The sequence below is a fragment of the Suncus etruscus genome (genome assembly GCF_024139225.1).
Source record: "Suncus etruscus isolate mSunEtr1 chromosome X unlocalized genomic scaffold, mSunEtr1.pri.cur SUPER_X_unloc_1, whole genome shotgun sequence".
Lineage (NCBI taxonomy): Eukaryota > Metazoa > Chordata > Mammalia > Eulipotyphla > Soricidae > Suncus > Suncus etruscus.
Window position 1 is genome coordinate 1,619,755 of NW_026060304.1, and position 72,089 is coordinate 1,691,843.

Consider the following 72,089-nt stretch of genomic DNA (forward strand, 5'->3'; position numbering starts at 1 on the left):
GGTAGTGTAGGACGGATCGTGGTTTGATCCCCTGGCGTCCAATATGGTCTCCCAAAGCTAAGAGATATTTCTGAGCGCATAGCCAGGAGTAACCCCTGAGCATCAAACGGGTGTGGCCCAAAAACCAAAAAAAATCTCTGAGGCCTTAAACATGGTCATGGTGTTATCCTGGAATTTTGGGTCCTGAGTGGCCACTGCTACCCAGTCCTGTCCTGAGGGAAGATCCTGCCTGGGGTCTCTAGCAATATCATCCTCATAATCCACTCTGGGGAGCTGTGATCATTGGGGCATGACTTCAGAATACTCTAGTCTCAGTTTTTGGGTCACACCTAGCAGCCTTCAGGGAATAATGCTGGCTTTACGCTCAGAAATTGATCCTGGCAAGATTGGGGGACAATATAGGATACTTGAATTCAAACACTGTCCTTCTGCATGCAAGGCAAGCTGCTTATCTCCATGCTACCTCTCTGGCCCCTACTCAAGTTTATTACAATTCATATCACATTGGTACAATAGCATTAACAACATAATGTTGATATTCTAACAGTTTTTCGATGTAACATCTATTCCAACTCCTAGTTCTATTCCTTACCCTTTACTACTTTGTAATATCTATCATTATTCTAACTTCAATGCATGTCATTGTATAATACTGTATTTTTATTTTTATATATTACACTTGATGAAATCATACATGTGTGACTTCTGTGATACATTGACTGAACATGACACTTGTAAATTCATTTAGGTTGCAATGAAATACAAGGACCTTTTCTTCTCACATGTAATTAATATTAGTTCATACATATATGCTAAATTTTTTCATTCATGAACATTTGAGTAGCTGACACTCTGAACATTGCAAAAAGCATTAACATAGGTTCTCATAATTTTTAATTTTTTTTAAATTTTAACTTTTGCCTGACGCATTGTAAATTACAGCATTATAATGAAGTTTCGTTATCCATATTCTAAAATCACAGATCACACTAAGGTTTAGTTTGCACCTCCATCACACAAGGACCTCAAAATCCACTCCCCAAACATCTGGTTACTCAATTCTATAGGACCAAGTCGATCAACTCTCCCTCTATTCCTGGTGTGCTGAGTTCTGTGATGTCTGAATATTGTTTAATTAACATTACTTGGGCGGTGTCCAAGAACTGAATGTTATACTCTTAATTGAGAAATGTACAGATTGTTGTAATTGGTTCTGAAATAGGCAGCATTACTGTCAGAACGAGGGAGGGCTATGTATCAAGATATCTACATTTGCTTCTACGTTTTTGAAACTAGAAACAATTGGCTTTCAGACAATTGAAGCATTTTCTTTACTAGCCCTGTATACTCTTCAAGGAGTCTGAACAGGGATTTATTAATGTGTGCTTTTTATTTATCTTGGTTTTTGGGCCACACTTGGTGACAGTCAAGGGTTACTTCTGGCTATGCACTCAAAAATATTTCCTGCTTCGAGTTCTATATGGAATGCTAGGGATCTAACCAAGGTCCATCCTAGTCAGCAATGTGAAAGAAAATGTCCTGTGACTCCAGTTTTAATATGCATGCTTTTTAAATCTCTCTTCCCTGCCACTCACCACACTCCGTTAACAGCCCTGTTCAGCTGTTAGCTTAAATGGTGAATTTCAAGACTCCTATATACAACTCAAGTTTCAGATTTTGTGCTGCACAAAGGATGTATATTGTGAGTGATTAACTCTATGAAATATGGTATCAACTCAAGTGGCAGCTTCATGCCCAAATGTAGGGCATTGGACCACAGGTCCTGAATCACAGAATGATACAGACAATAATGCACACCTGGTAAGGGTGATGAGGAACTCCCACATATAAGAATTCTGTATCTAAGTTGAAGGAAGCTAAGTCGTGGAGAATGACTGAGTTATTGCAAAGAAAAACATAAATATACAAAAGAAAACGTCTTATTTACCAGGAGATATATTTCCTTTAAATAATTCATCTTAAACATCTTGTGTGTATCCTTTGGTGTGTGATGAGAATTGACCTCTGACTGAAGCCTAGCCCACATTCCCTGCAAACATGGGGCTTCTTCCCTGTGTGTGTGTCATCTGGTGTTTGATGAGATGTGACCTCTGACTGAAAAATCGCCCACATTCCCTACAAAGATAGGGCTTGTCTCCTGTGTGTATCCTTTGGTGTGTGATGAGATTTGACCTCTGATTGAAGCTTCGCCCACATTCCCTACAAACATGAGGCTTCTCTCCTGTGTGTATCCTTTGGTGTGTGATGAGAATTGACCTCTGACTGAAGGCTCGCCCACATTCTCTGCAAACATGGGGCTTCTCCCCTGTGTGTGTCATCCGGTGTTTGATGAGATGTGACCTCTGACTAAAACCTCGCCCACATTCCATACAAACATAGGGCTTGTCTCCTGTGTGTATCCTTTGGTGTGTGATGAGACTTGACCTACGACTGAAGCCTCGCCCACACTCCCCACAAACATGGGGCTTCTCTCCTGTGTGTATCCTTTGGTGTGTGATGAGACTTGACCTCTGACTGAAGCCTCGGTCACACTCCCCACAAACATGGGGCTTCTCTCCTGCATGTATCCTTTGATGTGTGATGAGACTTGACCTATGACTGAAGCCTTGCCCACATTCCTTACAAATGTGGGGCTTCTCCCCTGTATGTGTCCTATGGTGTCTGATAAGACATGACTTATCTCTGAAGCCTCGCCCACAGTCCCCACAAATATGGGGCTTCTCTCCTGTGTGTATCCTTTGGTGTGTGATGAGATGTGACCTCTGACTGAAGCCTCACCCACATGCCTTACAAACATGGAGCTTCTTCTCTGTATGTGTCCTAGGGTGTTTGATAAGATCTGACTTATCTCTGACGCCTCGCCCACACTCCCTCAAAACATGAGGCTTCTTTTCTGTGTGTGTCACCTTAGATACAATAGTGAAACCTTTTCTAGGCCTCACATTCTTATCTCTTAAAATTATTATTATTCCTAATCCTTGACCTATTTTACCTGTGTCCTTTAGATTTAATGTATGCCATGTGTTACTTTTTTTCTCATTTGAAATCCCATTTTTATTAAAGCTCCCTATTTGACAATAAGATAATCTAGATAAGGCTGCTGAAATTTTTTTATCTAAATGTATGAAGATTTCTTTGTGCTTTTGACTTTCAAGTATGTCATTTCTTGTTTTGTCATTATAAGAATTAGAATTTCTGTGCAATTGGTTCCGATTACGTAGATAGGATTTCTCTGATGGAGCTTGCTCTTTGGCCAATGTTCCTGGGAAGATCCAAGAGGGATGACTTGGGTTCATGTGATGATTAAGAAAGTTCTGATCGAAGAAAGTCCGTGAGCCTAAGGGACATGGATAGATTTCTGACTTTGGTTCTGCTGAAAGAGAAAGATTTTGGTCAGAGTTGAATTGACAAGGCTGTCTAGATCATAGCCTATCTCCTGCTAAATTCTGTTCCCCTGGCTTTCCTTATTTTGTGAATAAAGCAAGATAAGACTCTATATTCTTAAATATTCTAATTTCTTTGTTTGGAACTAGAAGGTATATGCAGAGGTGCCCACAACTTATTCCTTGCTCTGGGATACAGGATCACTCCCTGCATGCTGGTCTCTAACAGTTCGTTTTATCTTACCATTTATATTTATTATGACTTAAAAAGTTAACAAACTCCATATTCAAAATCTTTTATTAGTTTTTGGGCCAGCATTAGGGCAGTGACTAGGAGCAGGAGAGGTTCTGCACCAAAGACCTGGGAGCACGACGCCCCAAGTCCAGGGACCCCATTTCACACAGGCCCACAATATTCAACTCCCAATCCAGGACTTGATTCCAGGAGCATCATCCCACACTCACCTGCAAACATGTCTCTTGGCAGCCTCTCCAGGATTCCATCTTCCAACCAGGAGATCAGCACAGGTTTCACCTTGCAATACCCTGCCCAGAAAATCATTTTATGGAGTTAGATAATGGGAAAGGGGCTAAAGCCTGTGTATGAGCCTGAGATTCTATTGTAAGCTGACAAACCATGGAACAGATGAAAAAAGAGCTTTGCTCTCAATATGTATGTTTGCTATAACACAGATGAGATCAGGGTGAAATGAAATCAAGAGTCTAATTGAGGGGGGCCAGAGAGATTGCATGGAGGTAAGGTGTTTGCATTTTTTTAAATATGGAATGAATTTTGTGTCATCCTTGCGCAGGACTCATGTTTATCTTTCTGTATCATTCCAATTTTAGCATATGTGCTGCTGAAGCGAGCACAGGCATTTGTCTTTCACGCAGAAGGTCAGTGTTTCGAATCCCAGCATCCGATATGGTCCCCCGAGCCTGCCAGGAGCGATTTCTGAATATAGATCTAGGAATAACCCCTGAGTACTGCTGTGTGTGACCCCCCCTAATTGAGGGTGCTGTATTATACAGTGGAAGGATGAGCAAGCACTTGGCTCACATGCATTTTACCTGTGTCCCCCAGGGAGTGAGAATAGCCAGGAGTAAATGCAAAAAATCCGTGTTTCTTAAACAGAGGAAGCTGGGGGTTTATGGTAATGAGCAGCAACTGTCCTGCAACCAATTTCATCAGCTCTCTGTCTGAGTAGAGAGAGGGAACCTTTGATCCCTCCCACAAACTGTTCATTCCCCAAAGCACTCAGATGCTGTTTCTTTTGTGTGAGGATATTTCCATTTAGATCATGTATTCCCAGGCATATTGGACCTAGCATTTCTTTCTCCCAAAATATATAATAACTTAAAGCCCATTTGAGCAAAGGAAGGAATTACTTTGAAATACTTATCATAATCAGAAAATGTCATGTGTTTAGGGGAAAAAAGCATGTAGACCTCTAGACACATTTTATACAATCAGTTCCATAGATCAATTTTTAAACACCCTGAAACTCCAGCATTCTAACCCATTAAAAGATAAATACAAAAACTAAGGAAGACTCCTGAAGCTAGGAATATGGAGAGAAATCCTGGCAAATTTCCAAGTCGACCTATATGCCTGGACCTTACAAATGAGGATCTAAAATAAACACTTAATGTTTTAACAATGAAATAAAGAAGTGACTAGCCAGCAAACTTTAAGAAATCTAAAGCAGGGAAGAAACCAAGAAAAAATAATCTAAAACTGGACAATTCAACCAACACAAATGAAACTCCATACAAATGAAACCGAAGGACTGAAAAACATGTCAGGAAACCCCCATGGCTAGAATTACAAGATAGAAAATCGGCTTGACAAACCTGAAGACAAATTACAAACCAGAGCTGATTAAAGAAGTCAAAAAAGAAAAGAGAGCTTGGGGGGGGGGGAACAGTGGCACAAGCTATAGGGTGTTTGCCTTGCAAGACCTGAAGCCCAGGCGAAGAGCGGACCGGGTGAGTCCCCTTTCCCCACGTGGGCGCCTAGACCGGCCAGGGTGAGTCCCCTTAACCCACATGGGCACCTAGACCGGCAAGCCCCTTTGGGACCCCAAGCCCAGGCGGAGAGTGGACCTGGTGAGTCCCTTCCCACAGGTGGGTGCCTAGACCGGCAAGCCGAGCAAGCCGCTCTGGGACCCCAAGCCTGAATGGAAGGTGTTCTTGGATACAAAGGACGGACAAACTAAGATGGCAGCTCAGGATACCACACGAGATACCATACCTAGCCGGTATTACAAGATGGTCCCGAGAATACTCTTTAATATACACTTTATCTCAAGGTTACACCTTCTTTTAGGAATTGAAGCACGTGACCAATCAGATCACCGAAGCAGTAACTGTGACGTACAAACATAAACTACAGGCTCTACTCATCGAACACACTCAAGCAAACTAGCATTCCCTTGCTACTTTCTCCTCTCTTCTCACTACTTTCTTTATTTTTTCTTTTCTATTCTTCTCTTTACTTTTTTCCTTTTCTCTTCCTCTTCCTTTCTTTCTTTCTTTCTTTCTTTCTTTCTTTCTTTCTTTCTTTCTTTCTTTCTTTCTTTCTTTCTTTCTTTCTTTTTTTGTTTTTGGGCCACACCCAGCAGTGCTCAGGGGTTACTCCTGGCTGTCTGCTCAGAAATAGCTCCTGGCAGGAGGTTTGGCAGGCCCACGCCATGCCGGAGGCCTGCTTGGCCAGGCCTAGGGGGGGTGCGGGACTTGGGTAACCCCAGCACCCCTCTGCCGCCTTGCTCCAGATCTCCAGGGCTTCCCCGGGCCACACGCCTGGGCAAGCCGGTGAGTTGGGTCCCTTGGTGGTGCTTGAAGGTACCCTAGGCCTTCCCCCACTATCCATGCGGCTCCTTAGGGAGGGTCTGGGTGGGGCTCTGAACTTCTGGTCTCCCAGCATCTTGAAGGATCTCTCTTCCTGGGAGCCGAGAGTCTAGCAGGAGGAGGTTTGGCAGGCCCACGCCATGCTGGAGGCCTGCTTGGCCAGGCCTAGGGGGGGTGCGGGACTTGGGTAACCCCAGCACTCCTCTGCCGCCTTGCTCCAGATCTCCAGGGCTTCCCCGGGCCACACGCCTGGGCAAGCCGGTGAGTTGGGTCCCTTGGTGGAGCTTGAAGGTACCCTAGGCCTTCCCCCACTATCCATGCGGCTCCTTAGGGAGGGTCTGGGTGGGGCTCTGAACTTCTGGTCTCCCAGCTTCTTGAAGGATCTCTCCTTCCTGGGAGCCGGGAGTCTAGCAGGAGGAGGTTTGGCTGGCACTGGTAATCTCTGTCCAGTCTACATTTTCAAGAAACATTAATAGTACTCTCACAAGAAACATTAATAGTACTCACTATCATTGAATTATGTTTTTATGTATGCAGAATGTCCATTTTGTACTCTGCCCTTTTGCATACCCATTCATAAGTTCATATTTCTCTTTAACTTCTTTATCTCCTATCATCATTACTCCTTTTTTACCCTAACTTAAGTACTGTTGAGTCCTAATTCACAGACCAAAGTGGTGCCCTAGAGTTAACACCCACCCAACTATTTTAAAAGGCATAAAAAGGACACATATCTTTTCAACATTTTATGGGTGTTTTCTTTGATGGCTATAACTTTTTGCTAAATACTTTCTTATACAGTGATGATCCCCCCCCCATGTTTTTTATCTTCTCTTTGTGAACTGCTCAATATGGAATTTGGTGTGAAAGAATCCCTCAGTTTAATACTTATGTTTGAACCAAGTCATGGGTCTTGTTGGAAATGTTCTTATGCCCCCATATATCTGATAGCACCACGTGGCTTTATATCTTGTTTGCGTAGGCACACTAACATGGGAAAATACTGTACATACCAATAAGTTCTTATCTAATAGAAATGGGAACACACAAATCTTGTAGTGCAATGAGACCTTACACCCTGAACATTGACATAAAGACCTGGCACAGGCCTCAGAAAAATGGGCATTCTCCATTTACCCCTTGATCTACAGAAGACATTTACAAAACATCCAAGGTTGTATATAACATCACCCGGAGGCATTCCTGTACCAGGGACGACCCTACAGCTGCTCTGACATCGATCTACTCAAAAGAGACATCCCTTAACACTGAGAAGACAACAAGAACAATGACCTGCTTACTGGACAGGGCTTGCTGTATTGCCCCTTTATGGTGAGGTTTGTCTATAACATCACCTGGAAGCAATCCTCTACCACGGAAGACCCTACCACTGCTCAGACATCGTCCTGCTCAAAAGAGACTTCCCTTAACACTGAGAAGACTTAACAACAACAACCTGCTTACAGGACAGGGCTTCCTGCATTCCCCTTTCATGGTGAGGTGAAATGAGAAGGCACTCCACATCATGACTTCAATGTAGGACATGCAGATTCCAGAATCTTTAATACAGAAACATGAGACCAACAACAGAGACTGTGTGATAAGTGTGTTGGCGCTACGGACAATGTCTTGGAGCGAACGATAACTTTCCTGAGGCCTAGAGCTGGTTTTATGCCAGGAAACTTCAGGGGTAGGATCTCTTTGTATTTAGGCCAAGGCTATTCCTTTCCATGCCTCTCATATTTTGGTGGGCCTATGCAAACAACAATTGCCACTCTAACACCGTTTTTACTGTGCTCCTTTGACTCTAATCCTTAAAACACACCCACTTAAAATTTGAGGTTAACTTAATCTAATATGCATGTACATGGAAATGTAAAAAATACTATGCCTCTAATGTTTAAGGAGTTATGTAAGTTTGATGGCTTTAGATTACATTGTGTGCTGTTAAGAAATATTATAATGTGCTACAATCTGGGGACTTGAGGGACAAAGTAATTGCACATGGATTCTGTTTTATTTATCTTAACTTTCTTTGGTGAAAGTTCAAAGTTAAGATAACAGCAAGGGGACTTCTTCTGAGAATTATGTTATGGGTGATTGTCCTTCCACTGTAACTTTACCTTATCCTCTTTCTTTGCATCTTTTGTTCTCATAATTCATAATAAAAAATTATAAAAAAAAAAAGAAATAGCTCCTGGCAGGCATGGGGGACCATATGGAACACCGAGATTCGAACCAACCACCTTTGGTCCTGGATCGGCTGCTTGCAAGGCAAACGCCACTGTGCTATCTCTCAGAGCCCTTCCCCTTTCTTTCTAATGTATTTTCTCTTTTCTCCCTTCCTACCCCTACCACATACCTTTCCCTTTCCCCCTTTTGGAAATCCAACTATCCCTTCACCCCTCAATCCCATCCAGACCTCCCACCATACTAAAACTCTTCACCCTCAGTCCTTAATCTATTAGGCATCAAGATTGACCTCCTACCTCAACGAACCAGTACCCAGCACCCAAGAGAAGGGACACCCAGTCAAACCCACACCTCATCACACCTGCAAGAAAAGGCAGCCAACTCCCCTGCGGACTCTTGCTGCGCAGCCCTCCCTACCAACTCCCCCTAATGTGGAATGTTACTTGAAACTGGACTTAGCTCCAAAAGTATCACCAATGCAAGAATTCTTCCAAGACCTCCCTGCCACAAATCTTTTGCCAATCTGAAGAAGGTCAGGGGGTGTGATGGAAAGGTGCCTGGGAACCCACACACCACAAGAAAAACCCAAAAGACAATGGGAAAACCTGTACTTCCAACATAAATATAAGACCTGTATTACACCTCCTCTTTACCTGCTTTTCCCCAAATGTAAGGTAGTCTTTTGCATCACTTTGGTCCTTTAAGTACTTTGTTAATTCATTCCTTTTTTAAAAAAAATTGTCTGTTCGACATATACATACGTGAGCACATACATTTTTAATCCTAATTTTTTTGTATCTTTTTTGAGTATGTGACCTGTTTCTGTTTTCTGCTCTGTCCACCCCCAAATACGCCGACAATATGATGTAGCACCATTTCTCCCTGCAAAGGCACACTAAAAAAAGGGGGGAAAACTTCCATATAAAAAAAGAGCTCTTATCTACTAGAGATAGGAACTTATAGTTGTTTACAATACAGGTATATCTCCTACCTTGAAAATATATCATATGGAATCAACTTAGACCTCAGGTAAATAGGCACCATCCGTCCAGCCTTGAACCCTGGATCCTGGACATAGAAACAGCATTGTTCTTCACAACAGCTGCAGGAAACAAATCCCATCCGGGACAGCCTTAATACTGCTAGAACACCAACAAGTGCCAGCTCTAATGCGATATCCTGACATCGAGGAAAATAGAAACCACTTGACCTAAGAGCAGGTTACCCTACCTACCAGCTAACAACAAGACAAAATCAGAAGACTTGTCATCCATTGGTAGGTCCAAAAGCCAAGATCACGAGTTACAGATGACTGGCTGCTAGAACCATGACCAGACTGTATATATCTTGGGACCAATAAAGAAGCCCTAGTCTAGGGTTTAAACTACGACCTGCACAACAACCATGATCCCCAGTTCCAAAGGTCCGGAAGAGACAATTGTAACGGAATGGGGCTTCTGGAAACACAAAGAAAGAGGCTATCCTAGGTGCCATCCTACGTTTAGTGCAAAGACCAAGACCACCAACCACAGAAGATGGATTAAAATGACACTGAGGGAACGGAACTTCTAGAACCACAAAGACTGACTTCATCATAAGTCCCATCCCTGGAACTGTGAAGATACTGAGATCGATAGACACAGAGGTCTGATTGTATCACCTAGGACGGAACAGAAGTCTTTCTTTTTTTTTTTTTGTTTTTGTTTTTTTGGGCCACACCCGGCGGTGCTCAGGGGTGACTCCTGGCTGTCTGCTCAGAAATAGCTCCTGGCAGGCACGGGGGACCATATGGGACACCGGGATTCGAACCAACCACCTTTGGTCCTGGATCGGCTGCTTGCAAGGCAAACGCCGCTGTGCTATCTCTCCGGGCCCTTTTTTTTTTTAACACCACCCATCACCAGTGCAACATTCCCATCACCAATGTCCCAAGTCTCCCTCCTCCCCACCCGACCCCCGCCTGTACTCTAAACAGGTTCTCAATTTCCCTCATACATTCTCATTATTAGGACAGTTCAAAATGTAGTTATTTATCCAACTAAACTCATCACTCTTTGTGATGAGCTTCCTGAGGTGAACTGGAACTTCCAGCTCTTTTCTCTTTTGTGTCTGAAAGTTATTATTGCAAGAATGTCTTTCATTTTTCTTAAAACCCATAAATGTGTGAGACCATTCTGCGTTTTTCTCTCTCTCTCTGACTTACTTCACTCAGCATAATAGATTCCGTGTACATCCATGTATAGGAAAATTTCATGACTTCATCTTTCCTGACAGCTGCATAATATTCCATTGTGTATATGTACCACAGTTTCTTTAGCCATTCGTCTGCTGAAGGGCATCTTGGTTGTTTCCAGAGTCTTGCTATGGTAAATAGTGCTGCAATGAATATAGGTGTAAGGAAGGGGTTTTTGTATTGTATTTTTGTGTTCCTAGGGTATATTCCTAGGAGTGGTATAGCTGGATCGTATGGGAGCTCGATTTCCAGTTTTTGGAGGAATCTCCATATCGCTTTCCATAAAGGTTGAACTAGACGACATTCCCACCAGCAGTGGATAAGAGTTCCTTTCTCCCCACATCCCCGCCAACACTGTTTATTCTCATTCTTTGTGATGTGTGCCATTCTCTGTGGTGTGAGGTGGTATCTCATCGTTGTTTTGATTTGCATCTCCCTGATGATTAGTGATGTGGAGCACTTTTTCATGTGTCTTTTGGCCATCTGTATTTCTTCTTTGTCAAAGTGTCTGTTCATTTCTTCTCCCCATTTTTTGATGGGATTAGATGTTTTTTTCTTGTGAAGTTGTCAGTGCCTTGTATATTTTGGAGATTAGCCCCTTATCTGATGGGTATTGGGTGAATAGTTTCTCCCACTCAGTGGGTGGCTCTTGTATCTTGGGCACAATTTCCTTTGAGGTGCAGAAGCTTCTCAGCTTAATATATTCCCATCTGTTAATTTCTGCTTTCACTTGCTTGGAGAGTGCAGTTTCTTCCTTGAAGATGCCTTTAACCTCAATGTCCTGGAGTGTTTTACCTACGTATTGTTCTATATATCTTATGGTTTTGGGGCTGATATCGAGATCTTTAATCCATTTGGATTTTACCTTCGTACATGATGTTAGCTGGGGGTCTAAGTTCAATTTTTTGCAAGTGGCTACCCAGTTTTGCCAACACCACTTGTTGAAGAGGCTTTTTTTGTTCCATTTAGGATTTTTTGCTCCTTTATCAAAAATTAGATGTTTGTATGTCTGGGGAACATTCTCTGAGTATTCAAGCTTATTCCACTGATCTGAGGGCCTGTCTTTATTCCAATACCATGCTGTTTTGATAACTATTGCTTTGTAGTAAAGTTTAAAGTTGGGGAAAGTAATTCCTCCCATATTCTTTTTCCCAATGATTGCTTTAGCTATTCGAGGGTGTTTATTGTTCCAAATAAATTTCAAAAGTGCCTGATCCACTTCTTTGAAGAATGTCATGGGTATCTTTAGGGGGATCGCATTAAATCTGTACAGTGCTTTGGGGAGTATTGTCATTTTAATGATGTTAATCCTGCCAATCCATGAGCAGGGTATATGCTTCCATTTCCGCGTGTCCTCTCTTATTTCTTGGAGCAGAGTTTTATAGTTTTCCTTGTATAGGTCCTTCACATTTTTAGTCAAGTTTATTCCAAGATATTTGAGTTTGTGTGACACTATAGTGAATGGAGTTGTTTTCTTTTTTTTTTTTTTTTTGGTTTTTGGGCCACACCCGTTTGACGCTCAGGGGTTACTCCTGGCTATGTGCTCAGAAATCGCCCCTGGCTTGGGGGAACCATATGGGACGCCGGGGGATCGAACCGCTGTCCGTTCCTTGGCTAGCGCTTGTAAGGCAGGCACCTTACCTCCAGCGCCACCGCCCGGCCCCTGGAGTTGTTTTCTTAATGTCCATTTCTTCCTTATTAGTATTGGTGTATAGAAAGGCCATTGATTTTTGTGTGTTAATTTTGTAGCCTGCCACCTTGCTATATGAGTCTATTGTTTCTAGAAGCTTTTTGATAGAGTCTTTGGGGTTTTCTAAGTAGAGTATCATGTCATCTGCAAACAGTGAGAGCTTGACTTCTTCCTTTCCTATCTGGATTCCCTTGATATCCTTTTCTTGCCTAATCGCTATAGCGAGTACTTCCAGTGCTATGTTGAATAGGAGTGGTGAGAGAGGACAGCCTTGTCTTGTGCCAGAATTTAGAGGAAAGGCTTTCAGTTTTTCTCCATTGAGGACAATATTTGCCACTGGCTTGTGGTAGATGGCCTTAACTATATTGAGAAAGGTTCCTTCCATTCCCATCTTGCTGAGAGTTTTGATCAAGAATGGGTTTTGGACCTTGTCAAATGCTTTCTCTGCGTCGATTGATATGATCATGTGATTTTTATTTTTCTTGCTGTTGATGTTGTGTATTATGTTGATAGATTTACGGATGTTAAACCAGCCTTGCATTCCTGGAATGAAACCTACTTGATCGTAGTGGATGATCTTCTTAATGAGGCATTGAATCCTATTTGCCAGGATTTTGTTGAAGATATTTGCATCTGCATTCATCAGCGATATTGGTCTGTAATTTTCTTTTTTCGTAGCATCTCTGTCTGGTTTAGGTATCAAGGTAATGTTGGCTTCATAAAAGCTATTTGGAAGTTTTCCTGTTTTTTCAATTTCATGAAAGAGTCTTGCCAGGATTGGTAGTAGTTCCTCTTGAAAGGTTTGAAAGAATTCATTAGTAAATCCATCTGGGCCTGGGCTTTTGTTTTTGGGCAGACATTTGATTACTTTCTTAATTTCCTCAATAGTAATGGGTGTGTTTAGATATGCTACATCCTCTTCATTCAACCGTGGAAGATTATAAGAGTCCAAGAATTTATCCATTTCTTCCAGGTTCTCATTTTTAGTGGCGTAGAGTTTCTCAAAGTAGTTTCTGATTACCCTCTGAATCTCTCTCATATTAGTAGTGATCTCTCCTTTTTCATTCCTAATACGAGTTATCAAGTTTCTCTCTCTTTCTTTGTTAGTTTTGCCAGTGGTCTATCAATCTTGTTTATTTTTTCAAAGAACCAACTTCTGCTTTCATTGATCTTTTGGATGGTTTTTCTGGTTTCCACTTCATTGATTTCTGCTCTCAGCTTTGTTATTTCCTTCTGCCTCCCTATTTTTGGATCCTTTTGTTGAGCACTTTCTAATTCTATGAGCTGCGTCATTAAGCTATTCAGGTATGCCCCTTCTTCTTTCCTGATGTGTGCTTGCAAAGCTATAAATTTTCCTCTCAGTACTGCTTTTGCTGTGTCCCATAGGTTCTGATAATTTGTGTCTCCATTGTCATTTGTTTTCAGGAAGGTTTTGATTTCCTCTTTGATTTCATCTCGGACCCACTGATTATTCAGTATGAGGCTATTTAACTTCCAGGTGTTAAAATTTTTCTTCTGTGTCCCTTTGTAGTTCATATATAATTTCAGGGCTTTGTGGTCAGCAAAGGCAGCCTGCAAAATTTCTATCCTCTTGATATTATGGAGATATGTTTTGTGTGCTAACATGTAGTCTATCCTAGAGAATGTCCCATGTACATTAGAGAAAAATGTGTATCCAGGCTTCTGGGTGTGGAGTGTCCTGTATATATCTACTAGGCCTCTTTCTTCCATTTCTCTCCTCAGGTCTAGTATATTCTTGTTGGGTTTCAGTCTGGTTGACCTGTCTAGTGTTGACAATGCCGTGTTGAGGTCTCCCACAATTATTGTGTTGTTATTGATATTATTTTTCAGATTTGTCAACAGTTGTATTAAATATTTTGCTGGCCCCTCATTCGGTGCATATATGTTTAGGAGGGTGATTTCTTCCTGCTGTACATATCCCTTGATTAATACAAAATGTCCATCTTTGTCCCTTACAACTTTCCTAAGTATAAAGTTTGCATCATCTGATATTAATATGGTCACTCCTGCTTTTTTTTGGGTGTTGTTTGCTTGGATGATTTTCCTCCAGCCTTTTATTTTGAGTCTATGTTTGTTCTGACTATTCAGGTGCGTTTCTTGTAGGCAGCAGAAGGTTGGATTGAGTTTTTTGATCCATTTAGCCACTCTGTGTCTCTTAACTGGTGCATTTAGTCCATTGACATTGAGTGAAAGAATTGTCCTGGGAGTTAGTGCCATCTTTATATTAAAGTTTGGTGTGTCTGTTGGTAAGCCTTGTCTTAAAGTATGCCGTTAAGTTTTTCTTTTAAGAATGGTTTTGAGTCTGTGAAGTTTTTGAGCTGTTGTTTGTCTGTGAAACTATGTATTGTTCCTTCAAACCTGAAAGTGAGTTTTGCTGGGTGCAGTATTCTAGGCGAAGCATTTATTTCATTGAGTTTTGTCACTATGTCCCACCACTGCCTTCTGGCCTTGAGTGTTTCTGGTGACAGGTCTGCAGTAAATCTCAAGGATGTTCCCTTAAATGTAATTTCTCTTTTCGATCTTGCTGCTTTCAGAATTCTGTCTCTATCTATGGGATTCGTCATTGTGACTAGGATGTGTCTTGGGGTGTTTTTTCTGGGGTCTCTTTTAGTTGGCACTCTTCGGGCATGCAGGATTTGATCACATGTATTCATTATCTCTGGTAGTTTCTCTTTAATGATGTTCTTGACTGTTGATTCTTCCCGGAGATTTTCTTCCTGAGTCTCTGGGACTCCAATGATTCTTAAGTTGTTTCTGTTGAGCTTATCATAGACTTCTATTTTCATCTGTTCCCATTCTTTGAGTAATTTTTCCATTGTTTGATCATTTGCTTTGAGGCTTTTTTCCAATTTCTTCTGCTGTATGTAATTGTTATGTATCTCATCTTCCAGTGTACTGATTCTATCCTCAGCTGCTGTTAACCTGTGGGAAATCTCAAACATGTTTTTTTTCAATTCATCTACTGAGTTTCTCAGACCTGTTATTTGATCTGAAATTTCCGTTTGGAGTTTTCTCATTTCTATCTTCATATTCTCCTGATTCTTTTTAGTTTTCTCTTCTATACTTTGTTTGAGTTCTTTGAACATGTTCCATATTGCAACTCTAAACTCCTTATCTGAGAGACTGACTAGGTGGTTGATCATATTCAAGTCATCAGAGTTGCCATCTTCATTCTCTATGTCTGGCACTGGCCCGCGTTGTTTCCCCATTGTCACACTAGTACTGCGTGTTTTTCTACGTGTAGTGATTGTATTCATTGGCTAAATGCTGTGCACCGTCGCGAAGGGGAGCGGAGCAACCGTGCTCCTCTGGCTTCTCCCTTTCTGGGCGTGTCGACTCACCTCCACAGAAGGCTCACAGGAAGGCAGGCTGGCAGATGGGCCGCACCCAGGATGAAATCAAGCCAAAAATGCAGGACAGCAGAGTAGAGTGGCAGAAGGGTGCTGGCATCTGAGATCCAGCGAAGTTCAGTGGCTCCTCCCTTTCTGGGCGTGTCGACTCACCTCCACGGAAGGCTCACGGGAAGGCAGACTCCCCAGAAAGTTCACAGGAAGGCAGGCTGGCTTATGAGCCACACCAAGGTTGAAATCAGGCCGAAAATGCAGGACAGCAGAGTAGAGAGGCAGAAGGGTGCTGGCATCTGAGATCCAGCGAAGTTCAGTGGCTCCTCCCTTTCTGGGCGTGTCGACTCACCTCCACGGAAGGCTCACGGGAAGGCAGACTCCCCGGAAAGTTCACAGGAAGGCAGGCTGGCTGATGAGCCACACCAAGGGTGAAATCAGGCCGAAAATGCAGGACAGCAGAGTAGAGAGGCAGAAGGGTGCTGGCATCTGAGATCCAGCGAAGTTCAGTGGCTCCTCCCTTTCTGGGCATGTCGACTCACCTCCACGGAAGGCTCACGGGAAGGCAGACTCCCCGGAAAGCTCACAGGAAAGCAGGCTGGCTGATGAGCCGCACCAAGGGTGAAATCAGGCCGAAAATGCAGGACAGCAGAGTAGAGAGGCAGAAGGGTGCTGGCATCTGAGATCCAGCGAAGTTCAGTAGCTCCTCCCTTTCTGGGCGTGTCGACTCACCTCCACGGAAGGCTCACGGGAAGGCAGACTCCCCGGAAAGTTCACAGTAAGGCAGGCTGGCTGATGAGCCACACCAAGGGTGAAATCAGGCCGAAAATGCAGGACAGCAGAGTAGAGAGGCAGAAGAGTGCTGGCATCTGGAACAGAAGTCTTTCAAACAACACAAAAGCACCACCGGGAGAGTAAAGGATCCTGAACAGAGTCTACAGTTGATCCCATGACAATATACTCCAAGGGCGGAGAAACCCCATATCTCTTAGGCCAAGTGAATTCCTTTTCGAATGACCCCAATATTTACTGTGCCAGGGCAGGAGGGAAAAAAATCACAAAATATTGTTTATTTTTATATATATTATTTTTTATCTTCATTTATTATGATTATTATTTTTATTTACCTATCTATTTTTGGTTGATTTCTTTGTTTTGGTGTGGTTATTGAAGCTGTTGCCCCCATTTACACTTTTTTCTTTTCTTTTCTTTCTTTATGTGCTCTGCCATGTTTCTTATCTCAAGACTGTGGCGGTTTTTGTTGTTATTGTGGTGGTGGTGGTGGTGGTGCTTAGCGTTATTGTTGGAGTCCTCACTGAATATTTGACACTTCTTTTTGTACTGGTGGTGCTTCACCTTTTTCTCCTTCGTCTCTCAAACCGATGATGAGAGTGTCTAGGAGAATTCCACTTATTTTCTGTGTATTAGACTTTTACCCCAGCTTATTACTTTTCTCTTCTTCAAACAAAACCACGTAACTTGAACTAGCTAGTCCTGCCCCCCAGTTAGAGGGGGGAAATTAGGGAGGCACCAGGACCAAATAGGTGCAAGACTATTAAGTAGTAGGCTAGATACAGAGGGGACAACATATTCTGGCAGCCCTGGGGGTGAAGAGCATATGGGAGGTAGGACAAAAACGGAGGTGTAGGGAGGACAAATTGGTGATGGAAATCCCCCCTGATTTTATGTAAATATGTACCTAAAATATTATTGTCAACAAAATGTAAGCCACTATGATCAAAATAAAAATTATATATAAAAAAAAAACAAAAAACAAAAACAAAACAAAACAAACAGAAAAACAAACCCAAAAAGCACCACAGCAATAAAGACAACAGCTAAACAATAACTATGGTCCCAAGATAAAAACCAGACAAAGCTCAAAACAAACAACAAAACAAAAACCATCAACAGCAATAACAAAAACAATTTGTGATTTTTTTTTGCATAGGTAAAATAAATATTGAGATTAGGAACGGAGTTCCCCACTTTTTTTTTGCTGTCTGTGGATATATTTAATACCTGCCATTGGCAATTTTTGAGCCTAGAGCCAGGAGTAACAACTGAGCACTTCCTGGATCCATGAGTAATATCTGAGCACTATCAGGTGTGACCCAAAACAAAAACCAAAAAAAAAAAAAAAACCCAATGTAAGGGAGTTCCCTTGGCCTAAGAGATACAGGGTTTCTCTACCCTTAAAATATACTGTCATGGGAATAACCAAAGGCTCTGTACATGCTCTTATTCTCTCCCCTAGGTCTTTTGTGATATCTAGGAACTTTCCACTCAGTTGTGGATATAAAATCAGGCCTATGTAACTAGAGATCTTGGTATTTGCACAGGTCATAGGATGGAGCCTAGGGTGGAGTCTTTCTTTATGGTTCTAGAAGTTGTGTTTCATCAGTGTTGTTTTAATCAGTCTTTTGTAGTTGGTGGTCTTGGTTTTTGTACCAATCCTATGGCAAAGCCTAGGATAGAGTCTTTCATTATGTCTCCAGAAGTTATGATCAGTTGTAGTGGTCTCAGTCAGGCTTTTGGAAATAGAGACCTTAGTTGCTCTACAGGTCGTAGGCCAAAGCCTAGACTAGAGTTGTTTTATTTTTTAGTTTTATTTTATTTTTTTGGTCCCAGGATAGGTTCTGGCCAGGAGTGATTTGTAAGGGTGTAGCCAGGAGTAACCCTCGAGTGTCAATGGGTGTGGCCCAAAAACCAAAAGTTCAGGACAGACACAGGCTCAAAGGAAAAGGATGTAAAAAATTATACAAGCTACTAAAAACAAACATAAGATGGAACAGCTATATTTCTATCCGACCAAATTGCATGCAACGTCAAGAAAGGATTTATGACCACGATGGACAAAGTAGTGATCAGAGAAGCAGCAGACCAAGAAGTACTAACTCTGATCAACTTTTATGCATCAAACATAGAGCCAGCAATACACGTAAGGCTTTTTGCTCACAAACCTAGAGAAACATAGGAATGGAAACATGACATAATGGGAGATTTCTGTATGCCATTATTGCCAATAAACAGATCCTTTACTTGAAACACTAGCAAAGATGCAAGACTTCATTAGACACTAGTAAAACTAGGACTAATGGAGCTATTCATGGCCTTTCATTCACAAAAATCTGAATACACATTCTTCTCAAGTGCATATGAAACCTTCCCTACATTTAAGACAAGTCTAACTTACATAAACTCACAAATTAAGAATTATACCAAACACACTGTCAGACTATAATTCCACAGAATTCAAGATTGACTGTAGAAGAAAATGTGGAGAAAAATCTAACACCTGGAGACTAAACAACATGCTCATCAACATCAGATGGACCAAACAGGAAATAAAGAAATAGAGATTCCTTGAAACAAATGATAATAAAGAAAAAAAATGCCAAAATATGTGAGACACAACAAAAGCAGTAATTAATGTGTAAGTCATAAAAATACAGGCCTACAATAGGCAAGAAAAAAAGCCAATATCTAGAACCTAATGGGATACGTTATATAAAATGTTTCACGAAAATAAAACATTCTCTAAACATAAGACCTACTATAGGTTTCGTCCTGGCTGAAATATAAGGCATCCCCCAAAATAAGCACCCATAGGCTCTCTGTCTGGGAGTGAAAATTAATTTACCATAAACCAGTTGCTAGGACTGCCCTGCCTGGCCTCTTGCAACCAGTGACGTAATCGAGACTCAGGACACTGTACCATATATAGGTAATACATTTTCTTTCTTTTCTTTTTTTAAAGGCAGGCAGACTGCCATGTACAGCGCCCTATTTGGATGTGTCTGGAGTCTTGGAAGCTTGACTACCCTACGTTCTTCGACAAATGGAACTTGAGAGCTTGTTTGGAGGTTCTAACAGGGGAGTGCAGCTACTCCTATAACCTCAGCCAAAGAACAATTTGTCTCTATTCAGGGAAGAACATCCTCTTTGAGAGAGCACGCAGCATCAGGAGGGATGCATATGAAGTGGTGAGAGAGGAAGGAGACCACCGCCTAGCCAGTCAGATCAGCCAAATCAACCCTGGTGATCAATAGGGAGACATATGTCGCAGCCAGATCGCCCTCAAGTCCCTTTATTTTCATTGAACAGTGTATGTCTACTGTATTCTTCATGAAAAAAATAAGACGTCTCCTGAAAATAAGACCTAGCTAACTTTTGGAAAAAAAAAATTGAAAAAAGACACTGTCTTAGTTTCGGGGAAAGGAGTTATCTGAAGATCCAGAGCAAAGCAATCAAACACAAGCTGAAAAAAAGAAATTTAAAGAACCCTGAGTAGGGGCACAGTGATAGGAAATTTGCCTCACTGCTGCAAACCTGAATGCACCTCTGTCCAATCCCTGGCACCCCATCTGGTCCCCTGAGCCTGCCAGGAGAATTTCTGAGTGCAAAGGACAAATAACCCCTGAGTGTCACCCAGTGTACTCAAAAAAACAAACTAAACAGAAACAAAAACAGAGCAGAAATCAACAATACAGATAAAAAAAGTGAAATATTGGTAAGACCAGGAGAAGGGCTTTTAACAAACAATAAATAAGATAGACAAACTGCTGGCAGACTCACAAGAATAAATGGGAAAATACTCAAAGAAAATGGAGTAGAAATGAAAGAGGAGGAGTAGAAATGAAAGAGGAGAGATTAGAATAGAACCCCAAGAAATCCAAGACATCATGAGAGCTTATTTTTTCCCAACCAACAGAGCCAGGAGTAAACTGAGCATCACCAGATGTGGTGAAAAAAGAAAAAACAAAAGCAAAAAGATAATTTGTGGTGTCCAAGAGTGTTTCATCCCAGGGATGCATGGATGGTTCAGGATATAATCAATCCACATCATACTCCACATTATTCAAAGAATAGAAACAACATGACCATATGTATCAAAGTAGAAAAGGCATTCGATATAATCTAACACTCATCGAAGGAAAAAACCCTCAGCAAAACAGGTGTGGAAGGAATCTTAATCAAGATATTTAAAGCTATCTATAAAAATCTTTCAGCCAGCATTATTCTTAATGGCAAAAAACTAAAACCTTTTCCACTAAGGTTAAACAGTAAGAAAGTATGTCCACAGTCTGCACTCTTCTTAAACATAGTATTCGAGTCCTACCAATTGGTGTCAGACAAGATGAGAAGAAAATTAAGGGAATTCAAATTGAAAAAGAGGAAGTCAAATATCTCTATTTGCAGAAAACATGATATACATTGAAGACACTACAGAGTTCACACAAAAGCTCATAGAAACAATAAACCAATACAGCAAAGTGACTGCTACAAATCAATACGCAAAAGACAGTGACATTCCTTTTTACAAATAACTCAGAAGAAAGAGTTCAAAGAGTCTATTTCATTGAAAACAATGTCCAAAACTATCAAGTACATAGGAATTAACCTGCCAAGAGAGGTGACAGATCGATATGTTTAAAACCTCAAAACAATTCACAAAGAAATTCCACAAGAAAAAAAGAAATGGGGGCCGGAGAGATAGCACAGCAGTGGGGCATTTGCCTTGCATGCATAATGTCAGTGCTTCTAATCTCAGCAACCCCGAGCCTGCTGGGAGAGATTTCTGAGCGTAGAGCCAGGAGTAAGCCCTGAGCACTGCAGGGTATAATCAAAAAACCAAAAAGAAAAAAGAAAAAAAAAAAGAAAATGGAAGAACACCCCAGAATCAATATTCTCAAAAATAACTATCTTACTTTAAACTACTATTTATACTATTTACAGTTTCAATGCAATCCCTATTCAAATTTAGACAGCATTCTTTTTTTTGTTTTGTTTTGTTTTTGGATCACAACTGGTGGTACTCACGGGTTATTCCTAGCTCTTGGCAGGCAAATAGCCTAGCTCTTGGCAGGCAAAGGGGACCATCTGGGATGCCAGGATTCAAACCAACCACGTTAGGTCCTGGGTCGGCTGCTTGCAAGACAAATTCCATTGTGCTATCTCTCCAGTCCCCAGACAGTATTCATATAAAGTCCATGTGGAACCATAAAATGGCTAGCACAGCCAAATCAATATTGAAAAACAAGAAACTGGGAGGTGTCAAATCAATAATTTGTAGCTTTACTACAAAGCCTTAGTGATCAAAATATGGTTTTGGAAAAAAGACAGTTTAGCCCAATAGGTCAGAATAGAATATCTAGTGACAAATCCCCAAGTATATAATAAACTAATCTTTGACTGAGGAGCCAAACTTTGAAATGGAGCAAAGACATTCACTACAACAAAAGGTGTAAGAAAACCTGGATAAACATGTGTAAAATTCAGAAATTGATTCATGTCTCACACCTTTCACAGAAATCAAATCAAAGTGGATTAAAGACTTTGAGTTTAGACCAGAATCCATAAAGTTCACTGAGGAAAACATAGGCAGAACAATCCAAGACTTAGACCTCAAAGATTTTTCATGATGGGATGGATGCTAATAGCAAGAGCTATAGTATCATAACGAATAAATGAAACTTCAAACAAAAAAGTTTCTCTATGCCAAAAGAACATGCATTAAAACTAGAAGAGAGCTAACTGAATGGGAAAATTTCTCTATGCCAAAAGAACATGCATTAAAACTAGAAGAGAGCTAACTAAATAGGAGAAAGTTTCGCACTGAACACAACAGAAAAAGGTCTGATATCGATGATATACAAAGTACTCACAAAAATTTACTCCACAAAGTAAAGACACCATCAAAAATTATTAAAGAAAATGAACAGTTATTTCTATGAGGAAAACCAGAGATGATAACAGACTCATGGAAAATTATTTATCATTACTTATCTTTGGGGAAATCCCAATGTAGACAACAATGAAATGTTACACTTGTGAGGACGGCACACATTAAACGTTCTGTGAAAAGTCTCTGCTGGCAGGGATGTGGTGCGAAAGGAACTCTCATCTCTGCTGGTGTGAACACTGCCAGATGCAGCCCATACGAAAAACAGTACGGAGAGTTCCCACTAAACTCAAAACTAAACTGCTCTAAGACTCAGAAATCCCTCTTTTGGAAATCTATACCCAGAATAAAAGACATTCACTCAAAAGTATGTATGTATACTGCTACTCATTGTAGCACACAATATAATAGCGAAGATTTGGAATCTACTTAGATGTCTAAACAGCCGAGTGGGTCATGAAGATGTGTCCATATATACAATGGAATACTACAGAGCTGTGTGGAATGATTCTGTCATGCAAGTTGCAGCAATAGGATGGAATTAGAAGGTATATATAGTGAAGTAAGCCAGAAGAAGGATAAATACTAAATGACATCATTTATTATTTTTTGTTTTTTGGTATTTTGGGGGTCACACCCAGCAGAGCTCAGGAATCGCTCTATGCTCATAAATCACTCCTGGCAAGCTTGGGGGACCATATGGGATGCCGGGATTCAAACCATCATCTTTCTGCATGCAAGGCAAACGCCCTACCTCCTTACTATCTCTCTGGCCCCAACATCGTTAGTTGTGGTATTTAGAATAACTGCACTAAGAAACATGGACTAAACTAGTGGTTCTCAAACTATGGCCCACAGGCCACATACTGTCTTTGTTCCCATTTTGTTTCTTCACTTCAAAATAAGATATATGCAGTGTGCATAGGATTTGTTCATAATTTTGGTTTAACTATAGCCTGGCCCTCTACTGGGACAGTGAACACCCGTTTAAAATGTTTGAGGACTCCTGGTCTAAACTGCAGTTTTCTCAAATACCATTAGCTCCAGAATATAGTGAGAAGCAATTGAACAAGAGGAGAAACACTAAAGTTTTCCTATTCATTTGTACATTGAAGGGACCTGCAGCCTGGATACAGCTGTTTAGACTGAACAGACTTTCAAGTAGCTTTTCTTTATAGAGGTCGCTAATAAAGTTCTTCTGCTTTACCCATAGAAATAGGTGCAGAATGCATTTGAAGCTGTGAACTCCAACTACAGTGATCCCTCTAAGTGCTTCTCAAATAGTGGGGTGCACCCCCTGGGGAGGGCGAGAGGCTCCTTAAAGGGGGGTGTGTTTAACCTTGGCAAACACTGTCATAATAAGCTAAGCCCCGTGTTTATGTTTCTGTATATCTATTTACAGTCACAAGAGGGGGGTGCAAAAATGTTTTCTACTCCCTAAGTGGGCGTGGCAGAAAATAATTGAGAAGCATTGCTCTAAGAATACGTTAGGGTCTTAATCTTAATATGTCTATAACAACTCGTTTTTATTTTGGGTCACACCTGGCGGCCATCAGGATTGACTCCTGGCTCTGCACTCAGAAATTGTTCCTCAAAGGCTGAGGAGACAATATGGGATGCTGGGTATCGAACCATACTCCAACTGGTGTTGGCAGCATGCAAGGCAAAGGTCTATGGCTCTGCCATCTCTCTGGCGCTATAACAACTCTTTAGATCTTTTTGTTTACAGTACTTCTTTGAGAGTTATGTTGGTTTGCCCTAGTTTCATGTTACATTGCTATGCTATATCAGACTCCAAATACACTGATCATTATATCTTGACAAATATACCAATCTATGCATTTTCTATTTTCCATTATTCTTGCTATTGTAATCTAATGTTTATGTCCACTATCTGGACATAAATGCCATGGGACTAGGCAATTGCATGTCATAGAGCAGGGGTCTTCAAACTATGGCCCTCGGGCCACATGCGGAGGAGTCTGATCCAGCCTGCCAGCAGTGAGCGTTATTTGGTTGCCAAGATACCTGCCAGCATATAAACTCACTGTCACATTTTCTCAGGGATGACGTCAACCACCTCCGCCCACGGCATGTTGTGTTCTGGGAGGGTTGGCGTGAGGGTGGTGTTGAGAGGGACACTGATGTGCCCTTGCACCTGGCACTTGCTGATGACATCACTGGAGGGCGCCAGATACCGCCTGGTGAGGAGTACCACATGTGAATGACTATATGATGTAAAAAGGCGCCTGCTCCACCCCTAGGCAACGTGGTGTCTGTGTGCTGTGCCTGCTTGTCAGTGAAGTTTTCCTGCACTCCCTCCACTGCCAAAGGTCAGTCAAAAGTGCCATAGATATAAATTTGTCAGATGGGGGGTTCTGCCCGATTGGGCTGTGGGTGACTCATATGAAAATTCCCCTTTGTGGGTGGTGAGGCGTTCAGTGCTGAAATCAAAGTTAGGGGGTGGGCGGTGGTTGGGAGGTTAGGGGTTCGGTGCTGAATTGCCCATGTGGAAAATTAGGGGTTCGATGCTGAAGCATTTTAAAGGGGTTACATTGAAAATTTTATATGCATTTTGCAATGCCTTTTCAGTGTTCACATGCTGAATCCAAACACATCAATTTGGGCATTACATAGGGAGATATAACTGAACTATCAGGGACTGAGCTGGTCTGCTTAGAAAAGCCTGCAAGGGGTAAGTGTTCACATCAGGGACTAATGGAGGTTCATACACTGTGTGTATATATACACACATATTTGTATTTCACTAATATCAGTTTGGAATCCCTAGGAAACAACGATGTCAAGAAAAAGAAAAATTGACAGTGAGTGTAGGATATTCAAGGAACAGTGGACATACGATTACTTTTTTATGCGGTACAAACAAAAAGCTATGTGTCTGATATGCCAGAATATAGTTGCTGTGTTCAAAGAATACAATTTGCGACGCCACTATCAAACTCAATATAAAGATAAATATGATTGTTTGGTTGGAGAAGTGAGAAAAGATAAAATATTACAACTGAAACATACACTGATGACTCAGCAAAATACTTTTGTGAAGCAGAAGCAGTTAAATACTTCCTCACTGTGGGCAAGTTTTCAAGTTGCCAAGCTAATAGCGCGCAATGGCAAACCATTTGTGGAGGGAAAATTGGTTAAAGAATGACTTATTTCTGTTGCCAAAGAGATGTGTCCAGAGAAGGCTGATTTATTTAGTACAGTGAGCCTTTCAGGAGTTACAATGACACGAAGGATTGAAGAAATGGGAGAAAATTTGCTGCACCATTTGCAAAACTCTGCAAAGAAACTTTGCTATTTTTCCTTGGCACTCGACGAAAGCAATGATGTTTGTGATTTTGTCCAACTTCTCATTTATATGCGTGGGACAAATGAGTATTTTGAAGTCACAGAAGAGCTTGCTGTACTGCAAAGTACAGAAAAGGTTTGCCAAACTGTGAATGGTTTGGAGCTGGACTGGGTTAAACTAGTCAGTGTAACAACTGATGGTGCTCCTAGCATGGTGGGGTCTAAGAGAGGAGTAATTGCTCACATTACACAAGAGATGGACAAACATAACCATCCTCATCCAATTGCCATACACTGCCTCATCCAGCAACAAGTGCTGTGTTGCAAATCACTGAAGTGGGACTCTGTTATGAAAATTGTGGTATCTTTTGTTAATTACATTCGAACTCATGCACTAAACCACAGACTACCACAGACAATTTCAGCAATTTCTGAGGTAAATGTTGCCCATGAAGATGTTCTGTACCACACAGAAGTCCGTTGGCTGAGTAGAGGGAGAGTTCTGAAATGTTTCTGTGACTTACTTCCGCAGATTACAGCTTTTCTACTTTCAAAAAACCAAGAAGTACCACAGCTCAATGATGCAGAATGGAAATGGCACCTTGCCTTTCTGATAGATATAACAGAGCTACTCAACTGTTTCAGTCTGCAACTACAAGGCAAGGGGAAGCTCATCTGTGATATGGCATCGCATGTGAAAGCATTTGAAGTAAAATTAGGCCTTCTCATCCAACAAGTACAGGAGGAAAACTTCAGTCATCTCCCAACAACTCAAAACCTGTCAGTGGACAAACCATTGGTCGCATTCCCAAAGGAAACATGTCTGGCTTCACAAGAATTGTTGCAAAAGGAGTTTCAATTTAGGTTCAATGAGCTTCATCTCCATGAACAGAACATACAGCTTTTTCGTAACCCATTTTCTTTTGAGATTGAAAATGTCTTTACAATTTACCAAATGGAACTGGCTGAACTGCAGAATTGTGACTCTCTAAAAGACGCATTTAAGTCAAGTAACCTTTTGAATTTCTATGCATCTCTCCCCTCTAAGACATATCCAAATACCAGGAACCATGCACTCAAAATGGTAACCATGTTTGGTAGCACTTACGCCTGTGAACAGACTTTTTCAAGAATGAAACATCTGCAATCTCCAACTAGATCAAGATTAACTGATGCCCGCCCACTTGCATCAATTGTTACGGCTGGCAGTGACAAATATGGAACCGGACACTGACCATCTCATTAGCCAAAAGCAGGCCCACAGTTCCCATTGAAATACTGGTGCATGATCTGTGTATTTATAAATGGTTTTCATTTTATTTATATAAGATATGTGCAGTGTGAATAGGAATTAGTAGCTCATATAGTCTGCCCTCGAGCTCTCTAAGGGACCGTAATCCGGCCCCCAGTTTAAAAAGTTTGAAGGAGGTGTGTCTTTGCTGCTGGAGTTGTGAATAAGAGACTTTTTAGCTTGGCAGACATTTGGGGGCATCCCCGGGCTTGCATCAACCTGGGAACTCTGATCTTCTCTACCATTCATCCCCTGACGGTTTGCCTCGGCTGAGCTTGGCAGACATTTGGGGGCTTCCCCGGGCTTGCATCAACCTGGGAACTCTGATCTTCTCTGTCATTCATCCCCTGACGGCTTGCCTCGGCTGAGGTGAGTGTTTGGGGGCCAGAGTTGCAGATAGGGCTGGCTGCTGGGCCCCCTAGGCTCGGCAGACATTTTGGGACCTTCTCCAGCCTGCATCAACCTGGGAACTTTGATCATCTCCGGCATTAATCCCTTCAAGGCGTGCCTCGGCTGAGGTGTGTCTTTGCTGCTGGAGTTGTGAATAAGAGACTTTTTAGCTTGGCAGACATTTGGGGGCTTCCCCGGGCTTGCATCAACCTGGGAACTCTGATCTTCTCTGTCATTCATCCCTTGACGGCTTGCCTCGGCTGAGGTGAGCGCACTCCACCTAGTCAATGAGTACCACCATAACACGTAGAAAAACCCACAGTGTGAGTGTGACAATGGGGAGACTACGCAGACCAACTTCAACCATAGAGAATGAAGATGGAAACTCTGATGACCCAACAATGGCCAACTACCTAAGCAGTCTTTCAGAAATGGAGTTTAGAGAAGAAATATGGAGGTTGCTAACAGAAATCAAAGAAAGCACAAATCAGAACAGTAATAAAAATCAAGAGAATATGAAGATAGAAATCAGAAAACTCCAAACTGAAATATCAGGTCAGATAACAGGTCTGAAAAACTCAGTAGACGAATTGAAGAACATAATGGATGAGCTTTCCAACAGGTTAAAATCAGCTGAGGATAGAATTAGTGCTTTAGAAGACGAGATGCATAGCAACATTACACAGCAGAAGAGATTGGAAAAAAGCCTTAAATCAAAGGATCAGACAATGGAAAATTTACTCAAAGAATATGAGCAGATGAAAATAGAAGTCTTTGATAAGCTCAACAGAAACAACTTTAGAATCATTGGAGTCCCAGAGACCCAAGAAGAAAATGTTCAGGAAGAATCAATGGTCAAGAACATCATCACAGAGAAACTACCAGAGCTAAAGAAAACATGTGACCAAATCCTGCATGCCCGAAGAGTACCAGCTAAAAAAGACCCCAGGAGAAACACCCCAAGACACATCCTAGTCACCATGATGAAACCCACAGATAGAGATAGAATACTGCAAGCAGCAAGATCGAAAATGGAAATTACATTCCAGGGAACATCCTTGAAATTTACAGCAGACCTGTCGCCAGAAACACGCAAGGCCAGAAGGCAGTGGTGGGATATAGTGGCAAAACTCAATGAAATAAATGCTTCGCCAAGAATACTGCACCCGGGCCGGGAAGGTGGCGCTAGAGATAAGGTGTCTGCCTTGTAAGCGCTCCCAAGGAACGGACCGCGGTTCGATCCCCCGGCGTCCCATATGGTCGCCCCAAGCCAGGGGCTATTTCTGAGCACATAGCCAGGAGTAACCCCTGAGAGTCAAACGGGTGTGGCCCAAAAACAAAGAAACAAACAAAAAAGAAAAAAAGAAAGAGACAAAAAAAAAATGGGGCCGGGCGGTGGCGCTGGAGGTAAGGTGCCTGCCTTGCCTGCGCTAGCCTAGGACGGACCGCGGTTCGATCCCCCGGCGTCCCATATGGTCCCCCAAGAAGCCAGGAGCAACTTCTGAGTGCATAGCCAGGAGTAACCCCTGAGCGTCACAGGGTGTGGCCCAAAAACCAAAAAAAAAAAAAAAAAAAAAAGAATACTGCACCCAGCAAAACTCACTTTCAGGTTTGAAGGATGTATACACGGCTTCACAGATAAACAACAGCTTAAAAACTTTGCAGACTCAAAACCAGCCTTAAAAGAAAACCTGAAAGATCTAATCTAAAAACAAGAGAGAACAAAAAACACACCAAACTTCTACACAAAGATGGCAATAAATCCCATGACAATTATTTCTCTCAATGTCAATGGACTAAATGCACCAGTTAAGAGGCACAGAGTGGCAAAATGGATCAAAAAACTGAAGCCAGGAGCCCGGTAGGTGGCGCTGGAGGTAAGGTGTCTGCCTTGCAAGCGCTAGCCAAGGGAGGACCGCGGTTCAATCCCCCGGCGTCCCATATGGTCCCCCCAAGCCAGGGGCGATTTCTGAGCACATAGCCAGGAGTAACCCCTGAGCGTCAAACGGGTGTGGCCCAAAAACCAAAAAAAAAAACCAAAAACAAAAAAAAACTGAAGCCAACCTTCTGCTGTCTACAAGAAACACACCTGAATAGCCAGAATAAACATAGACTCAAAATCAAAGGCTGGAGGAAAATCATTCAAGCAAACAACACCCTAAAAAAAGCGGGGGTGGCCATACTAATATCAGATGATACAAACTTTATACTCAGAAAAGTTGTAAGGGACAAAGATGGATATTATGTACTAATCAAGGGATTTGTACAACAAGAAGAAATCACTCTCCTAAACATATACGCACCCAATGAGGGACCAGCAAAGTATTTAATAAAATTGTTGACAAATCTGAAGGATATCAATAATAACACAATAATTGTGGGAGACCTCAACACAGGCTTGTCAACACTTGATAGGTCAACCAAGTGGAAACCCAACAAAAATATACTAGACCTGAAAAGAGAAATGGAAGAATGAGGCCTAGTAGATATATATAGGGTATTCCATCCTCAGAAACCTGGATACACATTCTTTTCCAATGTACACGGATCATTCTCCAGGATAGATCACGTGCTGGCACATAAAACATACCTCCATAAAATAAAAAAGATAGACATTTTGCAGGCTACCTTTGCTGACCACAAGGCTCTGAATTTAGATGTGAACTGCAAAGGGACACAGAAGAAAAAATTTAACACCTGGAAGTTAAACAGCCTCATACTGAATAACCAGTGGGTCCGAGATGAAATCAAGGAGGAAATCATAAGGTTCCTGGAAACAAATGACAATAAAGACACAAACTATCAGAAAAAAAAAAAAAAGGGCCGGGCGGTGGCGCTAAAGGTAAGGTGCCTGCCTTGCCTGCACTAGCCTTGGACAGACCGCGGTTCGATACCCCGGTGTCCCATATGGTCCCCCAAGCCAGGAGCAACTTCTGAGCACATAGCCAGAAGTGACCCCTGAGCATTACCGGGTGTGGCCCAAAAACCAAAAAAAAAAAAAAAGCAGTACTGAGAGGAAAATTTATAGCTTTGCAAGCACACATCAGGAAGGAAGAAGGAGCTTACCTGAGTAGCTTAATGACACAGCTAATAGAACTAGAAAGTGCTCAACAAAAGGACCCAAAAATAGGGAGACAGAAGGAAATAACAAAGCTGAGAGCAGAAATCAACAAAGTGGAAACGCAAAAAACAATCCAAAAGATCAACGAAAGCAGAAGTTGGTTCTTTGAAAAAATAAACAAGACTGATAGACCATTGGCAAAACTCACAAAGCAAAAGAGAGAGAGAAACTTCATAACGCGTATTAGAAATGAAAAGGGGGAGATCACTACAGATATGGAGAGATTTAAAGGGTATTCAGAGAATACTTTGAGAAACTCTATGCCACTAAATATGAGAACCTGGAAGAAATGGATAAATTTCTGAACTCATATAACCTTCCATGGTTGAATAAAGAAGAGGTAGCATATCTAAACACCCCAATCACTATTGAGAAAATTAAAACTGTAATCAAAAATTTACCCAAAAACAAAAGCCCAGGCCCTGATGGATTCACGAATTAATTCTTTCAAACCTTTCAAGAGGAACTACTACCAATCCTGGCCAGGCTCTTTTATGAAATCGAAAAAATAGGAACACTTCCAAATAGCTTTTATGAAGCCAACACACCTAAATACCAAAACCTGATAGAGATGCTGCCAAAAAAGATAATTACAGACCAATATCCCTGATGAACACAGATGCAAATATCCTCAACAAAATCCTGGCGAACAGGATCCAGTGCCTCATCAAGAAGATCATTCACTTTGATCAAGTAGGTTTCATTCCAGGAATGCAAGGCTGGTTTAACATCTGTAAATCTATCAATATAATACACAACATAAACAACAAAAAAAATAAAAATCACATGGTCATATCAATAGACACAGAAAAAGCATTTGATAAGGTTCAACACCCATTCTTGATGAAAACTCTCAGCAAGATAGGAATAAAAGGAACCTTTCTCAATATAGTCAAAGCTATCTACCAGAAGCCAGTAGCAAATATTATCCTCAATGGAGAAAAACTAAAATCCTTCCCTCTAAATTCTGGTACAAGACAAGGCTGTCCTCTCTCACCACTTCTATTCAACATAGTACTGGAAGTACTTGCTATAGCAATTAGGCAAGAAAAAGATATCAAGGGAATCCAGATAGAAAAGGAAGAAGTCAAGCTATCACTGTTTGCAGATGACATGATACTCTACTTAGAAAACCCTAAAGACTCTACCAAAAAGCTTCTAGAAATAATAGATTCATATAGCAAAGTGGCAGGCTACAAAATTAACACACAAAAATCAATGGCCTTTTTATACACTAATAATGATAGGGAAGAAATGGACATTAAGAGAACAATCCCATTCACATTAGTTCCACACAAACTCAAATATCTTGGAGTCAACCTGACTAAAGAGGTGAAGGAGCTATACAAAGAAAACTACAAAACACTGCTCCAAGAAATAAGAGAGGACACGCGGAAATGGAAACACATACCATGCTCATGGATTGGCAGGATGAACATAATTAAAATGGCAATACTTCCAAAAGCATTGTACAGATTTAACGCGATTCCTCTGAAGATACCCATGACATTCTTCAAAGAAGTGGATCAAATACTTCTGAAATTCATCTGGAACAACAAACAACCTCGAATAGCTAAAGCACTCCTGGGAAAAGGAATATGGGAGGCATTACTTTCCCCAATTTTAAGCTGTATTACAAAGCAATAGTTATAAAAACAGCATGGTATTGGAATAAAGACAGACCCTCAGATCAGTGGAATAGGCTTGAGTACTCAGAGAAGGTTCCTCAGACATATAACCACCTCGTTTTTGATAAAGGAGCAAGAAATCCTAAATGGAGCAGGGAAAGCCTATTCAACAAGTGGTGTTGGCACAACTGGTTAGCCACTTGCAAAAAAGCAAACTCAGACCCCCAGCTAACACCATGTACAAAGGTAAAATCCAAATGGATTAAAGACCTTGATATCAGAACTGAACCTATAAGGTATATAGAACAACATGTAGGTGAAACACTCCAGGACATTGAGACTAAAGGCATCTTTAAGGAGGAGACAGCACTTTCCAAGCAAGTGGAATCAGAGATAAACAGATGGGAATATATCAAGCTGAGAAGCTTCTGCATCTCAAAGGAAATAGTGCCCAGAATACAAAGGCCACCCACTGAGTGGGAGAAATTATTCACCCAATACTCATCAGATAAAGGGCTAATATCCAAAATTTACAAGGTACTGACAGAACTATACAAGAAAAAAACAACTAATCCCATCAAAAAATGGGGAGAAGAAATGAACAGACACTTTGAAAAAGAAGAAAGGCAAATGGCCAAAAGGCATATGAAAAGATATTCAACATCACTAATTGTCAGGGAGATGCAAATCAAAACTACTATGAGGTACCACCTCATGCCACTGAGATTGGCACACATCACAAAAAAGGAAAACAAGCAGTGCTGGCGGGGATGTGGAGAGAAAGGAACTCTTTTTCACTGCTGGTGGGAATGCCGTCTAGTACAACCTTTATGGAAAGCGATATGGAGATTCCTTCACAAACTGGAAATTGAGCTACCATACGATCCAGCTATACCACTCCTCGGAATATACCCAAGGAACACAAAAATCCCTTCCTTACTCCTATATTCATTGCAGTACAATTTACAATAGCCAGACTCTGGAAACAACCAAGATGCCCTTCAACAGATGAGTGGCTGAAGAAACTGTGGTACATATACAGAATGGAATACTATGCAGCCATCAGGAGAGATGAAGTCATGAAATTTTCCTATACATGGATGTACATGGAATCTATTATGCTGAGTGAAGTAAGTCAGAGGGAGAGAGAAAGACGCAGAATGGTTTCACTCATCTATGGGCCTTAAGAAAAATGAAGGACATTTTTAACAGTATCTCAGAGACAAGAGAGATGAGGGCTGGTAGGTGCAGTTCAGGACATGAAGCTCATCACATAGAATGATGAGTGCAGTTGCAGAGATGACTACACTGAAAACTATCATAACAATGTGAATGAATGAGGGAAGTAGAAAGCCTGTCTCGAGTACAGGTGTAGGGTGGTGGGGAGGAGGGAGATCTGGGAAATTGGTGGTGGGGATGTTGCACCGGTGAAGGGGGTTGTTCTTTACATGACTATACAACTATAATCATGTTTGTAATCACGGTGTTTAAATAAAGATAAAAAAATTTAAAAAAATAAAAAGTTTGAAGACCCCTGCCATAGAGTCTTGCTCCAGTGCAAATTCACTGAGTATGTTTTGCAATTTATTTTCAATTAAACCTAGATTACTATCACCATGTATCCTAATGTCCATGTTCCCAATTTGCTTTCAGAAAAGGAACTTAGATTTTCAAGACCTGTTATGATTGTTTAAAAAATGCTCTACGAACAATCTCACCCAGAAACGCTTTCTTCAGCAAAGCTTATCCTCACCAATGACTTTACTTGGAGTTGAAAATTATTCGATCTGACCTGCCAGCTTGATATTACTTGAGCACCCTCACCTGTTCCACTGGGGTCAGTTTTTCAAGAGCAACCTATGGGTCAATCTTCATTGTCTATGTTTGTGTAACTGTATGCGTGATGGCTACCTGTCTATTGCCCACCTGCATTGACATGCCTATATTGTAGATAGTCCTTCCCCTGGTAGAAATATAACCCTCCCCCTGCCATCCGCTTAACACTTTACAAATCCTTTCCTTTCCTTCTCTCACTCTGCTTTGTTATTTCTACCTATTTAACCCTTTTTACTGTCAGCTTAAAACGCCTATGAAACAGAACATACCCACACCGGAACCTGCTGCAAGTCACCTCCCAAAGGCAAAGGACAGCTTTCTAGCACACAATGCCCCAGTCCAGATAGAAGATGCCGCTGTCACAGCTGCTGATTTGCCCTCGGAGGCCACTTTTAGCCCACCTTGCTTTGCTGTGGACTATTGCTCACTACCTGATTCTGCTTGAGAGACCTTTAGATAGAGGACATTACACTATCCCTTCCCTTTGTGAGCTCTTTTTCAAACACTATGAGAGCATGCCACAGGCTGAAGCTGTAATCTGAATTTTATTCCCTGACCAGACTATTTCAAAAAGACTTAAGAGAATACGTATATTTCTTTTGTATATTCTTTAGATATATATCCTTAATAGGTAAAATTCTTTTTTGTTGTTTGTTTTTGAGTCACACCCGGAAGCGCTCTGGTTATTCCTGGCTCCGAGAACCATATGGGATGACGAGATTAGAACCACCATTCTTCTCATGAAAGGCAAACACCCTGCCTCCATGCTATCTCTCTGGCCCATTAATAAGTAGAATTCTTATATTGTATTTCCCTATGTAGATGTGGTTATACCCATCCTGTTTTTGGATTTAGTAGGAAATTCTAGTACTTAAGTTTCAAGTCAAACTGTTCCTGGCCAGGGAGAGGATGCAAAGGATTGAGAAACATGCTCTGTAGGCAGGGACATCAGGGACATCAGGGACATCTGTATGCAGGGACATCAACCCTGCCCAACATAATGTCTCAGGAAGAACTGGGAGAACCTCTGGATCTGGTATCGGGTGGTATTTTGAAATCGTGAAAAGAAATTCAGTGATTTATAAATGTTGGAGTCTTAATAGTATTGAAAAAATAGTAGAGACAGGAACATATAACTATAAAGAAGGCCAACCCAAGAACGAACACTAATACCTGAGATGAGCCCCCAAACCTGACAGGACTGATCAGATTCCAGAATAAGTTCTGAGCACTCTCAGGTCAGGCTAAGATCCCATGATTCATTTGCTTTTGGCTAAATCCACAGTAATCAGGGATGGATACTGGCTCTGTGATCATGGAAGACATCTGGAAGGCTGCAGGGGTCCTCAAAGTTTTTAAACAGGGGGCCAGTTCACTGTCCCTCAGACTATTAAAGGGTCTGACTATAGTAAAAACAAAACTTATGAACGAATTCTCATGCACACAGCATACATCTTATTTTGCAATGAAGAAACAAAACAGATACAAATACAATATGTGGCCCACAGGCCATAGTTTGAGGACCACTGGTTAGGGGAACATATGCAGAGCCAGGGAGGAAACCCAGTATGGCACAAGTATGACAAAACCTGACACAATGTATGATATCTCTGGAAACTGAAGACGTTTAAAAATAGAAAGTTGGACTCATCTGAAAAATAAAGTCAGGAGCTGGATCGTTGAACAATAGGGAGGGACCTTGACTTTGGGCTATGAAGAATCACACCCCCTGTAGGAACCAGATCCCAGCCTGATCCTAGTACCTCCCTGTCACCACAGGATGTAGCCCACAGCAGAGATCCCCCTCGCAGCTCTCACCTACTGCCCGCAGGTGCCCATAAGTCTCCAGCATCACGTCTCTGTAGAGCTTCCGCTGAGAGGCATCCAGGCACAGCCATTCCTCCGGGGAGAAGATCACAGCCACCGCAGGGAAGGAGACCATGTCCTAAGCACATACAGAGGGGTTGAGGGCCAATGCTCACCTAGGGCACTGGGGAGAGAACAGGAACTCCCAGTGTCCCAAGTGACTCAACTACTTACTCTTCTGAGCTCCCACCCTTCAAGTTCTTCTCCCAATGGGTACCCAGACAGGAAGGTCACCAGACATCATGCTAGAGAGCCAGATCAGCCAACATGATATATAGACTGTATTCTAGAAGGTACATGCAAGTGTTGCTTTGCACACACCACACATGGCCCATCCCTGCACTAGATTCACTGAACACTCTTGGGTTAGATGCCTGACTACAGAGGCAGAGGAGCTGAAAGAGCAACTCTAATTGCAGCTAAAATGCTACATACACACTAATCCCTACTGCCCCCAGACACTATCTGCCCTTGATACAAGCAATGAGAAGGTAAATTGAGGGTCTAGTGAGTGCACTTGGGGTTCTTAAACCTCAGTTTACGCCACGCAAATCTGTTCCAGTGCATGTAAAAACACCTGAATCCCTGCAACGATGGCTTCCAGAAAGTTCCTTTGCTCCTATTTCTCAATTAGAATCACAAACCACAAGACTGCACACAAGGAGCCTTTGGAAATGCAACTGGTTTACTGAGGAGAAATGTGGCTGCGCAAAGGAGCCTGACTCTGCGGAGTGAAGGACAAAAGAGCTGAGCTGCATGTCCTGAGCCTGAGCAATAGTGCCAGGGAGGGCACAGAGAGGGACAACCTTGAGTCAATCTCAGGCACAGGCCAGTGCGTCCTGAAATCCTCAGGAGTGAACCCTCTGTATAGACTGAAGAAAAGGCCTTGATGACAGCCAAATGGCTCAAATTTCTATAGAAAACAAAACAAGCAGATACATGGAAAGTACCAAGCAACCAAACCAAAACCAAACCAAACACATAGGTTAGTGCATGTATAGAAATAGACCTTGTGGTGTTGTCTGAAGTAAAGCATAAAATTCTTCATCGAGGTTCTAGAATTATGGATCCCAGGGAGAGACTGTCAGACACGCATGCAGAATCCTGAGTGGTCTGTAAACTTGGGCACAGATATGGTCCTGGCATCGAAGCAGCAGCCTAATACAGATCATTGTGCTGGAACAAAAAGACTATCTGCTTCATACACGCCATGGAAGGCACCTTCCCGGGCTGAATACAGAGCAGCCTATATGCCCACCCCCTCTGCCTTGAGGATATGATTTCAGATGGCAAAGCCAGGAGAATTTCCTTTCAGTTGTTGCCATCAAGTAGAAATAAATGAGAGATTTTCTCCAGATAAGGCAGGAATAATGCTTCGTGCAGAGATCATGGGCTTAAGGTCTCCTTTCTCACCAACATGCAGGACCATATTATCAGGAGCTCAACCCTGGAACCCGGCATGCAAAAGTTTCTTAGACCTGCCAGAGGTGACCCAGAACACTGAGATCCGAGAAGGGTCTGAGTACCATATGCATGGCCTTGAATAAAAGCACAAGACACCAAAAAAGGTCAAAGTGGCCTTAAACTGCAGAGACCAGAGTCCCTGCTAGGTGTGCCAGGAGCCACTCCATCCCCAGAATCCTTCCAAATATACCATGGGAATGCAGTCCCTGTGGGGCTCTGCACTCCTGTTCCCCTCCCCTGTCCTTCTTGGAGCCCCCTTACCTGGGGACTGGACATCAGACGCTGAGGGCCCATCTTCTGCAGCCTGGATCATTCCCGAAGAGCAGCAGCAAGGCCCATGGCACACACTGCTGGAGAACAGACAGCCCTGAGCAGCCAGGGAGAGCACAACCCAGTCCAGCTGCTTCCTGCTGGGTCTCGCTGGGGCCTAACCGGATCCTGCACATCTGGAGCAGCATACAGCGTTTGCTTTCTTGTGAGGGAACCTGTGGAGAGCGCCCCAACAGCCTGTTGTCCCCCAATGATCTGAACATCCACAGCATTACTAAGGACCATGTGTGACCTGTGCGCACTGGGGAGTCGCTGGGACAAACTCTCCTGCTTGTGCGCAGCAGATGTTGGGGGGCAGAGGAGGGCAGAGGGGGGCGTTCGCCTGCAGGCAGCTGATCAAGGTGTAGACCTGGGAGGGACCCACGTGCCCCTGAGCCCCTGAGCCTGCTGGCGTAACCATCAACCCGTTGAAAAAGACTCTCCTGCTCCCATTCCCTTCCTCTTCCTCCCCAAAACCCCCCAAAGCCTGGGTCCCAGCCCAGAGCGAGGGAGGAAAGTGCTCCGGGACTCGGGGAGGAAAATGCTCCTCGTCTGGAAACCAGCGCCGAGCCCGGAGCAGTTCTCGCCATCGCGGGGAGCTGGGCATCGCGGGCCGAGGGAGCACTGGGCGCAGAGCACGGCGAAGGCCCTAAAGCCGAACCCCAAGATCCCGGGGAGCGCGGGCGCCCGAGGAGAGGCGCAGGCCGCAGGGTCCGGGCGCCCGATCCAAGCCCCCCCGCGCTCACCCGGCGAGACCCGCAGCTCGGGGCGTGGAGCGGCCCCTCGACCGACGGCGCAGAGGAATTCGGCCCCCCAGGATTCCTGGCAGCCGCGGGGACCCCGCAGCCGTCAGCCTGGGGGCCCAAGGCGGCGGATGGGGCCGGATTGCCGGCGCTTCCCCCTCGCGGTCTGGCAACAAAGAAGGAAGATGGCGGTCGCGTGACGTCACACGACTGCCGGTCGGAGTCTTAAAGGGCCAGGCTCCCACTAGTTACCAGCTACCGCCTGGCTGGAAATTGAATTTTTTTCTAGACTTGAATCAGGCGATGGAACTCTATTCTTATGAAAAACTTCCACATGTGGAAGGCCAAGGCTATGCCAGCACGCAACTGAAACATAATGCCCATATTTGCCACTTAATTTCTCAAGTAGGGCTGGAACAATGGGACATAGTTTTATATATAGGACATGTAGTGTACCTGAGACCCTGGATCTGGGTGTAGCTACCTGAGACCCACCCATTTCTGGGAGGGGTCTTGGGAACTGAATATTAGGTGTTACCTTGCCTGCAAGACCCCGCCCATCCCTGGGAGGGGTCTAGGAAAAGTTAGATAAGCCTTAGATCAAGGGGATTCAGCCCCTTTCTGCGCTGCTGGGCACTTTGGTGTTTGGGTCTCTGTGTTCTGGTTTTGACCAGGATGGAGGCCAAAGGAAGATGGCTGAATTATAAGATGCAAGGCTAAGAATGGCCAAATGCTTAAAAGGTTATGAGTTAGGCCACACACCTGTGGTGGTCAGGGCATGAATAAAAATGATGCTTCCTAATGCCTGCCTGTGAGTGAGTGATTTCGCCTTTCACTTGGGCCTGTGACCCGCCGGCTGGATGGGGTATGAAGCCACGTGGCTGGGGCCTAAACACAAAGGCCTCCATCCATCGCCATCCAGCCCCATCTTTATCTATTTAATGCAAGAGGATATACTTATATAGAGTTATATATATATATATATATGTATGTATGTATGTATGTATGTATTGCAGGGGCCATATCAGGGTTCAATCCCAAGGCTCTTTTAGGGTCCGTGAGGCAACTCTGTTAATTTTTCTCAAGGACAACTCAAGGTAAAACAGTTAAAAGGTTGCAATTAGGTAAGAATAGATCTAGAGTGCATTTACTTGCCATTACTTGCCATTACACCAGCACCTACTTATAAGTGATTTTTCTGAGAGACCTGGGAGAATAATCTTCTTTCCCTTGGTAATTAGAATATTATAAAGAATTATGATGTATTTCCCAACAAACAAATCCTGAGTCGGCCAGCTCTTCCCAGATAGTGGGTTTAGGGGACACTCCATGCCGGATGGCATTCTCTCTTGCTTGATGGGTGCTGGGAAGCTTGGCAAACCTCCAGACGTTCTCCTGTTTCCCACTGGACTCTAGGCCGGGCCTGAGTGCCACCTCAGGTGGCCTGCTGTGGGTTCCAGGTGGACTCTATTAGGGGTCTCCAGGCTTCCCTCCTTCACAACTCTAGGAAGGAGGAGCAAAGGGAGGGGTGGGCAGATAGCTGGCTTCCGGTGCACTGATCTTGGAGGCCAGCTCTTCCCAGGAAATGGGATTGGGGGACACCCCATGCTGGATGGTATTCTCCCTTGCTTGGAAGTGCTGGGAGGTTTGAGACCCTAATAATCCACCTGAAACCCACAGCAGGTCACCCAAGGTGACAATCAGGCCTAGCCAAGTGCACAGGGGAGAAATAGGGGGACATCTGGGGGGCCTGCCAAGGCCCCCAGCAGCCCCCAAGCTAGGGAAAAGGCCTCTAGAATGGGGAGTCCCCTAACTCCATACCTGGGAAGAGCTGGCCTCCACGATCAAGACACTGGAAGCCAGCTATCTGCCTGGCCCCTCCCTCTGCTCCTCCCCCCTAGAGTAGGGAGTGGGAGAAGCCTGGGGACCCCTAATAGAGCTCACATGAAACCCAGAGCAGGCCACCCAAGGTGGCACTCAGCCCCGGCCTAGAGTCAAGGGGAGAAATGGGGGAAATGCTGGGGTGCCTGCCAAGCCCCCAGCACCTCCCAAGCTAGAAAAAAGGCCTCCAGAATGGGGTGACCCTAACCCCATACCTGAGAATAGCTGGCCTCCAGGATCAAGGCACTGGAACCCAGCTATTTACCCAGTCCCTTTCTCTGCTCCTCCCCCCTAGAATAAGGAGGGGGGACCCTGTGGACCCCTAATAGAGCCCACCTGGAACACAGCAGGCCACCCAAGGATGGCACGCTAAAGCACTCTTAGGGAAAAGGAAAATGGGAGGCATTACTTTCCCCAACTTTAAACTGTACTACTAAGCAATAGTTATCAAAACAGCATGGTATTGCAATGAAGGCAGACCCTCAGATCAGTGGAATAGGCTTGAGTTCTCAGCACACCCTGGACTAGGGAAAAAGCCTCCGGAATGGGGAGTCCCCTAACCCCATGCCTCGGAATAGCTGGTCTCCAGGATCAAGGCCCCAGAAGTCAGTCATCTGCGAGGCCCCTCCCTCTGCTCATACCCCCTAGAGTATGGAGAAGGGGAAGCCTGGGGACCCCTAATAGAGGCCTCATGGAACCCAAGAAGGCCACCTGAGGTGGCACTCAGGCCTGAACTAGAGTCCTGGGGGAAAATAGGGATATGGCTAGGGGGTCTGCCAAGTTGCCCAGCACACCCTGGGCTAGGGAAAAGGCCTCCATAATGGGGTGCCTTCGAACCCCAGACCTGGGAAGAGCTAGCCTCCAGGATCAAGGCATCAGAAGCCAGCAATCTACCCGGCCCCTCCCTCTGCCACCTGAGGTGGCACTCTGGCCTGGACTAGAGTCCAGGGGAGAAATAGGGTAACGGTTGGTGGGCCTGCCAAGCGCCCAGCACCCCCCAAGCTAGGGAAAAGGATTCCGGAATGTAGTGTCCCCTCATCCCATACCTGGGAAGAGCTGGCTTCAAGGATCAAGGCACCGGAAGTCAGTCATCTGCAGGCCCCTCCTTCTGCTCCTCCCCCATAGAGTAGGGAGAAGGGGAAGTCTGGGGACCCCTAATAGAGCCCACATGGATCCCATAGCAGGCCAACCGAGGTGGCACTCAGGCCAGGTCTAGTGTTCATGGGAAAATTATAGGAACGTCTGGGGGGCCTGTCAAGCCCCCCAGTCCCCCCCAATCTAGGGAAAAGGCCTCCGGAATGGGGTGTCCCCTAACCCTATACCTGGGAAGAGCTGAACTCCAGGATCAAGGTATCGAAAGCTGTATATCTGCCTGGCCCATCCCTCTGCTCCTTCCCCTAAAGTAGGGAGGAGGAAGCCTGGGGACCCCGAATAGAGCCCACCTGGATCCCATAGCAGGCTGCCCTATGTGGCACTCAGGCAGGCCTAGAGTCCAGGGGAGAAATAGGGGAACGGCTGGGGGGCCTGCCAAGCGCGCAGCACACACTTCCAACCTAGGGAAAAGGCCTTCGAACGGGGTGTACCCTAACCCCATACCTGGGAATAGCTGGCCTCCAGGATCAAGGCACCGGAAGCCAGTTATCTGCCAGACCCTCCCTCTGCTTTTCCCCCCTGTAGTTGGGGGGGGGGAAGCCTGGGGACTCTAATAAAGCCCACCTAAAATCCACAACAGGCCACCCGAGTTGGCACTACGGCCCGGCTTATAGTTCAGGTGAGAAATAGGGGAATGGCTGGGGCCTGGCCAACACCCTCACCACCCCCCAAGCTAGGGAAAAGGACTCCGGAATGGGGTTGTCTCCTAACCCCAACCTGGGAAGAGCTGGCCTCCAGGACCAAGGCCCCGGAAGACAGATATCTGCCTGTCCCCTCCCTCTGCTCCTCCCTCCTAGAGTAGAAAGGGAGGAAGCCTGGGGACCCCTAATATAGCCCACCTGGAACCCACAGCAGGACACCCGAGATGGTAATCAGACCCGGCCTTGAGTCCAGGGGAGAAAAATGGGAATGGATTGGGGAGCCTGCCAAGCTGCCCTGCACACCCTGGGCTAGGAAAAAGGCCTCCAGATTGAGGTGTCCCCTAACCCCATTCCTGGATAGAGCTGGCCTCCAGGAAAAAGAAATTGAAAGCCATATATCTGCCCGGCCCCTCACTCTGCTCCTCCCCCCTAGAGTACGGAGGGAGGAAGCCTGGGCACCCCTAATAGAGCCCACATGGAACCCACAGCAGGCCATCTGAGGTGGCAATCAGGCCCGGCCTGCAGGTCCAGAGAGAAATAGGGAAAAGGCTGGTGGGCCTGCCAAGCGCCCAGCACCCCCCAATATAGCGAAAAATCCTCCGAAATGGGTGTGCACTAACCCCATACCTGGGAGGAGCTGGCCTCCAGAATCAAGGCACGGGAAGCCAGTTATCTGTTGGCCTCTCCCTCTGCTTTTTCCCCCTATAGTTGGGGTAAGCCTGGGGACCCTAATAGAGCCCACCTAAAACCCACAACAGATCATCTGAGTTGGCACTCAGGCCCAGCTTATAGTTCAGGGTAGAATTAGGGGAATGGCTGGGGGCTGGCAAGCCCCTCACCATCCCCCCAAGCTAGGGAAAAGGCCTCCAGAATGGGGTGTCTCCTAACCCGAACCTGGGAAGAGCTGGCCTCCAGGATCCAGGCTATGGTAGCCAGATATCTGCCAGGCCCCATCCTCTGCTCCTTCCTCCTAGAGTATAAAAGGGGGAAGCCTGGGGACTCCTACTAGAGCCCAGCTGGAACCCACAGCAGGCCACCCGAGATGGCACTCAGGACCGGCCTAGAGAACAGGGGAGAAATACAGAAATAGCTGGGGGGCCTGCCAAGCCTCCCAGTACCCCCCAATTTAGGAAAAAGGCCTCCGGAATGCAGTGTCCCCTAACCCCACACCTGGGAAGAGCTGTCTCCAGGATCAAGGTACCGAAAGCCATATATCTGCCTGGCCCCTCCCTCTGTTCCTCCTCCATAGAGTAGGGAGGGGGTGAAGCTTGGGGACCAATAATACAGCCCACCAGGTACCCATAGCAGGCCACCCAAGGTCGCAATCGGGCCCGGCTTAGAATCCAGGGGAGAAATAGGGGAATGGCTTGGGGGTCTACCAAGCCCCCCAGCACCCCTCAAGCTAGGGAAATGGCCTCCAGAATGGGGTGTCTCCTAACCCCACCCTGAGAAGAGCTGGCCTCCAGGAGCAAGGCCCCAGAAGCCAGCTATTTGCCGGCCCCTTTCTCTGCTCCTCCCCCCTAGAGTAAGGAGGGGGGAAGCCTGGGGACTCCTAAGAGAGCCCACCTGAAACCCACAGCTGGCCACCCAAGGTGGCACTCAGCCCACCTAAAGTTCAGGGGAGAAATAGGGGAACGGCTGGGGGGCCTGCCAAGCCCCCATATCCCCCAAGCTGGGGAACAGGCCTCCAGAATGGGGAGTCCCCTAACCCCATTGCTGGCAAGTGCTGGCCTCCGGGATCAAGGCACCAGAAGCAGACATCTCCGAGGCCCCTCTCTCTGCTCCTTCCACCTAGAGAAGGGAGGGAGAAGTTGGGGACCCTTAATAGAGCCCACCTGGAACCCACAGCTGGCCACCCAAGGTGGCACTCAGGCCCGCCTAGAGTCCAGGGGAGAAATAGGGGAATGGCTGGGGGGCCTGCCAAGCCCCCCAATCTCCCCCAAGCTGGGAAAAAGGCTGCCAGAATGGGGAGTCCCCTAACCCCATATCTGGGAAGCGCTGGCCTCCGGGATCAAGGCACCAGAAGCCAGCTATCTGTGAGGCCCCTCTCTCTGCTCCTTCCACCTAGAGAACGGGACACCTAGAGAAGTTGGGGACACCTAATAGAGCCCACCTGGAACCCACAGCAGGCCACCCGAGGTGGCACTCAGGCCAGGCCTAGAGTCCAGGGAGAAATAGGGGTATGGCTGGGGGGCCCACCAAGCTGCCCAGCACACACTGGGCTAGGCAAAAGGCCTCCGGAATGAGGTGCCTTCTAAACCCATACCTGGGAAGAGCTGGCCTCCAGGATCAAGGCCCGGGAAACCAGATATCTGCCCAGCCCCTCCCTCTGCCTCCCTCCTAGAGTAGGGAGGGGGGAAGCCTGGGGACCCCTAATAGAGCCTACCTGGAACCCACAGCAGGCCACCCGAGATGGTAAAATACTCCATGACACTGAGATTAAGGCATCTTCAAGGAGGAAATAACATTGAATAAACAAGAGGACGTAGAGATAAACAGATGAGACTATATTAATCTGAGAAACTTCTGCACCTCAAAGGAAATAGTGATGAATATACAAAGGACACACAGAGAATGGGAGAAATTATTCACTCAACACTTTTCAGATAAGGGACTAATATCTAAGATATACAAGATACTGACAGGTCTAGGTCACCATGTCCTAAACACACAAAGAGGAGGTAAGGGCCATGCACACCCAGGGCATTGGGAGATGTCAGGATCCCCTAGATACCTAGGAGTAATGTCCTTTGCCTTCTTGCCCTCTTAGATCACCCAGCAGTCATGACCCTCTAGGGTTTTGGAGGTGCTACTTTGCAGACGGATCTCTCAGGGCCAATCCATGCTCTAGATTCACTGAACACTGGTAGATGAAATGTCTGACTGCAGAACCCTAAAGAGTTAAAATAGCAACCAGGATGTAGCCCCAAATGATAAACACACTGTCCCCTTCTGTCCTCAGAGCCCATCTCTACAGGATACATGGATCAGAGAAGGGAAATTCTGATCCAATGAGTGAATCAAACATGTGCTTGGCATAATCAGTGTTCCCAGTTCACTTGCAAATAAATCCTTTCTGGTGCAGGTCAAAATGCCTCAACACACAGCAACAATGCTTTATTAAAAGATTCTTTGCTTCTTTTTCCCTGTCATACCACATATAAAAAAAACCTGGACCACTGAGGGAGCCAGAGAGTGAGCAATAAAGCACTGTCCCATCCACTGAAGTCTTGGTAAAGCATCATTCCCTCTATTTGTATCTCTCCCTCTATTTCTATTGCACCTGGACCTTTCCCCAGCAGCTTCTGGCTAGTGAATCTCTCTCTCCTCTCTCTCTTTCTCTCTACCGCCTTGGGTGAAAGCAACCACAGACTTAAGTGAGAATAAAGATACTTGGTTTCTCTCCCTTTTTCTCTCATTTTCAGGCAGACGTCATTACAAGTAGGAATCTCTGGATTGGCATGATGCTCCTGGCAGTTTATTTCCATGGACGCTTTGAGTCTTGAAGTACCAGATCCTGAAACCTTGGAATTCTGCAACATGCTCTCCTGGCAGCTTTGGGGCTCTGCAGCGTTGCTGCACCTGTATAACAGGCTGACATGCAGCTTATTGCAGTGTCCTGCAGAAGCCTGGAGAGTTGTAGGTAACCAGAGTATCTACAGGCTGAAAAACAGTGATTATTCTACAAAATTCTACGAACACCATTACTTGGATTTATAGCTCCCATATACTCAAAACTTTTCCAGAATATGCTGCTTCTGCTCTACCAGCTGTGGTTCAGGTAGTTGACGTGGTTTCAGAACTCGAAGACTGGATGGAATGGAAGAATCCGAAGCCAAAAACATACTGCATGTCTGAGCACAATGCTCTGTGTAGGTCCTGAAACCGGAGATGCAGGCTCTCCTCTGGCCATACAGGAAGGCACTTTCCACTATGTTCAGCACCTCAGCCTCCATTGGGAAAATGCAACGTCTGCAGGAGCTTTGGGGTCTCATAACTTAACCCCAAGGGATTGAGGAGAATCAGGTCTTGAAGCAAGCATTGACTATGGAAATAATCCACACAGATGGAAGGGAATAAAGCAGACTGAGGAAAGTTCCTCTACCACCCTTCGAACGCCAGCAAGAGATTTAAGTCAGTCAGCCCATCTGTAAAAAATATTGCAACCCATTTCACCCAGCTATGGAGTCTTTATTGGAAAGGAAAAAGACAACCCTCTAGGGTGGAGAAAAAGGTAAGGGAACAATCGAAAAGATGCTTCAACACTGTTGCTCCCTTCCAATGAGGGACAAGCACCAGCAAAAAAACAGAATGGAAACCCGGTTATTCCAACAGTGGAAGAGCAGTGCACCCTTGTATATCTGTCTCTCAGGAAACCTCTGGGCAGTGACTGCTGTGGACTCAGCAGATCTCCAGGCTAGATTGCGGAATTCTCAGTTCAAGAGATGGACACGAAGATCTTGAAGATGCATCTCTCCAGCTGCTCAGTCAGGTGGCTGAGGTCACCATTGCGATTTACAAAGTCATTTCTAGTTGAGTTTTCAACATAAAATGTTGATTCATTATGTTAAAGAAATCAAATGTGTCCTGTCAATCCATCTTTGGAAATTTACAAAAATTGTGCTATAATGATTATCATGAAGTTATTTCTTGCATCAATTTCCAAATAGAATAAAAAATTCATAACAGTTCAAAAAACATGAAAAATTTCCTTCCTTAGATGCTACTTCTGAAGATTTTATCCGAAAATTGGATATTCCATATTTAAAGGAAAGCCTCCCAAGACTCTGAGCTTCCTCTTGGGTGGTAGCAAGGAATGGTGGGTTGCAAGTGACCCCTGCTGCCCAGAACTGCCCTGCAGAAAGAATCCTGTCTGGGTTCCCAAGCACTATCATCTTCACAATCCTGCTTGAAGTATCATAGGGGACGCTTAGGGAGCGAACTGTGGTCTGTCCTATGTCAGTCATGTGCAAGACAGACACCCTACCATTCGCATCCTGCTCCAGCCCCATTTGGGAGCTTTGAACTTTTCAACCTGACTTCAGAATTCTACTACAGACATGAAATTTCTCAGAAATTAATACAATTATGAGGTCGAAGAGAAAGCATGGAAATAGGGCATTTGCCTTGCATTCAGAATGATAGTGGTTCAAATCCAAGCATCCCATATGGTACCCCAAGCCTCAATGCGCCACATCCAACCCAGGGTGTGAGCCATAGACTCTTTCCAAACTCACCTGCAAACATACCTCTTGGTAGCCTCCCAAATGCTCCACCTTCCAAGCAGGAGATCAGCTGAGGCTTCAACCGGCAATGGCCTGCCAGAAGGAAGACTTTGGATTTAGACACAAGGAAACAGAAGCCAGTGCATGAGTCCGGGTACAAAATGAAATTGGACAAATAACAAATAATCTGCACTCTTCCCCACTTGAATTCAGAAGCAGAGGCCCCAGGGCAGCTTCTCACCTACTGCCTGCAGGTGCTTGTGGGTTTCCAGCATCACGTCTTTATGGAGTTTTATCTGACAGGCATCCAAGCATGGCCACTCCTTGGTGGACAAGATTATAGCTACATCAGGGAAGGTCACCATGTCCTAAACACACAAAGAGAAGGTCAGGGCCATGCTCACCCAGGGCATTGGGAGAGAACAGAACCCCGTAGATTCCCTAGAAAGAATGCCTTTCCCTTCAGGTCTCTTAGTGCATCCAGCCACCGTGACCCTCACCTTCCTGGCACCCAAAGGGAAGGTCCACAAATATAAAGCTGGAGAGCCAGATTAGCCAATATGATGTCTGCATTGCAGACAGATCCCTCGGGACCTCTTCATGCACTAGATTCACTGAACACTGGTGGATGAAATGTCTGACTACAGAACCTGAAACAGTTAAAGCAGCAACTCATGATGTGCCCCCACATGCTAATCACACACTGGTTTCTCCTGTCCCCAACACCAATCTCTGCAGGATGCATGGGTCAGAGAAGGAAAAATCCAATCCACTGAGTGAATCAAACCTGTGCTTGGCATAATCAGCACTCCCATTTCACTCACAAATCCTTTCTGGTACAGGTCAAAATGACACAAAAGATAACATTGCTTTCCCGAAAGATTCTTTCCTTCTTTTTCTCAATTAGAATCAAAGCTACAGGACTGACGACAAGGAGGCTTTGAGATTGCAAGTGATTAACTGAGGTGAAATGTGGCTACAGGGACGAACCTTGCTCTGCAGAGTAATGAACAAATGGCCGAGCTGTGTGTATTGGATTTGAGCTAGAAGGGCGCCGAAAGGGACAACCCTGGGTCAATCCCAGGAACAGGCAAGTCTCCCTTTATATCAAGGTTGAACCCTATGTGAAGAGTCATAGTAGGCTTTGGAAATGCAACTGGTTTACTGAGGAGAAATTTGACTTCATGGGGGAAGATGAATCTGCAGAGTAACAGACAAAAACTTGAACTGTGTGTCCTGGACCTGAGCAATAAATTCATGAAGGATGCAGAGAGCAACAGCCCTTGTTCAATTCCAGGGACACTACTCAAGGAAAATCCCTGAGCAAAGCCAGGGACTCAAATTCAACACAAAACAAAAGAAGCAGAGACAAGAGAGCATGACGTAACTGAAACTAAAATCAAACAAACCCCACAGGGAAATGTATGCTGTAGGAAAGGAACTATTTTGTTTTTAAGATAGGGCTAAAAATTAGTCATCATGATTCCAGATTTAGGGACCCCAAGATTTTACAAGACATGCAAGGAGGGTTTGAGTGAATACAGGAGACTTGGGCACAATTGCAATCCTGACATAGGAAGCAGTCACAAGTTACAAAAGATCATTGTGACAGAACCAGAGGATGATTTACTGCCTGCTTGCCATGGAAGGGGGCTGCCCCCGGCTGAAATCCCCACACATGACAGTCTCCTCATGCAGAATATGTGATTTTAAGAGGTAGAGCCATATGAACTACCTTTGACTACAGTACAACAAACTAGAAATAAATCTAAGATCCTTTCACCAAGACAGTTAGAAATGTAATTTATGGCAGAAATTCTGTGCTCAAGGTTTCCTTCCTCACTAACATTCTGGTCCCTATTACAAGGAGTGCAAACCTGGAATCTGGCATCCAGCAGGGTCTTAGACTCATCATTGAGACTCAGAATAATGAATCCACAGGAATGCCAGAGCACCTAATGGCAAGCCCCCAAACCAAACACAAGACAAAGAACAAGGACAAAGGCAGCCTCAAACTGCAATGAACAGAAGCCCTGCCAGGAGTGTTAGGAATCACAACCCCTCCCCAGATTTCTTCCCCAAAACATATCTGGGCCCCACAGTTCTGAGAGGGGTTGCACTCCTTTGTCTCTCCTCTTGTTTTTCTTAGAGCCCACACAACACCCTTTTATATATATATATATATAAATTTATTTAAACACCTTAATTACATACATGATTGTGTTTGGGTTTCAGTCATGTAAAGAACACCACCCATCACCAGTGCAACATTCCCATCACCAATGCCCCAAGTCTCCCTTCGCCCCAACCGACCCCCGCCTGTACTCTAGACAGGCTCGCCATTTTCCTCATACATTCTCATTATTAGGACAGTTCAAAATGTAGTTATTTCCCTAACTAAACCCATCACTCTTTGTGGTGAGCTTCCTGAGGTGAGCTGGAACTTCCAACTCTTTTCTCTTTTGTGTCTGAAAATTATTATTACAAGGGTGTCTTTCATTTTTCTTAAAACCCATAGATGAGTGAGACCATTCTGCGTTTTTCTCTCTCTCTCTGACTTATTTCACTCAGCATAATAGATTCCGTGTACATCCATGTATAGGAAAATTTCATGACTTCATCTCTCCCGACAGCTGCATAATATTCCATTGTGTATATGTACCACAGTTTCTTTAGCCATTTTTCTGTTGAAGGGCATCTTGGTTGTTTCCCTAGTCTTGCTATGGTAAATAGTGTTGCAATGAATATAGGTGTAAGGAAGGGGTTTTTGTATTGTATTTTTGTGTTCCTAGGGTATATTCCTAGGAGTGGTATAGCTGGATCATATGGGAGCACGATTTCCAGTTTTTGGAGGAATCTCCATATCGTTTTCCATAAAGGTTGAACTAGATGGCATTCCCACCAGCAGTGGATAAGAGTTCCTTTCTCTCCACATCCCCGCCAACACTGTTGATCCTCATTCTTTGTGATGTGTGCCATTCTCTGGGGTGTGAGGTGGTATCTCATCATTGTTTTGATTTGCATCTCCCTGATGATTAGTGATGTGGAACTTTTTTTCATGTGTCTTTTGGTCATGTGTATTTCTTCTTTGTCAAAGTGTCTGTTCATTTCTTCTCCCCATTTTTTGATGGGGTTAGATTTTTTTTCTTGTAAAGTTCTGTCAGTGCCTTGTATATTTTGGAGATTAGCCCCTTATCTGATGGGTATTGGGTGAATAGTTTCTCCCACTCAGTGGGTGGCTCTTGTATCCTGGGCACTATTTCCTTTGAGGTGCAGAAGCTTCTCAGCTTAATATATTCCCATCTGTTAATCTCTGCTTTCACTTGCTTGGAGAGTGCAGTTTCCTCCTTGAAGATGCCTGTAATGTCCTGGAGTGTTTTGCCTATGTGCTGTTCTATATATCTTATGGTTTTGGGGCTGATATCGAGGTCTTTAATCCATTTGGATTTTACCTTCGTACATGATGTTAGCTGGGGGTCTAAGTTCAATTTTTTGCAAGTGGCTATCCAATTGCGCCAACACCACTTCTTGAAGAGGCTTTCCCTGCTCCATTTAGGATTTCCTGCTCCTTTATCAAAAATTAGGTGATTGTATGTCTGGGGAACATTTTCTGAGTATTCAAGCCTATTCCACTGATCTGAGGACCTATCCTTATTCCAATACCATGCTGTTTTGATAACTGTTGCTTTGTAGTACAGTTTAAAGTTGGGGAAAGTAATTCCTCCCATATTCTTTTTCCCAATGATTTCTTTAGCTATTCGAGGGTGTTTATTGTTCCAAATGAATTTCAAAAGTGCCTGATCCACTTCTTTGAAGAATGTCATGGGTATCTTTAGAGGGATGGCATTAAATCTGTATAATGCCTTGGGGAGTATTGCCATTTTGATGATGTCAATCCAGCCAATCCAGGAGCAGGGTATGCGTTTCCATTTCCGTGTGTCCTCTCTTATTTCTTTCAGTAGAGTTTTATAGTTTTCTTTGTATAGGTCCTTCACATATTTAGTCAAGTTGATTCCAAGATATTTGAGTTTGTGTGGCACTATTGTGAATGGGGTTGTTTTCTTAATGTCCATTTCATCCTTATTACTATTGGTGTATAGAAAGGCCATCGATTTTTGTGTGTTAGTTTTGTAGCCTGCCACCTTGCTATATGAGTCTATTGTTTCTAGAAGCTTTTTGATAGAGTCTTTAGGGTTTTCTAAGTAGAGTATCATGTCATCTGCAAACAGTGAGAGCTTGACTTCTTCCTTTCCTATCTGGATTCCCTTGATATCCTTTTCTTGCCTAATCGCTATAGCAAGTACTTCCAGTGCTATGTTGAATAGGAGTGGTGAGAGAGGACAGCCTTGTCTTGTGCCAGAAGTTAGAGGGAAGGCTTTCAGTTTTTCTCCATTGAGAATAATATTTGCCACTGGCTTGTGGTAGATGGCCTTCACTATATTGAGAAAGGTTCCCTCCATTCCCATCTTGCTGATAGTTTTGATCGAGAATGGGTATTGGACCTTATCAAATGCTTTCTCTGCATCTATTTATAGGATCATGTGGTTTTTATTTTTCTTGTTATTGATGTTGTGTATTATGTTGATAGATTTACGGATGTTAAACCAGCCTTGCATTCCTGGGATGAAACCTACTTGATCGTAGTGGATGATCTTTTTAACGAGGCATTGAATCCTATTTGCCAGGATTTTGTTGAGGATCTTTGCATCTGCATTCATCAGTGATATTGGTCGGTAATTTTCTTTTTTGGTAGCATCTCTGTCTGGTTTAGGTATCAAGGTGATGTTGGCTTCATAAAAGCTATTTGGAAGTGTTTCTGTTTGTTCAATTTCAAGAAAGAGTCTTGCCAAGATTGGCAGTAGTTCCTCTTGGAAAGTTTGATAGAATTCATTAGTGAATCCATCTGGACCTGGGCTTTTGTTTTTTGGCAGACATTTGATTACTGTTTTAATTTCATCAATGGTGATGGGGGTGTTTAGATATGCTACATCCTCTTACTTCAACCGTCGAAGATTATAAGAGTCCAAGAATTTATCCATTTCTTCCAGGTTCTCATTTTTAGTGGCGTAGAGTTTTTCAAAGTAGTTTCTGATTACCCTTTGAATCTCTGTCATATCAGTAGTGATCTCTCCTTTTTCATTCCTGATACGAGTTATCAAGTTTCTCTCTCTCTTTCTTTGTTAGGTTTGCCAGTGGTCTATCAATCTTGTTTATTTTATCAAAGAACCAACTTCTGCTTTTGTTGATCTTTCGGATTGTTTTTTGAGTTTCCACTTCGTTGATTTCTGCTCTCAGCTTTATTTCCTTCTGTCTTCCTATTCTTGGGTCCTTTTGTTGAGCATTTTCTAGATCTATTAGCTGTGTCATTAAGCTACTCAGGTAAGCTCCTTCTTCCTTCCTGATGTGTGCTTGCAAAGCTATAAATTTTCCTCTCAGTACTGATTTTGCTGTGTCCCATAAGTTCTGATAGTTTGTGACTTTATTGTCATTTGTTTCCAGGAACCTTTTTATTTCCTCCTTGATTTCATCTCGGACCCACTGGTTATTGAGCATGAGGCTGTTTAACTTCCAGTTGTTAAAGTGTTTCTTCTGAGTCCCTTTGGAGTTCACAAATAATTTCAGAGCCTTTTGGTCAGCGAAGTTAGTCTGCAAATTTTCTATCCTCTTGATCTTATGGAGGTATGTTTTATGTGCCAGCATGTAGTCTATCCTGGAGAATATCCCATGTACATTGGAGAAGAATGTGTATCCAGGTTTCTGGGGATGGAGTGTCCTATATATATCCACTAGGCCTTTTTCTTCCATTTCTCTCCTCAGGTGTAGTATATTCTTGTTGGGTTTCAGTCTGGTTGACCTATCCAGTGTTGACAAAGCCATGTTAAGGTCCCCCACAATTATTGTGTTGTTGATATTATTTTTTCAGATTTGTCAACAGTTGTATTAAATATTTTGCTGGCCCCTCATTCGGTGCATATATGTTTAGGAGAGTGAATTCTTCCTGCTCTACATACCCCTTGATTAATATAAAATGTCCATCTTTGTCCCTTACAACCTTCCTGAGTATAAAGTTTGCATTATCTGATATTAGTATGGCCACTCCAGCTTTTTTATGGGTGTTGTTTGGTTGGATAATTTTTCTCCAGCATTTTATTTTGAGACTATTCAGGTGCGTTTCTTGTAGGCAGCATAAGGTTGGATTGAGTTTTTTGATCCATTTAGCCACTCTGTGTCTCTTAACTGATGCATTTAGTCCATTGATGTTGAGAGAAAGAATTGTCCTGGGATTTAATGCCATATTTATATCAAACTTTGTTGTGTCTTTTGGTTAGTCTTGTCTTAAATTAGTTCTTTCAGTTTTTCTCTTAAGATTGGTTTTGAGTCTGTAAAGTTTCTGAGTTGTTTTTGTCTGTGAAACCATGTATTCTTTCGTCAAACCGGAAAGTGAGTTTTGCTGGGTACAGTATTCTAGGTAAAGCATTCATTTCATTCAGTCTTGTCACAATATCCCACCACTGCTTTCTGGCATGGAGTGTTTCTGGTGACAGGCCTGCTGTAAATCTCAAGCATTCTTGCTTGAACATAATTTTTCCTTTTGATCTTGCTGTTTTCAGAATTCTGTCTCTATCTGTGGAATTCGTCATTGCGACTAGGATGTGTCTTGGGGTGGTTTTTCTGGGATCTCTTTTGGTTGGTACTCTTTGGGCATGCAGGATTTGATCACATATATTCTTTAGCTCTGGAAGTTTCTCTTTAATGATGTTCTTCATGGTTGATTCTTCCTGGAAATTTTCTTCCTGGGTCTCTGGGACTCCAATGATTCTTAAGTTGTTTCTGTTGATCTTATCATAGACTTCTATTTTCATCTGTTCCCATTCTTTGACTAATTTTTCCATTGTCTGCTCATTTGCTTTAAGTTTTTTGTCCAATCTCTCCTGCTGTATGGAATTGTTATGTATCTCATCTTCCAAAGCACCAAGTCTATTCTCAGCTTCTGATACCCTGTCCCAGAGCTTAACCATTTTGTCATTCACTTCGTTTACTGACTTTTTCAGTCCTGTTAATTGACATGTTATTTCAGTTTGGAGTTTTGTGATTTCTGTCTTCATATTTTCTTGGTTCTTATTAGTGTTCTGTTCAACTCGATCCATGGTTTCTTGGAGTCCGTTGAGCATCTTCCATATTGCTAGTCTAAAGTCCTTATCTGAGAGGTTGATTAGTTGGTTGGTCATTATCTGGTCCTCAGAATTGTCATCTTCATTCTCTATGTCTGATGCAGGCCTGTGTTTTTTCCCCATTGTCACACTTGTATTGTGGGTTTTTCTATGTGTTGTGGTGGTATTCATTGTCTATATGAAGCAAGCAGCACACTCCTCTGGCTCCTCCCTTTCCGGATGGGCTGACTTGCCTCTAAGGGAGGGGAGTCCTCCGTGGATGAAGCCTCACACTGGGTCAAATCTTAGGCCCGAGCATGCAACAGAGAAGACAGTCCAGAGAGAAATGTTTGCTTCTGTGATATAGCGCCGTTCTTAGTGTGATTTTTCCTTCTTGTTGCAATGGACTTCTTTCCTTAGAAAGAGTGCACGGCCGTGTAGCTTCCGGCCGTGCTCCGCTGGAGCCTCTTTTTGCCCCACTCGCAAGAGTTTCACGCAAGAGGACAGTATACAGACATAGACAGGTCACACTCACAGTTTTTCACAGTTGGGCCCCACTGGGCCGGTGTACTTTCGCGGATTTTCCCCGCCTGGTGTCACACACAGGGAGCCGGCTTTTGCAAAGCTTTGCTGGTTTTCATGCTCTCCTGGGCCTGGCTGTGCATCTGGGCTCTCCGCTCCGCTCCGCTCCTCTCCGCTCCTCCGCTCGCCCACTGGTGGCTGCGACTGCCGCGGCCGCGGAGGTGCCCCGGAGGCCGGCGGGGGCAGCAAGCAGCTGTGAGCGCGCCTGCCGGCTGGCTACACGAGCAACTCCAACAGGCCAGGCGCCCCATCCCTGTCTGGCCACCTCGCTCGGGGATGGGGCGCAGGAGACGCCCATACAACACACTTTCCTGGGGACAGGACATCACACTTTGAGGCTCCATCATCTCTGGCTTGGATTATTTCTGAATAGGAGCAGCAAGGCCCCTAGCACAACTCCTAGAGAAATGTCAAGCTTTCAGTAAGAAGAATGAGCACAAGACCTACCCAGCTCGTTCCTCTGGATCTTGCTTGATCCTGTCCCTGCACAGCACATCTGAACCCGGCATCCAGCACCCACTTCTAGTGAGAGACCATGTGGAACACGTCCAAATAGCGAGTTGTTCAACAAATTATCCTAATATCCTTATAAAGGACCAGGATGGGATCAGAGTCTGCACTTGAAGTTTCTAGACAAAAATCTACATTTATAACCAATAGTTCTTTGGAGGGGGAGAGAGTGTAGTACAGCAGGAGGGGTATTTGCACTGCAGGTGTCTCAGCCGAGCTGGACTCTTGGGGATGTGACGCTGATCTTGCAGAAAGAGGCCCAACACTCCTTGCAAGAATAACAATTTCATAAAAATTCCCCTCTTAAAATATACACTTTCCCAAAGTACTCCAAACAAATGTCGGGGGTCACCAGGCCCCAGAAACATGGAGAGCAGAATGTGCCCTGCAACTTACACAGAAGAAAGATACATTATCTGGGGGGAAACAATCTCAAGATCTGGACAGCAATAAGAGTAATAATAGTGGAGCATGGGGCACTCGCTTTGCACAGGCTTCCAGGCCCTTCAGGGGTTACTGCTGGCTTGATGCTCAGAAATCCATCCTGGCAGGCTTGGGGGACAATCCAGGATGCCGAAATTCAATACACCGTCCTTCTGCATGCAAGGCAAGCTCACAACTTCCATGCTACCTCTGGCTCCTACTCTAGTTTATTATGATTTATATCAAATTGGTACAATAGCATTAATAACATAATGTTGATATTCAAATAGTTTTTCGATGCAACCTCTAGTACAACTCCTAATTGTACTCCTTTCCCTTTTCTACTTCGGAATATCAATTATTATTCCACCTCCAATGCATGTCATTGTGTAATACTATATATTCCATTTTTTATTTCTCTATATTACACTTGATGAAATCATAAATGTGTGACCTCTGTGGTACATTTCTGAACATGACACTTGTAAATTCAGTTAGGTTGCAAGGAAGTACAAGGTATCTTTTCTTCTCTCCATGTAATTAATAATGGGTCGTGTATATATGCTAAACTTTTTCATTCATGAGCATTTGGGTAGCTCACACCCTGAACATTGCAAAAAGCATTAACATAGGTTCTCATAATTTCTAATATTTTTTGGTTTTTCGGTCACACCCGGCAATGCTCAGGGGTTACTCCTGGCTGTCTGCTCAGAAATGGCTCCTGGAAGGCACGGGGGACCATATGGGACACCGGGATTCGAACCAACCACCTTTGGTCCTGGATCGGTTGCTTGCAAGGCAAACGCTTTGTGCTATCTCTCCGGGCCCCCATTATCCATATTCGAAAACCACAAAGCACACTGTTTTAGTTTGCACCTGCATTACACAAGGACCTTAAAATCCACTCCCCATACTTCTGGTTTCTCAATATATAGGACTAAGTCGATCAACTCTACGTATATCCTTGATATGCTGATTTCTGTGATCTCAGGGTGCCATGCAAGGCAGGTACAGGGGACAGAGGGCTCAGGGCCCATCAATGTAGGTTCCCGTCCTGGAGCATGTATAGATGCCTACGAGATTTTTCCCTCAAGTCCTGAGTTCCTGTTATTAAAATAATTTCTGAAATAGGCACAAGTGAAGCACTTTGTGTCTGGTCTCATTTGTTTCCCAATATTTAATTCTCTTGGAAAATTTAATATAAAATATATTGTAGTAGATATGGTCAGATCTGAATACTCACAACTCTCATTGTTTGACAGTATTCCATAGGTAAAGAGTTGTAACGATGCAGAGTTGAGAATTTTGACTGGGTCCTCTCTGCAGGGTCAGTGTGGAGCACTCAGGTTCCATCCGACCAGGCATCCTGGGTAAGTGAAATGGCCTGGTGCAACTACAAAAATTCTGGGATTTCATGTATTCAACAATAACCCTCTGCAATAGGCTTCCATGAGAACATTGTGCATTGTCTCCTGAGTTGCTTCCCAGTGTTTTAATGTATTACAGAAAGTACGTGACAAAATAAGTATATGACTGTGTTTATAATATCATACCTGTTCTTTGGAAAAACTGTAAGGAGCACATGATATTTGAACTTGGAATTGGTCCAAATTTTAAACATACTGATTTCAGTAAATCTCAAGCCAATTTTCTGATTTCAAGTTCCAGGCAATAAAACCCCGTGTTTTTAAGATTTGTTTTAAAAACTGCAGCTGGGGGCCGGAGAGATAGAATGGAGGTAGAGTGTTTGCCTTTCATGCAGAAGGTCATTGGTTTGAATCCTGGCATCCCATATGGTGCCCTGAGCATGCCAGGAGTATTTCTGAGTGTGGAGTCAGGAGAAACCCCTGAGTGCTGCCGGGTGTGACCTAAAAACCAAAAAAAATAAAATAAAAATAAAAACTGCAGCCATTACAAATCGCTCTGAGTCTATTTTCATCAGTAAGATAATGTGGCAGTGCTGGGACCTCAAACGAGCAGGGCAGCCTTGGGCAACAGGGACGCTCAGTTTCAGAAGTCCAGGCTGTAGGGTAGAAGTAGGTTCAATGTCTAACAATTTCGCTGAGTTGAAATTATGTGTTAGTTGTAAATGTGAAAGATAATGTCACACCCCAAGATTTAGCACTGCTCTCTGTGCATATATTTATGCTTAATTATTAATCAGAAGAGAAGAATATACATAAAATTATCAAATACGGTTCGTATCCGAGTCACGGCACCAAAAAGAAAAAAGAAAAAAAAAGAAAATTATCAAATATATCAATAAGATATAATAAACATAAAAGACAGTTTGCTATAAAAAGACAATTTGGTAATAATATGCAGGGATAATAGTCAGGTGGGCCAGAAGGACCAGCCCATGATATGAATCTTGTCACAAAGAACAGTGAAAAAAAAAGAATGCCTGTCCTAAAAACACAGGGAGATAGGGAGAAATATAGGGACTATGGGTCACAGGAAAGTTGCACTTGAGGAGGTGGTAAACATTCTATTAGAGAAGCCCAACGAATGAGGATGCTTAAATAAAAAATTAAAATACAAGAAATAAGTTTAGTAAAATCTGGTTGAATTTGGCAATATGGCTTGGTGAAATTCACATTATTTCAGGTAATATATCAGCTAACAGAATGCAAGAGTTTGGGAGGAATGTGGTGAGGTTGGCAAAATGCACATAAACTTTGTGCTTTGTGCTGGTTCCCTCACGAGTAGTTTATAAAACTACAGACAAAAAGTATTTCTGAGTGTCCAAAAAGAAAGCAAACAAGGGAGACTATTTGCCTTGTAACTGTCTGACTCGAGTCCAATTTAAGGCATGCCTTCAGCCCACCATAAGTGATTACTAGAGCATAGAGTCAGGAGGGAACCCAAGTACCGTTCCTGAGTGAACCTGAAAATAAAACTAGAGAAAAGAAAAACACTAATTGAGGAATTGCAAAAACCACACAATGATCCAAGAATAGATGCCGGAAGTAAAGGAAAAACACAAAGAGGTTTGAGAGGGGCACCTGAAAATGGGGCTGTGCAGCCACACTGAGAGCAGACAGGGAGTAAAGACACAGAAAGTCGGGATCTGTTCTAACACCCACAGACAGGGAACCAGAAAGAACAAAGGCAAGACTGTGAAACTCCAGATCGTCTGGGACTCAGCATTAAGGGCAGTGAATGAAAGCCTGATGGCCCAACTCCAGAGGCCCCACCTCACACAGGTCCACAATGTTCCACACCCAATCCTTGACTTGAGCCCAGGAGTATTATCCCACACTCACCTGCAAACAGGCCGCTCGGCAGCCTCTCCAGGTTTCCTTCTTCCAACCAGGAGATCACCACGGGTTTCACCCCACAACGCCCTGTCCAGGACAATGACTTTTGTGTTAGAATATGGGGAGAGGACTGAAAGCTATGCATGAATCTGGGTCTCTACTGAAAGTCATCAAACCATGGAACAGATAAAGAATCTCTGCTCTCAATATGCATGTTAGCTATTGCACAGATGATATTGGTTGAAATGAAATCAGAGGCTGGAGAGTTAGCATGGAGGTAGGGCATTTGCCTTGCATGCAGAAGGATGGTGATTCAAATCCATGCGTCCAATATGGTCACCTGAGCCAGCCATGAGTGAATTCTTAGTGTAGAGACAGGAGTACGCCCTGAGCACAGCTGGGTGTGGACAAAAAAAAAACAAAACAACACAGTAATGAAATCAGAACCTAATTGAAGAAACCATATAATACAGAGGGAGGATAGGCCAGTATTTGGCTCACCTAAATTTGACCTTGGCACCTTTGGTACTTACTTGTGTCCCTCAGGAAGTGAGCAAATGAGTGAAGAGCCAGAAGTAAAATAGCAAGTACACCCTAAATCTAAATGTGCCTTTTAAAAAAGAAATCTAGAGGTTGCTGGTATTGAGCACCTACTGACCGCTACACAATTTCATCAGGTCTGTCTGAGTGGATAAGGACTTTTCAAAAATGTCCCTCCCATGAACCCATCTTTCCCCAAACCACTCAGGCACTAGTCCATTTGCAAGAGGATATTTCAATGTAAATGTTTTCATGTTTCCAGGCATAGTGAACCTAGCATTTCTTTCTCCTAAAATATATCACAGTTTAAAACTCGTTGAACAAATGACTGAATTACTTTGCAATACATTTATTATAATCAGATAATGTCGTGGGTTTAGGGGAAAAAGTAGATATACCTCTAGACACATTTTATATAATCAGTTAAATAGATCAATTACTCAAACACCCTGAAACTCTAGCATTCCAACCCGTTAAAAGAATGAGAAAACTATGGAAGACTCCGGAAGCTAGGAATATGGAGAGAAATCCTGGCAAATTTCCAAGTCCACCAATATGCATGAACCTTACAGATGAGGACCTAAAATAAACACTTAATGACTTAGCAAACAAATCAAGTTACTAGCCAACAGACTTTAAGAAATCTAAAGTCTGACCAATAACACATTATTGGCATGGTTCCTCTTTTGCATAGGTGCATTAAAATGGGAAAATGCTACATATGCAAACAAGTTATTATCGAAAAGAGATAGGAACACGAATTTTGGAATGCAGTTAGGCCTTATACCCTGATCACCGGCATAATGACTTGGCTCATGCCTTCAAAGAATGGGCATTGCCCATAAACCCCTGAAGCATTGACCATCTACGGAAACAACCACAATTTTCTACAACATCACCAGGAGGCAAACCTCAACCAGGGGAGACCCTACAGCCACCGTGGCATTGGCATTACTCCAAGGAGTGTTCCCTTGACACCCAGATGACTCAGCGACAGCAGCAACTTGCTTGCAGGGCACGATGCTCCACACCTGATGGTTAGGTGTAACTGGAGGATGCTCCACATCCTGACACAGATGAAACACAGAAACCATCATTCCTTCTGGCATAGAAACCAGAATCTTTAACTACTGAAACAGGACAACAACAACAGCTAATGTATGAAAACTATTTCACCACAGAAAATGACTAAGGGGTTGGACAACCTAGTATGCCTGGAACCCAGAGTTGGTCTTATGCCAGAGAACTTCAGTGGTGAGGTTTCTTTGTATTTAGAACAAGGCTTTTTTTTCCTTTTACCCATATTTCGCTGGGCTTATGCAAGAAACAACACTTGCCACTCCTGTACTGTTATTGCTGTAATTTATTTACCTCTTATCCTTAAAAAAAGAACTTACTAAATTTCCTGCTGGTGCTTCATTGAGTTCAATGTGAGTCAATAATTTTCAAAAATAGTTTCCTTTCTCACATTTCTTTCATTTTTTTCAACTTTTTTATTTCTTTTTGTGGGATCAACACATTTCTGGCAGGAGTGCGACCTCTATTATTTTTTTTAAAGAAAAACATGTTGCTTAAGGTCTTCCTAAAAATGTATCATTATAAGTTATGTCAACTATGTAATGCATTTTCTTTAAATAAATTAAAAATGAATGGTGGCCGGACAGATAACATGGAAGTAAGGCATATACCTTTCATGCAGAAGGTCATTGGTTTGAATCCCGGCATCCCATATGGCCCCCAAAGCCTGCCAGGAGTGATTTCTGAGCAAGGAGACAGGAGTAGACTGTGAGCACTTCCGGATGTGACCCCAAAACCGAAAAATAAATAAATAAAATAAAAATCTAAAGCCTGGGCTGGAGAGATAACACAACGATAATGGCTGACCCAGAACCAATAGTGGTTCGAATCCAAGCATCCCATTTGATCCTCCATGACTGCCAGGAGCAATTTCTTAGCAGAGAGTCAGGAGTCAGCTCTGAGTGCTGCTGAGTGTGGCCATAAACCAAAAAACTAAACAAGCAAACAAACAAAAAACCACAACCTAAAGCTGTACAATTAACCAACTCAAAGAACTCTTTTGGTAAATGAGAGAATCAATACAAATGAAACTGAAGAACTAAAAATCATGTCAGCAAACCACAAGGCTAGAATTATATGGTAGCAAATTGCATCGAAAAACTTGAAGACATATTGTAAGCCAGAGTTGATTAAGAAGTCAATAAAGCAAGGAGACAGCCAGAGAGAGAACAAAATGGTAGTCCATTTGCCCTGCAGGAAGCCAATTCAGGAGATGGTGGTTTGATTTCCGACATTCCATATGATCCCCCATATCTGCCAGGAGAAGTTTCTGATTGCAGAACAGAGAGCCAGAAATATATGTAAGGCTTTGCTCACAAACCTAGGAAAAATATGAATAGAAATGTGAAAACAGTGAGAGATTTCTGCATGCCATTATTGCCAGTAGACAAATCCATTAGGGAAAACACTTGCAAAGATATAAAGAGCTCTACATGACCCAGTAGAAAAACTAAATCTAATGGATCTGTTCAGGCAGGATCTTTTATACTCAAAAAACTGAATGCACATTTTTCTCAACTGCACATGGTACCTTCTCTATAATAGACCACAATTTAGGACACAAGTCTGCCTTACCTGAACTCACAAATATAATAATTATACCAAACACACTGTCAGACACAATTCTACAGAACTCAAGATTGACTGTAGTGAAAATCTAACACCAAGAGACTAAACATGCTGCTCAACAACAGATGGATTGAACAGAAAATAGAAAAATAAGATTTCTTGAGTCAATTTGTAATAAAGAAAAAATATGCCAAAATCTATGAGACACTGCAAAAGCAGTAATTAGGAGTAAACTCATAGTAATATAGGCCTACAAAATATATACAAGGAAAGAAAATAAGCCAAAATCTACAACCAAATGGGTCACCTTATAGTGTTTCCCAAAAATATTTCTGAAATGTTTCAGAAAGAAAAACAAAAACAAAACAAAATAAAAATGTTTCTGAAAATTAGACCTACTTATAGGATTCCTTCCAGATGAAATATAAGGCATCCACAGAAAATAAGTCCCCATAGGCTTTCTCTTGGAATGAAAATTAATACACCATAAATTAGTTATTAGGGCCACACTGCCTGGCCTCTTGCAACCAGTGACGTGATGGAGAGTCCTGATGCTCTACTTTATATAAGTAATACATTTCCTTTTTATCATTTAACAGTATTTGTACACCGTATTCTTGGTGTAAAAATAAGACATCTCCGAAAATAAGACTTAGCACATCATTGGGAGAAAAAATAAGATACTGTCTTATTTTCGGGGAAAAGGTGTTATCTAAAGACCAAGAACAAGGAACCAAAGAGAAGGTGAAACAAAAATTTAAAAAATCAGTAAGGCCAGTGCTATAGCACCAAATATAAGGATATTTGCCTTGCACGCTGCTGACCTAAACACACCTGGGTTCAATCCCCACAACTGATATGGTCTCCAGAGCCTGCCAGGAACAATTTCTGAGCACAAAGCCAGAAGTAAACCCTGAGCACCATTGGCTGTGACCCAGAAAGCAAACCAAACCAAATAAAAAAAACAGAGCAGAAATGAACAATATAGAACAAAAAAAAGTGAAATATTGATGACACCAGTAAATTTTTGTTTGCTTGGTTTTGGGTTACACAGCGCTCAGGGGTACTCCTGGCTCATCCCTTAGAAATGGGATTCTGGCAGGCTCAAGGAACCATAAAGGATGCCAGCTTTCTATCCACAGTCCTTCTGCATGAAAGGCAAATGCCCTGCCTCCATGCTAACACGCTGGCCCCACGGAGATGGGTTTTTGACAAATAATAAACAAGATAGACAAACTGCTGGCAAGAATCACAAGGAAAAAAGGGGAAATAATCAAATAAATTAGATCATAAATGAAAGAGGAGAGATTACTACAGAATCTCAAAGAAATCCAAGACACCTTTAGAGCGTATTTTGAACAATGGAGCTCAGTTAAGCTAGATAAACAAAAAGAACCACACAGATTTCTAGAAAAATATTACCACCGCATTCTGAAGTAGGAAGAAGTAGAAGACCTAAGTCGTCCTATCACATAAAAGAAATAGGCCTGTCACATGAAAGGGTGGAGAGGAGAGACACTTGTGATATTGGTGATGGGAATGTTGCACTGGTGAAGGGTTTTATATATATATATATATATATATATATATATATATATATATATATATATATATATATATAATTATCAAAAAAATAAAGACATTGTCCTCTCAAAACAAAAACAAAAAAACGTCCCCATGGGAGCTAGAATGATAGTAAAGTGGTAATGTGTTTGCCTTGCATGAGCCCAATACAGGATGGACCCTGGTTCGAGTCCCAGAATCCCATATTTTCCCATAAGCCTGCCAAAAGCAAATTCGGACTGCAGAGCTAGGAGTAACTCCTGAGGGACCAGAGAGATAGCATGAAATTAGGGTGTTTGCCTTGCATGCAGAAGGAGAGTGGTTCTAATCCCGGAATCCCATATGGACCCCTGAGCTTGCCAGGAGTGGTATCGGAGCATGGAGCCAGAACCCCTGAACACTTCCAAGTGTGACAAAAAAGTCCAAAAAAAATAGAAAACAAAGAAAAGGATAACCGCTGAGCACTGCCCTAGGTGACCCCAAAACAAAATGAAACATAAAGACTCCTCAAGGCTTGTCTGAGTGCAGTTGTGTTTACACTTCATTGGTCACAGCCAGTTACAGATTTCTTTATTCCTTCTCCACTCCCACTGCTTCACTTAGACGAGCCTAAGAGAAAAAAAAAACTCCTCAGGAATTGGGCTGGATTGGGGGAGCAAGGAATACGGCGTTTACCTTGCAGGCAGCTGGTCTAGGATGGACCACTGTTTGATAGCCCCATATCCCAAGTGGTCCCACAAGCAAGGAGTGATTAATGAGTGTGTAGCCAGGAGTAATCTGTGAGCATCACCAAGTGTGGCCCAAAAACCAAAACACAACAAAACAAAAATCTTCCGAGAAATACAATTCCAGGATGGGACAATTTACAGGAAAGTTTTATTGAATATCCAGAGAAAGTTACAGCCACTTAGACTCTTTCAAATATCGGAAATAGAGATTCCTCAAATACTTTGTGAGTGTCACACTAATACCCGAACGATTAGTGATGTGAAGCATCTTTTCATGTACCTTTTGACCATTTGCTTTTCTTCCTTTACAAAGTGTCTGTTCATTTCTTCTCCCCAATTTTTGATGGGGTTAGATTTTTTCTTGTAAAGTTCTGTAAGTACCTTGTATATTGTGGGTATTAGTCCTTTATCTGATGGGTATTGGGTGAATAGTTTTCCCCACTCAGTGGGTGGCTTTTGTATTCTGGGCACTATCTCCGTTGAGATACAGAAGCTTCTGAGCTTAATACAGTTCCATCTGTTTATCTCTACTTCCACTTGTTTGGAGAGTACTGTTTCCTCCTTAGAAATGCCAATGTGTCAATGTCAGGGAGTATTTTACCTACATGTTGTTCTATATACCTTATATTTTTAGATCTGATATCGAGGTCCTTAATCCATTTGGATTTAACCTTTGTACATGGTGTTAGCTGGGGGTCTGAGTTCAGATTTTTGCTTCTTTTTTGGGGGGGCACACACTCGGCAGCACTCAGGGTTTTAGCACACTTGGGTCTACGCTTAGAAATCGCCCCTAGCAGGCACTGGGGACCATATTGGATGCCGGGATTTGAACCTCCATCCTTCTTCATGCAAGACAAACGCTTTACCTTCATGCTATATCCCCGGCCGCATGAGTTCGCTTTTTTGCAAGTGGCTAACCAGTTGTGCCAACACCACTTGTTGAAGAGGCTTTCCTTGCTTCATTTAGGATTTCTTGCTCCTTTATCAAAAACTAGGTGGTTGAATGTCTGGGGAACATTCTCTGAGTATTCACGCCTATTCCACTGATCTGAGGGTGTGTCTTTATTCCAATACCTTGCTGTTTTGATAACTATTGTTTTGTAATACAGCTTAAAATTGGGGAAAATAATGCCTCCCATATTCCTTTACTCAAGGAGTTCTTTAGCTATTTGAGGGTGTTTATTGCTACAAAGGAATATCAGTAGTGTTTGATCCACTTCTTTGAAGAATGTCATGGGTAACTTTAGAGGAATTGTGTTAAATCTGTACAATGCTTTTGGGAGTATTGCCATTTTAATGATGTTGATCGTGCCAATCCATGAGCAGGGTATGTGTTTCCATTTCCACGTTTCTTTTCTTATTTCTTGGAGCAGTGTTTTATAGTTTTCTTTGTATAGATCCTTTGCATCTTTAGTCAGGTTGACTCCAAGTTTTTGAGTTTGTGTGGCAGAAATATAAGTGGAGTTGTTTTCTTAATGTCCATTTCTTCCCTATCATTATTGGGGTATAAAAAGGCCATTGATTTCTGTGTGTTAATTTTGTAGTCTTCCACATTTTCTATGTGAATCTATTGTTTCTAGAAACTTTTTTGTAGAGTCTTTAGGGTTTTCAAAATAGAGTATCATGTCATCTGCAAACAGTGAGAGCTTGATGTCTTCCTTTCCTATCTGGATTCCCTAGATATCTTTTCTTGCTTAATAGCTATAGAAAGTACTTCCAGTAATATATTTAATAGGAGTGGTGAGAGAGGACAGCCTTGTCTTGTGCCAGAATTTAGAGGAAAGGCTTTTACTTTTTCTCCATTGAGGATAATATTTGCCACTGGCTTGTGGTAGATGGCCTTAACTATATTGAGAAATGTTGCTTTCATTCACATCTTGCTGAGAGTTTTCATCAAGAATGGTTGTTGGACCTTATCAAATGCTTTCTCTGCATCTATTGATATTATCATGTGATTTTTATTTTTCTTCTTGTTGATGTGTATTATATTGATAGATTTCCGGATGTTAAACAACCCCTACATTCCTGGGATGAAACAGTCTTGATCATAGTGAATGATCTTCATGATGAGGCATTGGTTCCTGTTTGCCAGGATTTTGTTGAGTCTTTATTTTAGGTTCCATGACTGTTAATTTATTCAGTTGGCAATAATCTGGAAAGAATAAACATTTTTGTGAGAAAAAAATTTCACAAAAAAAAATGAAAGAGTGTCCAAAAATTAGTCAGAAAATGTTAAAATGAAAGAGAAATTTTAAGTATCTTTTAGAAGCACCCTGGATATTCTAGAAGGAGCAGATTTGGCAGAATGTACTACAGAAAGAATTGAACAAGAACATGGAAGAGAATCTCTGTCATCCCTCTCTCTGGGAGGGTGTCTGTGGAGATGTTCCCAACCATAGCCAATGCGGTTTTCATTATTTTTATTATTTATTTATTTATTTATTTAGATTTTTGGTGCCACACCCAGCAGCCCTCAGGCGTATTCCTTGCTCGGTGATCAGAAATAGCTCTTGACAGTGTCAGAAGACCATATAGGATGCTGGGATTATAACCAACATCTCTTGTGGGTTGGCTGAGTGCAAAGCTAATGTCCTACCACTGTACTTTCTCACGAGTCCCTGAGGTTTGGGACACAGAAAGGCTGCATGATCCAGCTTTCATATAAGCTTTTATTGTCCAGTAGGGGGCAAGGGACAAGTGGTTTCTTCTGTTCCATTCATCCCTTACTCTCTCTTTCCTTCTTCCCTCATTCTACTTTCTTCATTTGTTCTGTCCTTGTCTCCTTTTCCTTTATTCTTTTTCCCTTCTTCCTTTCCTCCCACCAACCTTCATCATACCTTTCTTTTCTGCTCAATTCAGTTATTACCTTTTTCCTTTCTTCCCTTCCTTTACAGCTCCTTCTTTCTCTTATTACAATTCTCCTTGCTTTTTCCATGCATTTCCTCTTTTAACTCTTCCTTCATTCCAGTCTTCTTGCTTCTGCCCTTTTTCCATATCTCCTTGCTCCTTTTCTTCACACTTCCTCTTCCCCTCCTGCCTTCCCATTCTTCCGATTTATTATATGGTTCACTTTGTTTATTTTTCTATTGTCTTTACTCTCTTTTTAAATAATTTTTATTGATACCCATGTGAATTACAATCTTTCACAGTTATATTTAGGGTACATAGTAACAGTGAATTAGGGCAATTCTCCACCACCAGTGTTGACCTCCCTTCTCCCCGGTTCCTAGCATTCACCCCATACTTTCCCCTTTGCCACCCAGACTGCTAGTATAACTGGTCCACTTTGATAGAACTTGTTGTAGATCTTGATTTTGTTGTCGTTGACTTTGGGTTTTGTATTTAGGCTTAATTATTATTTGTTTCCACTCAATGCTAATGTGACTATTTGCTCCTGGTACCATCCACTTTCTTTTCCCCCTTAACTTAAGAGGCAGAAAAAGATGATTCAAGTTCTGTGTTTCTGTTGGGAAAAAAGGGTGGGAGGAATCCATCTAGGAGTTATTAATATCAATTTAAACAGTTCCTTTCTTACCACATCCCTGCCAACAAATATTAGACCCATTATTTTTGGGTGTGTACCATCTTCACTGGTGTTAGGTGGTACCTCATTGTTGTCTGGATTTTGATTTCCCAAATGATGTGTGATGGTGAATATGTTTTCACGTGTCTTTTAGTCATCTGTTGGTCTTCCTCGGAGAAGTTCTATTCATTTCTTCTCCTCATTTTTCTATGGCTTTATTGGGTATTGTGGGGCTCACCTTTCTGAGTGATTTGTATATCCTAGATATCAATTCTTTATATGATGTGTAGAGTGTGAAATGTTTTCCCATTATGTTAGCTGTCTTTTAGTTTTAGCCAGTGTTTCTTTCGGCATGCAGAAACTCTTTAGTTTCATATAGTTCCATTTGTTTAAGCTTGATGCTATTATTCTTGCCATTGGCATTCCATCATCAAAGACTTTTTGAGGTATAAGTCTTGTAGTGTTCTGTCCATTTTCCCCTCAATGAACTTTATAGATTAGGGTCAGATTTCCAGGCGTTTAATCCATTTCGAGTTTCTTTTTTTTTAATTTTTATTTTGATCATAGTGGCTTACATATTGTTGACAATAATATTTTAGGTACATATTCACATAAAATCAGGGGAGATTACCATCACCAAATTGTCCTCCCTACACCTCCATTTCTGTCCTACCTCCCATTTCCTTTTCCCTCACCCCAGGGCGGCTAGAATATGTGGTCCCCTCTAAGTAGTGGTCCCACTACTTAGTAGTCTTGCACCTGTTTGGTCTTGATGCCTCCCTTATTTCCCCCTCTAACTGGAGGCAGGACTAGCTAGTTCAAGTTGCGTGGTTTTGTTTGAAAAAGAGAAAAGTGATAAACTGGGGTAAGAGTCTAATACCCCGAAAATGGGTGGAGTCCTTCTAAAGGCTCTCATCATCAATTTGGGAGGTGGAGAAAAAGAAGGTGAAACACTCCACTAGTACCAAAAGAAGTATCAAATATCCAGTGAGGGCTCCAGCTATATCGATAAGCACCTCAAAGAACAGACAAAACAAACAAACCAACAAAAACAAAAACAAAAACAGACAAACAAAAATCACGCCATGCTCTTGAATTGAGAAACATGGCATAACACATAACGAAAGAGAAGAAAGGAAGAGAGAAAAAAAGTAAGTATAATTGGGGACAACACTTTCAATAATCGCACCCAAACAGAGAAATCGACCAAAATAGATAGGTAAATCAAAAATAATAATAACAATAATAAATGAAGGTAATATATATGTTTATATAAAAAATAACCAAGGTTTTGTGCTTTTTTTTTTTGGTTTTTGGGCCACACCCAGTAACGCTCAGGGGTTACTCCTGGCTATGTGCTTAGAAGTTGCTCCTGGCTTGGGGGACCATATGGGACACCGGGGGATCGAACCGTGGTCCGTCCAAGGTTAGCGCAGGCAAGGCAGGCACCTTACCTTTAGCGCCACAGCCCGGCCCCAGTTTTGTGCTTTTTTGTATTTGTTTTTTTCCCTCCTGCCCTGGCACAGTAAATATTGGGGTCATTCGAAAAGGAATTCACTTGGCCTAAGTGATATGGGGTTTCTCCGTCCTTGGAGCATACTGTCATGGGATCAACTCTAGACTTTGCTCAGGATCAGGGTCCTTTACTTTCCCGGTGGTGTTTTTTTTTTGTTTTTTTTTTTTTGTTTTTTTGTTTTTTGGTGTGTGGAAGACTTCTGCTCTGTGTTTAGAGGTCTCAGTATCTGCACAGATCCTGAGGTGGGACTTATGATGAAGTCAGTCTTTGTGGTTCTATAGGTTCTGTTACCTCAGTGTCATTTTAATCCATCTTCTGTGGTTGGTGATCTTGGTCTTTGCACTGAACCTAGGGTGGCACCTAGGATAGCGTCTTTCTTTGTGCTTCCAAAAGCCCCATTCCGTTACAATTGTCTCTGCCAGACCTTTGGGACTGGGGATCATGATTATTGTGCAGGTCATATTTCAAACCCTAAACTAGGGCTCTTTTATTGGTCCCAAGATGTATACAGTCTGGTCGTGGTTCTAGCAGCCAGTCATCTGCAAATCTCGATCTTGGTTTTTGGACCTACCAAAGGGTGCCAAGACTTCTGGTTTTGTCTTGTCGTTAGTTGGTAAGGTAGGCTAATCTGCTCTAAGGTCAAGATGTTCGCATTTTCCTCGTTGTCAGGATATCATGTTAGAGCTGGGCCTTGTTGTTGGTCCCGACGTATCAAGGCTGTCCCGGATGGAGTTTGTTTCCTGCAGCTGTTGTGAAGAGCTGTGCCGTTTCTATGTAGGGGATCAAGGGTTCATGGCTGGATGAATGGTATCTAATCACCTGAGGTCTAAGTTGATTCCACATGACATATTTTCAAGGCAGGAGATATCCCTATATTGTAAACAACTATGAGTTCCTATCTCTAGTAGATAGGAGCTCTTTTTTTATATGTAAGATTTCCCCTTTACTTAGTGTGCCTTTGCAGGGGGAAGTGGTGCTACATTATAATGTCTGTGTATTTGTGGGTGGACTGATGGGATAACCGAAACAGGTCACATACCCAAAAACGAGGAGAAAAAAAGAAAAGAAAAAAAAAAGGGAATTAAAAATGTATGTACTCACATACATTTCTTTTTCTGTAGTTTCTTTTTCTGTAGGATGTGAGGTATGGGCCAATCTTTTGTTTCTTACAGGTGGTAATCCAGTTGTTCCAACACCATTTGTTGAAGATACTGTCTATGTGACATTTCAGGTTCTTGGGTCCTTTGTCAAATATCAGTTGACCATATATTTGTGGGTATATTTTGTTCTAATCCACTGCTCTGGTACTCTGTCTTTGTTCCAATACCATGATGTTTGCTGTCTGTGGCTTTATAATATAGCTTCAGGTTTGGTGAAGAAATGCCACTTAGTCTCTTGTTTTTCAGTATTGATTTGGCTAACCTAGGTCTTTTGTGGTTCCAGATAAACTTTATAATTAATTGTTCTAGTTACTTAAAAAATGGTGTCTGATTCTTTATATAGCAGATATTAAAGTTGATGTCTCCAATTTTATTTTATTTTATGTTATATTTCTCTTTCCTTTTGTATTCCAGCTTCTAATGATTTCAGGACTGAGACTATTGTGTGGTGCTTGTATTTATTGCTGTAGTGCTCACTGGATATTTTATTTGATATTTCTTTCTGTATTGTTGCGGTGTTTCAATTACCTTTTTCCTGTCCTCTCTCAAAGTGAGGTTGAAAGCCTCTAGAAGGACTCCACCCATTTTCAGCTCATTTGATTTTTTACCCCATTCTATTGATTTTCTTTCCTTCAAACAAAACCACAAAGCTTGAATCATATAGCTCCACCTCTCAGATAGAGAGGGAAACAAGGGAGGGTACCAGGGCCAAACAGATGTATGGTCACTAGTAGTAAGTTAGAAACAGAGGGGACCACTTATGCTATCAGCCTGGTGGGTGAGGGTGGGGGATATGGGTTGCAGGATGGGAAAAGGGGTTGAGGGAGAACAAATTTGGTGATGGTAAATCCCCTGATTCAAAGATAATATTTACCTAAAATACTACTGTGAAAGATATGTTAGCCAATATGGTCAAACTAAGAATAAAAAATGGTGTCTGAAATAAAATGGTGTCTGAATTTAGAAAGTGATTACATTGACTCTATATAGTAACTTCGGTAAAAATAGTCATTTCGATTATGTTGATTCTTCCTACCCATGATCATTTTGCAGCATTTTGAAAATTTCATGGTATAGGTCTTTTACTTCTCTTATCAGGTTGATTCCAAGGTACTTAATATATTTAGATACTATTTGAAATGGGATCGACTGCTTAATTTTTTTCTCCTATACTTTGTTATTTGTATAGAGGGATGCTATTGTCTTTTGTGTAT

The 72,089-nt window shown here is 42.9% G+C and overlaps 1 protein-coding gene and 1 pseudogene across 1 annotated transcript; both read right to left on the reverse strand.

Moving 5' to 3' along the window:
- Nucleotides 1-3,791: 3,791 nt before the first annotated feature.
- Nucleotides 3,792-35,940, reverse strand: LOC126000516 (zinc finger protein 688-like). Its single transcript, XM_049767771.1, has 2 exons — nucleotides 35,811-35,940; nucleotides 3,792-3,950 (listed from the first exon to the last, which is right to left on the reverse strand). The coding sequence occupies exons 1-2, from the start codon at nucleotides 35,932-35,934 to the stop codon at nucleotides 3,802-3,804; spliced, it is 273 nt and encodes a 90-aa protein (XP_049623728.1). The 5' UTR covers nucleotides 35,935-35,940; the 3' UTR covers nucleotides 3,792-3,801.
- On the reverse strand, nucleotides 4,180-4,277 carry LOC126000540 (uncharacterized; annotated as a pseudogene).
- Nucleotides 35,941-72,089: the final 36,149 nt, after the last annotated feature.

Excerpts from the sequence above, each read along its gene's own strand:
- LOC126000516 (XM_049767771.1), bottom strand. The coding sequence starts at position 35,934 with ATGGTCTCCTTCCCTGCGGTGGCTGTGATCTTCTCCCCGGAGGAATGG. Across the intron at positions 3,951-35,810 it reads TGGGCACCTGCGGGCAGTAG|GGTATTGCAAGGTGAAACCT; the intron begins GTGAGAGCTGCG and ends TTTTCTGGGCAG.